The sequence below is a fragment of the Salvelinus fontinalis genome, chromosome 21 (assembly GCF_029448725.1).
Source record: "Salvelinus fontinalis isolate EN_2023a chromosome 21, ASM2944872v1, whole genome shotgun sequence".
Classification (NCBI taxonomy): domain Eukaryota; kingdom Metazoa; phylum Chordata; class Actinopteri; order Salmoniformes; family Salmonidae; genus Salvelinus; species Salvelinus fontinalis.
The window spans coordinates 24,937,909-24,998,856 of record NC_074685.1 but is presented as its reverse complement, the minus strand read 5'-3'; the positions used below and the strand labels follow the sequence as shown (position 1 = coordinate 24,998,856).

Sequence of the window (60,948 nt, the reverse complement as noted above, 5' to 3'; positions counted from 1 at the left end):
ATTTTTTAGTTCCACCTGTGTTTTTTGGGTTATCTGCCCTCTTGAGGCCTGGAGGTCTTTAAAGGAAGAGCTGCCATTGTGCTCATGTTTTGAGTGTTCTGTTTTGACGCAACACCTCCCACTTGACCTCCTGGTTCTTGAACCGAAGGAGGTCACACGAACCTCTGTGTTGGGCATGTTCGATTTCAGCTATCAGGCTCTTCCTTCTTCAACAGGAAGTATAACAATGATGCGTCTGACATCCCTATGAAGAACTGTAGCAGGTATTTTAGTTGAGAGTGTCTTTGACTTCTCTTGAGCAGGCTTCACAGTTGAGACTGGGTAGCTGGGAAAAGTTCTGACATGCACATCTCTGACGATGCCCTTCTTGTCAATGTTGACACTGATGACTCTGGCTAGTTTGTAGTGACCCCTCCAGGCATTTTGGTCAGCCAGCCAGACAACATCTCCAACAGCCACATTCCTATGTGTTGTGTGCCATTTACTCCTCACGAATAGATTGGGCCCAGCTAACTGACTCCACTTCCTCCAGAACCGGTCAACTTCTGTTTGGATCGCTCTCAATCTTTTGTATGGGTAGCTTTCAAAATCAAAGCATCCAAGATCTCCTCTGGGTCCAATCCGTCCAAGCAATAGGGAATTTGGGCTGATGTATTCTATGCAGTCCTCCCGGCTTTGAGTTCTTGCATCTATGGGCCTCTCATTGGCAAGGTTAGCAGCCGTGTAGAGAAATGTTTGAAACTCACTCCATGTGAAGAGTCCTTCTCCTCCCAGGTTGTGCAAAGCCCGCTTCACAGTACGAACAGCTGCTTCTGCAGCTCCATTCCTGTGAGGGGAGTCTGCTGGGTGGATTTTCCAGCTCCATTCTGTCCCATGCTTGGAAGCTTCATTTTCAAGCTCAGATTTACCTAGTTGATCCAAGAAGATGTAGAGTTCTTTGAGGGCAGGTCTGGCACCCACAAAGTTCTTTCCAGGATCTGACCACAATTTCTTTGGGTGCCCTCTCAGTGCCGTGAATCTTTGGTAAGCCAGTAGGAAGCCTTCCGTCGACTGGTCACTGACAACATCTGTGTGTATAGCTCTGGATACCATGCAACAGAAGACAATACCCCACACCTTGAGCTTGGTTTTCTTTTTCACCTCGTCCTTGACTTCATACGGTCCAAATAAGTCCACTGTTGTGTACTCAAATGGTCTGGCTGGTGTTATCCGCTCGGATGGAAGGTCACTCATGATCTGTTGGCACTTTCTGGCCCTGGCCTTTCTGCACACCACACAATTGTCAACTCTCTTTTTAGCCAGCTTCCGGCCTTTTATCACCCAGGCTTTCTTCCTCATCCGGAGGAGTGTGCCTGCTATTTCTTCATGATTTGCACCATGGGCCTCTTGAGCTAGGAGAGTGGATATCCATGCCTCATATGGTAGAATTGGTACGATCTCCTGCCTCCCACTTTGATCTGACCGGACCCAGGACTTGAGGACGAAGCCGCCTGCCTTCAGGATCTCTTCAACACTTTTGGTGTTCTGGTCCAGCTTTTGCAAGTCATTATGGGAAGTCAGGATGTCATCGACATAGGTATCCTCTTCAAGGATCCTACGTTCCTCCTCCAGGTGAGCAAACATGGGCAGTTTGCTTGTCTCTCTCATAGCCAATTGCGCAATGCACCCTGCTGGTCGATCGCCAATATTGACTCTGGTGATCGCATACTCTTCAATCTCTTCCTCCTCAGTGTCTCTCCAGAGAAATCTGTGGAGGTGCATCTCCAGGTCTTCCAACCACACAGAATTGTACATTTTCTTAATGTCGCCGAGGGCAGCATTGACGCCTCTCCTGAACCTGAGTAGTACTGCTCGGATGGGATTGAGGACATCAGGCCCTTTCAGCAGAAGGTCATTCATGCTGACCCCTCTAAACTTCTGGCTGCTGTTCCATACCAGTCTCACAGGTGTTGTGAGAGAGTGCGGGTTTGCTGCCACCAAGTGGCTGACATACCATACTGGCCCCTTCCAGCTGGCAATGAGCTCTTTGGTGAGTTTCTTCGCTGCTCTTCTCTCGACCATTTCATGGACTTGAGCTGTGTATGCTATTCTCCACTCTGGCTCTTTTTTGAGTTGCTTTTCTGTTCTCAAGAAGGTGGCTTCCACCCCACTCCTGTTGTCAGGAAGGGAACTTGGATCTTGAATCCAAGGGTATTTTGTGTCCCAATGGGGTTCATCACTGTGAGCATCTGCTTTGATGTAGGTGAGGCCTTTCCTTATGATCTCCAGCTCTCTTTCCTCACTCAGAGTCATTTCTTTGCCTCCTGGTTGACAGTTGCCGCACCGGCATCCTCCACACTTTGGGTCGCAAGCTGCTCCAATGCTGTCCCACTTCCACCAATCCAAGAACTCTCTGTGAGCAACTGTTCCTTTGGTTTCAGCTGTGAACAGCTTAGCTATCTCTTGATATTTGACAGCAGTTGCTTTCATGGATCGAGCAAAGTGTGTTTCAGACCTGTGTGCGGCTATATCCACTTCTTCAAACAGATCTGGATGTGCTCCACCAACAGTCTTTCCTAGCGGGCCTTCCCACAAGACAAGGTCTCCAATCACCTTCACTCTTTGCGGAGCAAGTCTTCCTTCGCGGTGGCTTATCAGTAGCTCAATACTCTCCGGTCTACTCAGATCTCCTAGATTGACTTCTGGGAAGAACTTCTTGAGTTGCTCAGGTTTGATGACTCTGTGGACCTTGGCAATTTCATTCAAACCATAGCAGATAAGCTCATGAGCTCTTTCCGTGCCTATGGGCGTTTTGACCCTCACTCTGAGGAGATATCTTCTGGTTCTAACCTTCATGGCCATTCCTCCGACTCCATGAACGACTAAAGTGATGTTTTCACTTCGAAGATTTAATCTTCTGGCAGCTCTGTGAGTGATGTAGTTTGTGTCCGATGCCAAGTCGATCAGGGTTCCAATTCTTTGTCCTGCATTGGCAGTTACCTTGAGCAGCATTAGAATAACTGGCAATTCTTCTACTGCACTTGACTCAGTCACTCCCAGCTGATTATTTTCGACACAGTTTGTTTTCGCAGTGGCGTTGGTGAATGCTTTCTTGAATTTCTCTGCCATCTCTGGGGAGAGCTTAGATACCAATTCCTCCTGCTCCTCTGTAAGCGTATACCTTCTCACATTGGATTGTCTTCTGTCTGAGTCACTTCTCTTGAAATCTCCCTTCAGACAAAGAAAGAAATGATGGTCTTTCTTACAGTCTCTTTTCCTGCACAGGTAAGTGTCTTTGCATTCATCATCTTCTCCATGACAGACCAAGCACCTCTTGCAGGCCCCCAGCTTTTCTACAGCATCCAACTTTTCCACCGGCTTCAGTTCTTTGAAACGCTTGCAAAAGAAGATCTTTTCTCTATGCTTTTCATCTCCACAGACAACACAGCCGCCTTTCCTTGTGGAACGTGTGGACGCATTTTTTCTCTCCACACAAGCATATTTCTTCTCTGGCTTTTCACTCACTCCCAGCTGCTCTAATTTTTCAAGAATTTCCTCCTGTGTTTTCAGGAATTTAAGAAGGTTTTCAAAGTGATTGTCCGGCGTGACATTATTCCTCGGGTTAACCATGAAGACAAGCCAATCCCGCTTGATGTTGTCAGGTAACTTGCTTTCTATGGATCTGATCACTAGAGGGTTGTTGATGGCCCCTGTGCCTCCAAGCTCTGTGAGATCATCCAGTGCCTTCTCTATAGTTTGGATCATGTCGATAACTTTCCTTGGCTGATTTGCTCTTAAAGCAGGAACTTTCTCCAGATCCTCAATTATCTCCAAGGCAATTGTAGACTTGTTTCCATACCTGTTCTCAAGCACCCTGAACATGTCCTCAGCAGTATTGTAAGTAGACAAACGGAGGTCTCTGCACATTCTCTCATCTACACTGTCAATGAGTTGGATCTTCTTTACTTCGACTGAGCCTGTTGGTTCCCCCTGCTTCTGTAGACTCTCCCAGTCTCTCCTCCATCGATGGAAATTCCTTTTATACCCACTGAACCTGGGTAAACAGGTTGGTTTTATTCTCAGTGTCGGATGTGGAGCTGGCATGGGCATCTGCAGCACTCTCCCTCTGTCTTTATCCTCATCCGCAATTCTTTGCGCTGTGAGAAATTCTGCCCTCCTTGCTTCAAGGTTGTTTCTGAATGCTTTCAGATCCTTTACTCTGGCTTCCAGCCATTCTTTTTCTGCTACTGGAATCCACATCTCCCACTCTGCTAGGCTTGTGATTGCATCTTGGACTTGTGCCTTCGCACCATCCCACCGTAGCTCGAAGCCATCTCTATTTACAGCCATAACAGGTATTTGAGCAACTCCATCACAGGCGGTCTCAGCTTCTTTGATTGCAGACTTCACCTCGTCCTCCCCGTATCTAGGCCATAGGTTGGACTGGATCATCCCCCTGACCTCATCCAATCGTACTTCGCATTCTTGGAATGTCTTCTCAAGTTCAGTCTGCTGCTGCTTGCTCAGGTCAGCTTCTTCACCCTCATCGGTTTCAGCTTCAATGTCTGCCAGAAGTCCAGCCCTGTATTCATCATTTGTCTCACTGACCTTCCTTGCCTCCGACATGAGCTTCTTGAACTCCTCTCGCAGTTCGCTCTTAGTCATGTGTTTTGCACCTCTGCTAAGGAAGTTTGCTTGCTTGGTAAAAGCACTCTTAGCCAAAGTTCTTTCTTGCTTCAGCTCCTTCACGGTTTTCCCAAGAGTTTCCTCCGCCATTTTGAGATGTAAGCCAATACTCCTCTCTGCGACGACAGCTTTCCTGACTTCAGGCCGTTAATCCTTTTGTCTTCACTGCCACGTTGGTTATCAACTGTCAAGTTGTCTAGGTGTTATAATTATTTTCAGCTCTGCCCAAACTTGAAAACGGCTTGCTCAACCCGTGAAGGATGCAAAGGGACAACTCAATTCCTTTCCAGTGTTTTATTATGGTTTTGATGCCATTTGTTGAATATGTTGAAATAGTTGATTTGTTGAATAGAGTAGTTGAATCACAGAGGAATAGGGAATAGGAATAGCACTAGCAATAGGAATAGCACTAGCACTAGGAATAGCACTAGGAATAGGAATAGCACTAGGAATAGGAATAGCAATAGCAATAGGAATAGCACTTCTAGCAATTACTTCTGCAGTCAGAAAATATCCACAACAAAAGTCAAAATTCCTACCAGAGTTAAACATGTAAATTGCTAAGCACTGGATGCAACATAATAAATAATTCCAAACATTACATACCAGTTGCGTCTTTAGGGTTGAACAATGAGCTGTGTATGTGTTGAGGACCAAACATTTTATACCCATGCTTATCTGACAGGTGCGCATGTAAAAGTAGTCCCTCCAGAAATCCTGGCTCAATTTTTTAGTTCCACCTGTGTTTTTTGGGTTATCTGCCCTCTTGAGGCCTGGAGGTCTTTAAAGGAAGAGCTGCCATTGTGCTCATGTTTTGAGTGTTCTGTTTTGACGCAACATCCAATATCTTGAAAACTTAACAGCTGACATGCAAAACAATTTGGGACTGTATTAATGAAAAAAAATACAAAAATAACGTTCTTAGGTGGATTTTTCCTTTAACGTTACTGCTTCCCAATGATTCAGCACATACTGAGACTCGAACTCAGGTTACTCATGAAATGAGCCTGTTTGGTGGTTCATGCTCATTTGATGAGCCACCTTGCCTGAGACCTAAAGATGTGTTAGTTTGACATGTCTGAGTTTGTGTTAGACGTGTGAGTTTCAAGTCTCTGGCAAGGATAGTCATTACAAGAGTAACATGTGATTTACTGGGTTGACTGTGTTAGCCTGCTGAGCTAAAGCCTAGACATTGGTTCTGTGACTTGGAAGGGTCTCTTCAAGGAGGAGGTCAAAGGGGGGTGAAGTGTAAGACAGGTGGTTCGATGACCACGCTCGCATGATGAGTAACTTGTCTGAGACCTGAAAAGTTGCATTGTCTGGCGCATAGGAGCCCTGGGTTAGAACCCCATCAGTCAAACTAACACGTCTTCAGGTCTCAGGCAAGGTTGCTCATCACATGCATGGATCACCAAACCAACTCTGCTGCACTCTCATTAAATGGGGTGGACAGATCCTTCTGCTTCTGTTTGCCACAGAATGTGTTGTGCAGTAGGCCTGATTTCGAACCCAGTTAGCTATATTGGTGCCGTGATCTCTGAGTATGAGGTCAAAGGGGGGTGAAATGTAACTGAGGTGGTTCGATGAACCACACTCTTTTGATGAGTAACCTTGCTAAACACATTAAGACTTGTGTTAGCTTCCTGAACTCATCCCTTTGAGCTTTAGCTTAGAGTGCTAACACAGTCTTGTGACATGCACGAGAGCTGGTTCTAACCCAGTCAGTCACAAGAACAATAATAAATAGGGAGTGGAAAGGCTATCCTTAGAAGGGCTATGACAGGGCTATTCTACTATATTCTTATGGGGACCAAATAGCATTTTTTTTGTGACACTCCCTTCTAATGTGTCCTGTGCACCTGTGATCATCATAGACGGGAACAGAAGACATGTCCATGTTCCAGAGAGTCTTAGCTTCCTGGAATGAGGTTATAATAGCTTATAGCCAAAACGGCTGAGACAAATTCATAGGAAGAAAATTGTCTTTAGAAACCGCCAGAAGCTTTGGTTTACCACAGAGAGCATCTGTTCTCCTATACCTCTCCTGGCTGGCAAAGTACAAGGATGTTGTCTGTAGTTTTGAATCTACATTTAGAGAACTTAATTTGAAAACTAAATCGGAATTCATCTGAGAAATTGAATATTTGAAACTTTGATGAACTTGAAATGATAGTTTGTAAACTTTATAAACAGACAATAAATGCAATATCTACCATATTGAAACTGAATGAATTGAAAAATTATTTTAAAACTGAATGCAATATTCATTCAATTCAGTTTCAAATCATGAAATACAAGTTCAATTTATGCATGTGTGCATTACAAATTCAAAAATATTAAATTCAAATGTAATATCCTAATACGGATAAAAAATGCTGGAATTCAAATACAATTTCTGTTGACACTGAAATCGCTCAATACCAGAGTCTTAATATTTGTATTATTTGCTTACAGAAGCACACAGTAAAGGGGTAATTTTCTAAGAAAAAGCAAGTCCCCTCCCACATTCTAACCTCGCCTGCCAATGTATTCTGTGAAAACAAAGCCTATTTATCGTCAGCACTTATTTTACCTTAGCATTCAGAACTGTACATAAAAAACAATACCTGGCTCTCCATTCTGTCATCATGACTCTAATAAAGCTAGTTTAATTATTTGTCGAAGTCCCAAAACAAACAGATGATTAAGCACAATACACTCTTCCCTGCAGTCTCGATTAAGGCACTGATCCCCACCCCTTCTTCAGAACAGGACACGTATCAACACTTCCCATCACAGGGAAACCCCCTACCTGATGACAGTATTGCACTGGAACGCCATTTCACTTCCCCTTAGAGCCAGTAGTGGTTGCACATGCAAATCGACCAAAGGAGAAAGCAGTTATTACCTATATTACAGGCTTGGTATTCAGACCGTCTATCTGTCCTATCTTATTAATGAGTTGCAACAAGCAGGTTTAATTATAGATGAGATAAAGAACAAGGAACATAATTGGTTTCTTGTTGGGGATGTAGATAGAATAAGTGAATAACCTATCAATAGGCCAACAAACATGGCAAGTTTGACTGTATATTTGAGTATTCACCGACATCGGCAGACATCTTCACAATCCTTCTTTATTGAAATCACACAGCAGCTCCAGTGCACTTAAGACGGAAAGTCAGTCACCCTTTCTTTCAAATAACTTCATGTTATTCCATTCTCCGGCCCACTTTATATGAGCAGATACAACTCTGTACAAGCTGCTAGAAAATAATTGTATATTGTGGCACCAAGATCCTGTACTTTAATGTACAGTACTGTTCCTATGCTCTACCAAGGCTAGAAACCAGCTGAAGCAGTGCTACAGTTTACATTCACCCGCACTCTCAAACAACCATTCACTCATCCCCCTTCCTTGCAGGTCACATTTCTCCAACAATACTCTTGTAAACGTATTTTTTCCTCATTTCCTAGCTAGTGCAATTATACATCTGGGCTCCTTATAACAGAAACAGCACCACACTAAAGCTTACCCAAAATAACCATTCGACAGGATCATATATATATATTAAACACAACACAATTGGCCCAATCTTGAAAATGGCATATATAGTAAAGCATTGGAAAGAGGAAATGTGATCTTGTTTGTTCTCTCTTGTTTCATTGTTATGTTATCCCAAGCATGCCAGCGTTTTGAAAGTTGGCCCAGTGTAAGCTGAAGTCGAATGACATTGGGGACAAAAATAGATTTGTTTCTGAAACCAGATCAATCTTGTTTTTTAGTAAATATAGATGTTTCCAGAACAATAATATCTAACAAACATGATGTGCTTTCCCATCATGCAATTATAAAACAACAAAAAAAGGCTGTTCATTCAAATTACTGTTTTGGGAGTTGATGAAACCTCATGTTTTTAACCAGGTTTTAGATTAAGTACACATTCATAAACTATAACATATATACAGCGTGGGTGTCTGATAGGCCTATCAATATGTTACCCCAAGCAACCCTTCCATTTAGAATCCCTACTTGTGGCAAAAATGAACAGCTAGAACAGACTAAATATATAAAAATAAAAAGTGCGACAAAACAAGTAAATGCCGCTGTGCAACATTTTGTCTCTCATCTCCCTAACTGTCGTCGTCAGCATGAACGGCCGTCCAAGTCCACTAACCTCAAACCTTCCAAGATAAGGGGGCAAATGTCAGTTACTTCTTTAGAACAGTCATATCTCAGCAGCTCCATAAGTTTACCATCAATCCCTCCCTATAACCTCTTCAAATAAGCCAGCAGAAATGTCTCATATTAGTTTCATTCAATAATTTACAACAACAAAAATTGTCGGAGGATGAAAGGAAGCTGTAGGCTGGGTGCTGTAGTCTTAGTGACAATCCTTTCTTTCCAGCATGTCTCTAGCATGCCTCCACCCCAGGCCAAGGCCAAACCCAGGTTACACTAATCTGAGTCAAACGTAGGCCAAACGCATGACTCCGAAGAGAAACACGTATACTAGTCTCTCCTATTAATGATCTATCTTCAGGCAAATGCTGATTGTTTTCTGTATGCAGATTCATAAATGGCTCTGTTTTTATTGTTGTTGCTGAGTCTCTGTATTCATTTTGCATGCAAGCTTTGTGTTAGTGCATGTTTGTGTCTCTGGCATTGTGATATTGTGTGTTTCTTTGTAAAGGTATGCTAAATGATGCAAACACTGTTAAGCTGGTTGGTCAGTGTCTCAGATGCATCTGTACTGTATCAGATGTTAAAATCACAAGGTGTGTGGGAACAGTGTGTGTATATACGTGAGTTTATCCGCCAAAAGTCACAGGCATTGCATTGACTGGCTAATAGAAGAAATCATCTTGTATAAGGATGATCCATAGACAAAAAAGCCCTTCATATTTCCAGATCACTTGTTCAATCAGTTGGAAAACCACAACCCTTAAGCAACAGGATGAGAGGTTAAAAGTTTCTCTTCTCTGTCACAAAATCACATGCTTGGTTTTTCCCCACATGCAATTGTTCAACTGATTTGTTGCTCTGTATGTTGAGATGAGATGATATGATTTCTTCCAAGAATTTGTGTGGCACTTAAAGAAGGAATATGGTCATTTGTATTAAATACACTGATCCATGTTGTTCCTGTAGAGAACTGTATGTTCAGTCTCTCACACAGCCAGTGTAGTGTCTGCTGCTTCAGCATTACTGAGGTTATTTTCAGAACCCATTCTGCTTTCCTTTGAAAAACGCAATACAGGTTAAATAATAATGTATTAATTATTATTATATCTGTAACCCAAGTATGCCTAGTAGTTTAGGTCTACTGTTTACCCTAGTATTACTATGTTTATGTTTTAACCATTTATTTAAGATAATCACAATGGAGATATGTTTTCAAACTTTTTTGTGTCAAACTTGATGATTTTAAATGCATTATCCACATGTGTGGTTGTATTGTGTTTTAAATGATCAAATACATCTATCTATCTATTCCAAGAAAGAGGGCTATAATTTTACAGTCTTATCTGATCCATTCCATAGATGTACAGTAAACTGTTACGTAGCAAGTTCTACTACTATGCAGGAATGATAACACAACAGCGTTACTTTGTTGAGTTTTCTACAATGGGGTCTTGAAGATGAACCAGAACATAAAAAATAATCTGGAGAAATAGTAAAGTAATGTTTTTCCATGTTTAAATGAGAGATTTCTTATATTCGCTAAGTCATTCTGCTTGTTCCCCAGCAATGCCTGTGTCTGTTCAGCATAAAAAATCTTGTACTTCTTGTACTCCCTGCCCTGCTAAAGAATACACTGCAGTGTGTGTGTGTTTGTTCATTGCACAGTACTGTAAGTTCTGCAAGCGTGGCTTCTCGTGCTGAGAGGTTCCCTTTGGAGAGCGTGGAGGAGGACAAGAGATGGAGGAGAAAAGAAATAGCAAGCGATAGACAAAGTGTGGCGGATCGGAGACAGTAGTCAGGGGATGTTCACTGCCCGTTCACTATCAGGCCCTCTCAAAACTCCTCCCCTTCCTGTCCCGGGGCCATGTCACCCCGCTCTCCGGCCTCACCTCCCGGCATCATCGTTCCCTCCACACCATCCAACCCCATCTCCTCCTCCTCCTCCTGCTGCTCATCCCCCCCTGCCTGGGAACCAACGATCTCCGCGTCCACGTCCTCCCCTATAGCCACCCCCGATCCCGGGCTGCCCATGTCCAACAGGGCGTGAGTCCTGAGCGGGTCCTTGAGTTCCGGGTACAGCCTCTGGTCCAGGGAAAGGCTAGAGGGGGTCAGGGATTTGAAGTCGGTTTCGAAGGGGAGCACCACCCCGGGTCCGGCGGCTCCCAGGGCCAGGCCCAGACCAACGCCAGCGGCCACCCCCACACCGGCCCGGTAGACCTCCATGCCGTCGGGTAGCATGGACTTGATCTTGGGCAGCCAGCGTTTGCGGACGCGCCTGGCATTGGTGCACATATCGGCGGCAATCACGTTCATCTCACTCTCCTTGAAGTTGGGAGCAAAGTTCTGACAGTAGACTAGAGAGAGAGAGATAGACAGAGGGGGGGGGGGGGGGGGGGTTGGAAGACATTCAGGTTTGAAAATCAGTAGCCGTTTTGCCTGTAGCTCAGTCAACAGTACCAGTCAAAAGTTTGTACACACCTACTCATTCAAGGGTTTTTCTTTATTTTTTATTTTTATCTCTTGGCTGGGAGAATGCCAAGAGTGTGCAAAGCTGTCATCAAGGCAACGGGTGGCTACTTTGAAGAATCTAAAATATAGCATATATTTTGATTTGTTTAAAAACGTTTTTGGTTACTACATCATTTCCATATGTGTATTTTCATAGTTTTGATGTCCACTATTATTCTACAATTAGAAAATATATATATTTTTTAAACCTTCAATGAGCAGTTGTGCTGATGAGGACAGAGGGCACTGTTTTCACTTTGGGGGAAAAACGTGCCCAATTTAAACGGCCTCGTACTCAATTCTTGCTCGTACAATATGCATATTATTATTACTATTGGATAGAAAACACTCTCTAGTTTCTAAAGCCGTTTGAATTTTGTCTGTGAGTAAAACAGAACTCATTTGGCAGCACACTTTCTGACCAGGAAGTGGAAAGTCTGAAAATGATGCTCTGTTCAAGGGCCTGCCTATAAATGGGCATGATACGTATGAGTATACATGCACGTCATACACCTTCCCCTAGATTTCAAGAGGAAGTGAGAGAAGAAATGAAGTGTTTATCTTGGTCTGAGGTGGAATTAATCCTCTTGGCACGACGAGTCATCCATTTCCTGTTTTCTGGAAAGCGCGAAGATGGACCGGGAATTGCCTTATGAAAAGCTGTCGTTATAGGCGACTACTATCTCCGGCTTTGATTTTATTTGATACATGTCACAATATCATCGTAAACTATGTTTTTTCAATATAATTTTATTAGATTATTGAAATTTTTTCGGGACGTTAGGCGTGTTGCGTTGTCTGTGTTTGTTGACGATGGAAAGCTTCGCGCCACTTGGCCAGTGTGCTTGCTAATTCAAGAGGGAAAAACGATGTTCTAAATCCAAACAACCACTGTTCTGGACAAAGGACCCCTTGTAGAACATTCTGATGGCAGATCACCAAAAGTAGGACCCATTTTGTGATGCTATTTCATATATCTGTCGAACTGTGTACTAGTAGTTTTGCGCCCAGGTTTTGGCCACTCTCTCGCTATAACATAAGCCTTATGTCGTAATGAAGATATTTTTAGAATTCTAACACTGCGATTGCATTAAGAACTAGTGTATCTATCATTTCCTATACAACATGTATTTTTTTGTAATGTTTATGAATAGCTATTTGGTCAGAATAGGTGAGAGTCTAATAGAAATATCCGCACATTCTGGGAAAAAGAAGCTACGTTAGCATAATGGATAACCACTGATTTCAGCTCTAAATATGCACATTTTCGAACAAAACATAAGTGTATGTATAACCTGATGTTATAGGACTGTCATCTGAGGAAGGTTTATGAAGGTTAGTGAAAATTAATATCTTTTGCTGGTTTATTCGCTAACGCTAACGTGCCTATTGCTATCGCTAACGTGCCTTGATGAATGAATGCGGTTGTGTGGTAGGCTATTGTAGTAAGCTAATATAATGCTATATTGTGTTTTCGCTGTAAAACACTTAAAAAATCTGAAATATTGGCTGGATTCACAAGATGCTTGTCTTTCATTTGCTGTACACGATGCATTTTTCAGAAATGTTTTATGATGAGTATTTAGGTATTCCACGTTGGTCTCTATAATTACTCTGGCTGCTTCGGTGCTATTTTTGACGGTAGCTGTGATGGTCGAATAAATAATAATTCGAATAAAACATAGATTTATTGTATAACATGTTATAAGACTGTCATCTGATTAAGTTGTTTCTTGGTTAGTTTGGTTGGTTCTTGGTTAGTTAGGTTGGCTTTGTGCATGCTACCTGTGCTGTGAAAAATTTCTGTCCTTCTTTGTATTTGGTGGTGAGCTAACATAAATATACGTGCTGTTTTCGCTATAAAACATATAAAAAATCGGACATGGTTTTACAAGATGTGTACCTTTCATTTGCTGTATTGGACTTGTTAATGTGTGAAAGTTAAATATTTCTAAAAAATATATTTTGAATTTCGCGCTCTGCCTTTTCAGTGGAATGTGGGAGGAGTTCCGCTGGCGGAACGCTGGAGCGGTAAAGGTTAAACTTTTGACTGGAACTGTATATGAATATATGCATGTATATGATTGTTGTTTTATTATAATAAAACAAATATTACACTTAAACAAGTGATGTTAAAATGTACTTGAACTTCCATGAATTCACACCTCTTCAGTCATAATCTCATAAACCATCTACAATAGTGTGACTCTTAAACAATAATCATTCAACAGAGGCTGCCACCCCCATGAACCATTATCCTCCATTCTAAACAAACAGATATTTCACAATGTAAGATCAACATTTGACCAGCGCCAGACTCACGTTTGACAGCATTTAGCACACGGCTGTCCAGAGGTTTCCTACTGGGGTCACTGGTAGAGGAACGGATGCCAGTTCCACAGCTGTTAGCCAGGGTGTTCCTGCAGGCACACAGAGCCAACACCAGAGGGTAGCGGTAACACCAAACCCATAGGATTACATGTCTCAACACGACTGACTGTGCTGCACTCCAAACCATAGATTTATGCTGACTTGAGAATATACATTCATACATATATATTACACTTTGAAAGCAAGGAATGTAAATGTAAGTTGGATATGTGGATGGATTTGAGTATGAATATGACCCCACATGAAACAGATCATTATAAATCTGTACTGATAAGGTTAACATCTTCTGAATCTGAGTCACACCTAAAACATGTATATAATGTCATTATTAATCAATACCTTTAGACTAGCTTTGACTTACCTGTCGAAGAAGGTGGCGAGCAGGCGACGCAGTAGGACTTTGTGTTTGATGCCAGCACACAGGTGACAGTTCATCAGCTGGCCCCGTGTCATGAACACAGATGTACCTTGGGTGGTATGATAGAGAGCTCACTACTCCATTACCCTGAGTTTCTATCACTACTCCATCACCCTGTGTTTCTATCACTAATCCATTACCCTGTGTTTCTATCACTACTCCATTACCCTGTGTTTCTATCACTACTCCATTACCCTGTGTTTCTATCACTACTCCATTACCCTGTGTTTCTATCACTACTCCATTACCCTGTGTTTCTATCACTACTCCATTACCCTGTGTTTCTATCACTACTCCATTACCCTGTGTTTCTGTCACTACTCCATTACCCTGTGTTTCTGTCACTACTCCATTACCCTGTGTTTCTATCACTACTCCATTACCCTGTGTTTCTGTCACTACTCCATTACCCTGTGTTTCTATCACTAATCCATTACCCTGTTTCTATCACTACTCCATTACCCTGTTTCTATCACTACTCCATTACCCTGTGTTTCTATCGCTACTTTACAACCCAACTCTGCCAGCCTCTCATTTCTTTCATGAAACATTTATGCTGTAAAAGTACTCTATCACCCTGACAGTGCTATTTCACTCCATCACTTATTTTGTATCCCTTTATTCCCATCACTTATGTGACAACTCTTATTAATACGATTTCCAAAGTATTTATAGCAAATGGAAAATCAACTTGAACTTGAACATTTCATACAGCATTTGATCTAATCTCTACCTGACTAGGTATCCTCCTTTCCATTCCTTTTATCTCAACCCTTTATCCAAAGACCAACAGGGACCTTGCACATTTAACCACTATTCATCAATCTCCCTCTACTCTCCTGCAGCATACCTCCCACCAGCTCCAGTTTCTCCCCCGGGTCTCCTTCAGTGTAGAGCTTGGGGTGGCAGCGGTATCCGATCTGGCTGATGAGGCTGGCGGGCAGGGCCACCAGGTCCCTACGGACCAGCACACAGGAGCGGTTCTCCAGGGACAGGGGCATGGCTGCCATCTCTGGCTTGTCCTGGACTGGAGAGGGACAGGTGAGGAGAGGGTTAAATCTGTAGTGTAGGAATTCATAGGGAAGAGTTATGGATAGAACTATAAACCCTTTCTATAGATAGGGAGGCGTTCACCCTACGTGAAATACAGAGAGACAGAATGACAAAGAGAATGAGAGTCACACACATACACACACTACTATCTAGTCGTGAGGGTGTTTAATAAATTCTAAGTTCCAGATAAGCAATGTGCTGTATCATCATCTTGAGGGACACAGAAGAGAGAGTTACTGGTTTCAAACTTTGGATTCCCTCCCCAAAACTTCCCATTAACCTCAAGATACTGTACATACAAACACTTACACCAGACACGTCCACACACGCCAGATGTGCTCTCTCACACACACACACACGTTTCTTCTTCTATCCTTGTGGGGACCAAACAATTGATTCCAGTTCAAAATCATATTTTCCCCAACCCCTAACCCTAACCTTAACCCCAACCCTAGTTCTAACCCTAACCCTAACCTTAACCCCTAACCCTAACCTTAACCCTAACCTTAACCCCAAACCTAACCCTAACCCCTAACCCTAACCTTAACCCCAACCCTAGTTCTAACCCTAACCTTAACCCCTAACCCTAACCCTAACACTAAACTTAACCTTAACCCCAAACCTAACCCCTAACCCTAACCTTAACCCCAACCCTAATTCTAACCCTAATTGTAACTCGAACCCTAAACCTAAGCCTAAAATAGCAATTTTCCTTATGGGGGCCAGCAAAATGTCCCCACTTGTCTGAGTTGTACTTCTGGTCCCCACAAGGATAGTAAAAACACACACGCTCATGCGCATGCGCACCCGCATGCACACGCACACACACACACACACACACACACCACTCTCAAATATCCCACAATGTCACCCTGGGGTGCTCTGACTGATTGCAGATAGAATGCTGAAACTTTAGACTTTGACAAACCTGTCCAATAGCAATGCCTTGAGCAGCAACAAATATGAAGCACTGTGTGTGTGCATTAGAGTTGTGATAAAGGAGCTGTTGTTGGTCACGATGTACAGTGAAATGTATAACTTCAGACAGTGTTCCCAAATGCCTGTATAAAGTCCCATAAGCAGTGGCAACCTGTCATTCAGTGCCTGTTTTGAGCCCCACATTTTTAGCAACACAATTTTTCCATTAATACGTGTCACATATCAGTTTGCAATCAATGTAAAAAAAAAAAAAAATCTAATACATTTCATTGAGTTAATATACCCTCCATACAAACATGGTCTTTTTTATGCTTTCTTGAGTAAGGCAGCTCCAAAATGCAGGGGTTTCAGCCTAGCTCAGTGCTTTCTGTGGTGTTGAGGCAGCCAGCGGAAAATACGGAGCGTGGGGTTGGTAATGTTCTCTAGTTGCGCCGTGATTGGCTCAGTGTTCTGTCACTCATGATGACACTGCGTCACTGCCAAATCTAAGGGTAGAGCTCGAAAATTCAAGTCCCTTGGGTGCTGCCATAGAGTTACATTAGAAGTGCCCATCCAAGAAGGCTCAAGATCATTGGCCACAGATAAAATCAAGTTATATATACAGTAGCTTTGTTTGGACTGATCATGTCAACATCATACATTCAAATTCTTAGCTAGCAGTCATCATCATGAATCAAGTCAAATCTACTGGCAAATCCTTTTTTATCCTTGTCATATGAAGAGAAATAATGGAAAGAAATTCTAGATAAAACAATGCTCTTCGGCCATTGGACATAAACATTACACAACCAGTTCTAAATCGCAAATTCAACTATGAAAGCAATCACTGGCCTGCAATTCAGTAGGGTGGGTGTATGGTCCCAATTCTGGGTTTAAGGGTCTCTTTTCCAAGCTTAAAATGATAAACATTCAACATTAGCCATACTGTCAATCCAGCATGATTTCTGCCTCTCTCAAAAACAACTGTTTACTCGGAACTGGGAAATCAGACTTAAGTGAGTTCAAACAACTGGGAACTCGGGAAAAAACAAGCTCCAACTGGGAAAATAAGTTTGGAACGGTCATCCAACTCGGAATTGTAAGTCGGGAACTCAGGCCTCTTTCTAGAGCTACGACCTGAAGATCACTGACATCATCATGATTCTACCTTGTACCCCCCCCCCCCCCCAGAGTTCCCAGTTGTCTTGAAAGCACCATAAATCCAGAGAATGCCAGACTTTGATGACAAAGTTTGATGACAAAATTAGTCCGCGAAGGACTGCCGCGCCACCTTCCTGTTCCAAGTGAGCCCATCAAGGTAAGTCCAAAAATGTATTGTATGCTGCTGCATAAATTATGTAATATGCCAGGGAGATATGTATACTGTAGATAAGAAAGTAATACCAAGTGTATGTTGTGTAGTAAGCTGTCAGTAGCCCATGTGCCTCACCCTAATAATTTGGTCTATTTTCCCTTCTTAATTTAGCCTACTGTTCTGACTTGGTGGTGCACATGTAGCCTATAACCTGTTTTAGAGAAATGTAATCATTGAATATTGTAAGAGCTTTCATTGTCTGCTTATATGCCCCCTTTATTTATTCTACGGTTCTGACTTGGTGTAAAGGGAGAACACTGTAAGAACGGCCCATGTTCTGAATTCTGTAGCTGTACATTCAAAAGTGCTGAACAAATAGTTAAATATTGACTACGTTCGTCCTAACTCGCTCATTAATGTCTTAATCGAAATTACAGATTGCCTCTTATCTGCTTGTTGTCCCCTTATGCCATAGTTTGTACATCGCAATTGTCAGTAGAAACCACATTTGTTTAAGTAAGTCAGCTATGTTTTTTTTTAAAGGCAGTAAATGTGGCTGAACTGTTTCGCTGCCAGACAAGGCTCAGCTGATAGCCAGGTGAAACAGTGGTAAGGTGTTGGGACTGCTGTTGGGACTCTGCTGTTGGGACAGCTTTATGTAGGCCCTAGCAGTTTGTGGGCACCGTTTGTCACCGTTATAGTGCAATTAATCTATTGTTTAGTGTTGTGTAGTGGCTTTGCTGGCATGCATCCCCAACATTGTTTTTTGTTTTCCCCACCAAGATTTACATGCTAAAATCACCACTGACTATAAGCATGACATGATGCAATGCTAATGTTAAGCAGGCCTAAATTATGTATATCATTTATGACATGCTATGAGATGCATTATATGAAACCCATTTTATGAAGCCACATGTGACATTATTTATGACACATCCATTCATGATTTTGTAAGAACAATGTATAGGACAGCCTACAAAACTGGCACGCTTGGATATCAAATGTGTTACTTGATACAAGAGTACTAACCTGATCCATTCTCCAGCTCACATGCAACATTTAGTAATACGTTTCTTAAATATTGCCCCCAAAACCATTTTTCTACATGGCTGTTTTTTTCTGTATAATATGCAACATATTCTTTGATTCTTACATTTCAAAATGAAAGGAATATTGCTTCATTTGATTCATGAAGTGAGATATTGCAAGGGAACCTTCGCTTTGACATCAAAGGATATTCTCATGCTAAGAGGTTATCAGAGAATTGGGCAGCACTTTATGTGATGCAGTCCTGGAAAGTATTTTCAAGAAAACCACAATTTTAAACATGTAGTTCTAAGGTAAATACCAGGTAAAAGATATACAGTAACAGACAACTGCATTATCAAGCAACAGTTGATACTTACTTCCATATGGGTTAGCTGAGCGCCCATAGATCTGACTGTAGGCCTCTTCCGTGATCCCGTCGTACGGCTCTTCCTCAAACTCCTCATCCTCGTTCTGGTAGGAGGTGGGGCTGTCTGTGGTGGGCAGGCTGGAGGCCCCAGGACTGGACCTCTCTCCCCCGGCCACTGGGTAGGGCTGCATCCCCGGGAAGATGGTGGTCCCGACCGACCCTGTGTAAAACAATGAGCTCCCCCTGGAGAGCCGCCCCCCTAGCTCAGATGAAGAGGACCCTCTCTTATGATGACTCAGGCTGGGCAACCCCAGTGGGGTCGGATCGCATCCCTCCAGTTTGATCTTCCGTGTGGGCAGCACCAGGGAGGGGGACCAGCCCTGCGGCCCCAGGATGGAGGTCCCTGCCCCAGCCAGGGTGTTGTTGCTGGGACTCTGGGGCTCTGAGCCTGGTTGCTGCTCCTCCATAGCGGCCGTTTGGGAGTCGCAGTGGGGCGAGTTGGCCTTGAACATCAGGTCCATGCCCCGCTCCACAATATGCTGGATCTGAAGATACCCGGCGGTGTACATCACCACCAGCTGCTCGCTGGCTGCCATGGTCAGCTTGCCCGTGTAGCAGAAGGATAATATAAGCTGGAAGCAGGCGGGAGTCACTGATGAGGGCAGCTCGAACTGGCTCTTGGATGAGCCGCTAAACAAGTCTCGGAAGTAGAGGCTGCTGGCGGCTAGTACAGCCCGGTGGGCCTTAAAGGGCTGGCCTTTTACCAGGATGGAGACATCACAATACTGGCCCAGCAGGCGCTGCTCGTTGAGGGAGCCCAGCACGGTGTTGCCGAAGCTGGGGATCTCCACGTGGAGCAGCTGGGACATGGTGGTGGAGGAAGAGGAGGAGGAAGAGAGGCTTTAAAGAGTCACCACAGACAAGATCAGTGAGAGGGACATCTGTAGAAGGAAAGGGATGGATTAGACAAATTGGAAAAGTTGAGAAGAAAGGAGGATACAGTTCAGTGTGTGAGAGACAGACAGCAAAAAGAGAGGTGAGACAGACAAGTGAAAGTGATGTGTGAAAGAGAGGCTAGAGTGGGCTGGGGTGAGAGAAAGAAAGAGTGAAGTGTGAGAGAGATCAGAAAAAGAAAGGTGAGAGAAGAGTGTGTGAACAAAGAGAGAGAGAAAAGAGGGTGGGAAATAGACAGAAAGAGAAAAAGGCAGAGGAAGCTATTTAAACACATGAACATCAATTCATTTGAATGAAGGTATTGTAAAATACCAATTTTAGTTAAGATGGCTTGATTTCACAGAACTATAAAAAGCAGAAATTCTTAAAATAATACCAAAAAAATCACATTTTCTGTAAAGTATGAAATAATTAAATGATGTCATCATTTGGCAGACCTCGCTGAAAACATAGAAACTGCAGAAATATTGTATAAAAAATGAATGAATAAATAATGTTCCGTTAATATGCAAAGTAAGAATTCAAAGTAGTAGAATTCAGTGATAAAAGGAAGTCAATATAACCAGTGTAATGATATAATTGACACATATTATTCAGACTCGTAAGTGTGATCCCTTCACTTTGACTGTATAAACTAAACTGTAGCCAGCAAGGAAACACATGCATAATCCCTGGAAACACATAACTTTGGAGACACAAATAAATATAACTTTGATAGCTTCCTTTACAATAACAACCAGTTACAGGAATACAAGCTCCCCAGATGTATTTGCATATGCTCCTTCATTCCATGAACCTTATCTTTGTGTTTTGCTTCCCCACTCACTCGCCAGTTTCATTATTGAGCAATGCTGCAGAAAGGTTTCCAGGAATACAAACTGAAAAGTGTCATCCCTCTCTCCTGCCTCCGCAGACACATGCACATCCCTCTCTTCTCTTCTCCTCTTTCTCGCACACACATGGATGGACACACACACACACACACACACACACACACACACACACACACACACACACACACACACACACACACACACACACACACACACACACACGCACACACACACACGCACACACACACATCCCATCCATCGCAGACAGCTCTGACCTGTACATCCCAATCCTCAGGAAAGGAGAGCGGACACACCATGAAGCTTTCACGCGCCAGCACCAGAAAAGAAAGCAGGAGGAGAGAGAAAAAAGCACTCTGTTGCTCTCTCTTATTCTCAAAGCCTCACTCTCTGACTTTATCTTGCTCTCTGCCTCACTTAGAGCTCGGAGCTTTTCTCCCTCCCTCGGTTTTCATTCTCTCTCTCAAAGCTTTTCTCCGTCCCTCCGTTTTCTCTCCCTGTCAAAGCTTTTCTCCCTCGCTCTTTTCTTTCTCACTCTCCTTTTACTCTCCCTCGCTCTCACCTTCTCCCTCTCCCAGGGCTGAATTCAACAAGTGCTGCTGCAGCTGGAGAGAGCGCATCAATGATGAAAGGAGTGGGAGGCTCTCTGTGTGCAATCAATGCAGCATCTATACGTATGTCACGGGGAGAGGGAGGGATGGAGCGGAAGAAAAAAACAGGGTAGAGTTACAGACAAACAGAGACGGAGACTGGGTGGAGGGGGGTGGGGGGAGTTGAGACAGAGGGAACGTCGCAAAGAAAGGCAATTGCGTTGTAGCAACTTCAGCTCCTATCTGAACCTAAGCAATTGCCAAAAAATAGAAAACGTCATAAAAATAGCAAGTTAATAAAATGAGAGTTGAATGAGAAAAAAGGAAGGAGAGAAAAGGAGTTAATTATATGTCTGAAATGTGCAGTTGAAAGTAGCCCTGTCATTCACCCTGAAATCTCCAGTTTGATGCAAGAACATATTGAGAATGTGACTCATACTTAAACAGCTCATACCACTACTGATTCTGAATGACGGAAAAGATTAAACTTGCTAGCGTTTGTGCAAGTATCACATTGGGAGTGTCTGTTAAAACTCTGTGACTGTCTCTTGGGGGATTTTAAACATGAGTGAGTGAGTTCTCCAAGTGAGATGTCACTGAGTTCACTATGTTAGCTTGTTCAGGTAGACAGCTCCCTCTGTTGTCTGGTTGCATTTTTGGACAGGCACTGAGCAGGTCTCCCGGACTGCTGTTTGTCGGTGGATTAAAGCGGGAAAAAGGACCCCAGACGTCATTGAGTGTGACAGAGGAAAGCCCAGGGAAACGTTAGACAGCAGCTTACTGTACAGAGAGTGTCTCTGCTAAGGACTGTGAAGGAAGCTGTGAACATAAAACAACCATGACACAGATTGACACACGTAAGAGAGAGAGAGACTGAGAGAGGGAGAGATGAAAGGGAAAACTGAGTGAGAGGGATAGAGAGAGGGAAAGAGGGAGAGTGTAGTGTGTGGGCAACATGAAGTGTGTGTGTGTGTGTGTGTGTGCCAATCCTTTTTTCCCTCTTAACATTTGGCATATTATGAAAACTTGTAGATTCACTGGTAATTTACTCACTGCTTAGCAATGTAAACAACACCAGCTAGTATACACAGTGTAGGCGCAATGATGGCACAAATACATGAAATTACAGATAATCGGAAATTAGATAAAAGTATCTTGTTATTCTTGTCATGTGGTATTTCCTCTCTCTCTCGGCCTCTCTCTCCCCCTCCCTCCCTCTCTCCCTCCCTCTCTCCCTCCCTCTCTCCCTCCCTCCCTCCCTCCCTCCCTCCCTCCCTCCCTCCCTCCCTCCCTCCCTCTCTCCCTCCCTCCCTCCCTCCCTCCCTCCCTCCCTCCCTCCCTCCCTCCCTCCAGCCAGACAACAACCCAGCCTGCCAAAGGTAATGCAAATAGAGATATCCAAACTGGGCAAACTTCTCACTTCACATCCCCACAGGGAAAGACATCACCCCCTTTCTCTTCCCCCCTTCCTCTCTTCATGTCACGGCACTTTCCCTCTGAGCTTCTGTCTTTCTGCCAATTAATGCACACAGGGCTGCAATGCAGTGAGTCCCACGCGCGCCACAGCACAGAGAGAAGTGAAGCATGCTGGGTATAGAGTCTACAGACATGCATGTACGTGCCAGCCTGGGCAGAGAGGGGGAGGGGGATCCAGAAATATGTTGAGTCAGGCAGATGGGAGGACACAGCACTGCGCACAGCACACCAGCTCTGAAACAGCCCACTAAATTTAGACTTTGTACATCTCTGATAACAAATATAAAGAAATGAACTCCGTCAACCGGCTGTCTATGTCTGGCTAATCTTGGTTAAATCAACCGGCTGTCTATGTCTGGCTAATCTTGGTTAAATCAACCGGCTGTCAATTTCTGGCTAATCTTGGTTAAATCAACCGGCTGTCTATGTCTGGCTAATCTTGGTTAAATCAACCGGCTGTCTATTTCTGGCTAATCTTGGTTAAATCAACCGGCTGTCTATGTCTGGCTAATCTTGGTTAAATCAACCGGCTGTCTATGTCTGGCTAATCTTGGTTAAATCAACCGGCTGTCTATTTCTGGCTAATCTTGGTTAAATCAACCGGCTGTCTATGTCTGGCTAATCTTGGTTAAATCAACCGGCTGTCTATTTCTGGCTAATCTTGGTTAAATCAACCGGCTGTCTATGTCTGGCTAATCTTGGTTAAATCAACCGGCTGTCTATGTGTGGATAATCTTGGTTAAATCAACCGGCTGTCTATGTCTGGTTAATCTTGGTTAAATCAACCGGCTGTCTATGTCTGGCTAATCTTGGTTAAATCAACCGGCTGTCTATTTCTGGCTAATCTTGGTTAAATCAACCGGCTGTCTATTTCTGGCTAATCTTGGTTAAATCAACCGGCTGTCTATTTCTGGCTAATCTTGGTTAAATCAACCGTCTGTCTATGTCTGGCTAATCTTGGTTAAATCAACCGGCTGTCTATTTCTGGCTAATCTTGGTTAAATCAACCGGCTGTCTATGTCTGGCTAATCTTGGTTAAATCAACCGGCTGTCTGTCTGGCTAATCTTGGTTAACCCAGAACTAAAATCTCATGTAATTTAGTCAGATTTATGTTTACGTGGTCTGTCCACGAGAGATTATTGTTTGGCTGTCGTGTGCTCTGTGTGTGTCTGTTTGTGTCTGTGAAGTTGTGAGAGGGAGCGGGATAGAGATAAATAAATATATATATATTTGAATATATATATTTGAGAGAGAGAGAGAAACAAATAGAGTACTTGTGTCAGAGAGTGTGTGTGTGTGTGTGTGTGTGTTTGTGGGTGAGCAAGTGTGTGTGTGTCCACGCCTGTGCGCTGCTGTACGTCAAAGCCTCATTGACAGCTCCCTCTCTCTTTTTTTTACTAGGTGTGTTTTTATAATCATGTCTTTATGTGTCGCTGTGAGTTATGAGTGTGTAGGTGTCGTTTATGGAACGGGAGAATTGAATGCTGTTATTGCTCCTACCAACTCTATTGGAATGTGTTAATCAGGGCTGCACTCTGGTTGCTGGTGCTGATTATTTGTAATAGCAGGCTGGAGTATTTTAATATGCAATGCAGGCTTATAGACCAGATGGTATAGGTCAACCCTACTCCCTACACTCCACACAACACTGAAATTAAACAAGTTTAGAGAATATGCACAAAGTGACAATATAACACAAAACATGTTTTAAAGCACAGCAGCACTTTTCAATGTTTGTAATGGGAGCTATTGTTTAAACCTGTGATGATTCTATGTCCCTTTGATGAGTCCATTCAAATTCTATACAATATTAAACTGAGGCAATATATGCTAAAAGCTTTCCAGTGCAAAGTCTATAGCCACTGCTATAACGGTGAGGCTATACAATCTCAATATGAACAATCCATCTCTATAAATATTCAGATACTGCAGTTGTTCTCATGTCTAAAGTGTAACAGACAACAGATTCCATCCACGTTGTTGAGACGGCCGACTCCCTGGCAACAGTTCTACCAATCGGGACGGACTGACAGAGCGTCTGCCACGGCTCTCGTTGATGCATTGAGAGAAGAGAGAGAAGAGAGAGAAGAGAGAAAGAGAGAGCGAGAGAGATGTCTGAGTGCTTATAGCTGCTTATAACGCAACATCAGGCTTTGCTTGACTTCTCCCCTGGGATAAGTTGTCTATACAAAGTCAATGTCAGATCATTTTTGTTTGTCGTTGGAATCGGCTTATGAATCACTGGCTTATGTAATATGGATATAGTGATTTATTTGTTGGCGATATGATATTGTCTAGATTCTTTTTCTAATCTGAAGCAGTGCACTTAGACTAAAACTCTGGATGGAAGGTTTTGTCTAACATTGGATGGAAACAGCCAAGTTCCACGTTTTTTAGCTGTCTCCAAGCTCTCGTTGTAATCACAATGGGAACATATACAGCACAACATACAGTGTAAACGTATAGTGCATAATACATATTTATCATACAATGCATCATCCACATATTTCTTACCCCGTCTGGTGCATATGCTTATTGCAGTAACTAACTACCGTCAATTCCCTCAACCTAAACACTAACATTTTAACCACCCTCCACTTGAGTCCCTCTACACAGGTTTCTGACAGTGTACTCCTGTAGTGGTACCTGTCTCTATCCCTCAGTAGCAGAGATGAGGGGGTAGACTCAGAAGAGGGACTGCCAGTGAGTTCTAGGCAGGCAGACTGGTGTTAGACTAATGGACTCCAAGTGGGCGTAGGAGGTAAACAAACAAACAGTCACAGCAGCTGCGTCAGCCCCACTGACAATGACAGCAGGACATCAGGGCTTTTAGAAATACAGCATGAGAAAGAGGGGGAGAGAGAGAGTGAGAGCGAGAGAGGCACAGTGAGGAATGTGACAGATATTAGATGCAAACTGTAGTAGGCTATATGCATATCGAAATTGGAAAGTGAGCGAGAGAGTGAGAAAAATGTATTATATAATAAACACATACAAATTCTAATTGGCTACACTTAAACTCTTTAACACCATCCTCAGCTCTGGCATCTTCCCCAATATTTGGAGCCAAGAACTGATCACCCCAATCCAGAAAAATGGAGACAAATTTGACCCCAATAACTACTGTGGAATCTGCTTCAACAGCAACCTCAAGTAAATCCTCTGCATTATCATTAACAGCAGACTCCTATATTTCCTCAGTGAAAACAACATCCTGAGCAAATTACAAATTGGCTTTTAACCAAATTACCATATGACAGACCACGTATTCACCCTGTACACAATACCTGACAAACAAATAAACCAAACCCAAAATTATTCTCATGCTTTGTTGATTTCAAAAAAGCTTTTGACTCAATTTGGCATGAGGGTCTGCTATATTAATTGATGGAAAGTGGAGTTGGCGGCAAAACATACGACATTATAAAATCCATGTACACAAACAAGAAGTGTTTCTGTTAAAATTGGTAAAAAATATTTCATTCCCCAGGGGTGAGACAGGGATGCAGCTTGAGCCCCACCCTTTTCAACATATATATCAATACAGCAGCACCTAGCTCGTCTGCACAGATTCTGTTAGACCTGGCCCATGACAGTGAATCTCATTAAGACAAAAAAAAATATGTTCCAAAAAAAGGTCCATTTGCCAGGACCACAAATACAAATTCCATCTAGATACCGTTGCCCTAGAGCACACAAAAAACAATATCTACCTCTGCCTTTCACAAAGCTGTGAACGATCTGAGTGACAAGGTCAGAAGGGCCTTCTACGCCATCAAAAGAAACATACATTTCAACATCTCATTTAGGATCTGGCTAAAAATACTTGAATCAGTTATATAACCCATTGCCCTCTACGGTTCTGAGGTCTGGGGTCCACTCACCAACTAAGAATTCACAAAATGGAACAAACACCAAATTGAGACTCTGCATGCAGAATTCTGCAAAACACCCTCCATGTACAACGTAAAACACAAAATAATGCATGCAGAGCAGAATTAGGACGATACCCACAAATAATCTAAATGCAGAAAAGAGCTGTTACATGCTACAACCTCCTAAAAGGAAGCGATTCCCAAACCTTCAATAAAAAAGCCATCACCTACAGAGAGATTAACCCAGAGAAAAGTCGGCACAGCAATCTGGTCCTGGAGCTCTGTTCACAAACACAAACAGGACAGCAACACAATTAGAACCAACCAAATCATGAGAAAACAGAACAATTATTACTTGACACATAGGAAAGAAATAACAAAAAACAAAGCAAACTGGAATACTATTTGGCCCTTAACAGAGAGTAACCAGTACTTATCTATTTATTTTCCCTTTTGTACTTCAACTATTTGCACATTTTTACAACACTGTACATAGCCAGTAATCTAACATTTGAAATGTCTCTATTCTTTTGAAACTTTACTGTTGTGTATAATGTTTAAAGTTAATTTCTGATTAATACATTTATTTAACTTTTGTTAATTATCTATTCCTCTTGCTTTGGCAATGTAAACATGTTCCAATGCCAATAAATCCCTTTGAAAAAAGCCCTTTTAGTGAGAGAGAGCGAGAAAGAGCGAGAGAGAGAGAGAGAAAAGGCATTAGAGTGTGGGCTATGCCACTGCTTATAACTAGCTATAAGTTAAGTATAACTATAAGAAATCTGAGACATGTCAAATAAATTATATCCAGCAATGCATTTTGTTTGCTTACTTGCTAGCTAAGTGGCTAGATGTCAAAATCAAGCTTCTTGGTTACAGCACAGACATTAAATCCCTTTCCGGTAATACTGTATACCTCGGTATGAAATGGTATGACGGTATGAAAATCTGGATACCTCCCAACCCTAGTGTGTGTGCATGTGTGTGTTGTGTGTGTGTGTGTGTGGAGTCACTGTGATGTAAGTGTGCACTTAATACTTGTGTGTGTATTAGAGAAAGATGCAAGTCAGCATTTCACAATACCGTTTACACCCTGTATTCTGTGCATGTGACCAATAAACTACCATCTAGAAGGCGGAGACAGTAGAGATGCATCAAAGCTGGGACCGAGAGACTGAAAAACAGCTTCTATCTCCAGGCCATCAGACTGTTAAATAATCACCACTAGCCGTCCTCCTGTACCCTGCCCTGAACTTAGTCACTGTTACTAGCTGGCTACCACTGGTACTCTACCCTGCACCTTAGAGACTGCTATGTACATAGTCGTTGGAACATTGGTCACTTTAATAATGTTTACATACTGTTTTATTCACTTTTTATGTATATACTGTATTCTAGTCATGGCTCATCCTATATAACTACTGCTGTACACACCTTTTCTATTCACATACTCTCAGAGAATTGAATGTTAATTTCTCTACCATAAACCGCCTCCAATGTCGTTTTAAAGAATTTGGCAGTACGTTCAACTGGCGTCATAACCGCAGACCACATGTAACCACGCCAGCCCAGGACCGCCACATCCAGCTTCTTCACCTGCGGGATCGTCTGAGACCAGCCACCCGCACAGTTGATGAAACTGTGGGTTTGCACAATTAAATAACTTCTGCACAAACTGTCAGAAACCGTCTCAGGGAAGCTCATCTGTGTGTTTGTTGTCCTCACCAATGTCTTGACCTGACCTCAGTTCGCCGCCGTAACAGACTTCAGTGGGCAAATGCTCACCTTCGATGGCCACTGGCATGCTGGAGAAGTGTGTTCTTCATGGATGAATACCGGTTTCAACTGTACCGGGCAGATGGCAGGCAGCGTGTATGGCGTTGTGTGGGCGAGCGGTTTGCTGATATTAACGTTGTGAACAGAGTGTCCCATGGTGGCGGTGGGGTTATGGTATGAGCAGGCATAAGCTACGGACAACAAATACAATTGCATTTTATCGATGTCAATTTGAATGCACAATGATACCGTGACGAGATCCTGAGGCCCATTGTCATGCCATTCATCCACCGCCATCACCTCATGTTTCAGCATGATAATGCACAGCCCCATTTCGCAAGGCTCTGTACTCAATTCCTGGAAGCTGAAAATGTTCCAGTTTTTCCATGGCCTGCATACTCACCAGACATGTCAATCATTGAGCATGTTTGGGATGCTCTCTATTGACGTGTCCGACAGCATGCTCCAGTTCCCGCCAATATCTAACAACTTCGCACAGCCATTGACGAGGAGTGGGACAACATTCCACAGGTCACAATCAACAGCCTAATCAACTCTATGAGAAGGAGATGTATCACGCTGCATGAGGCAAATGGTGGTCACAACAGATACTGACTGGTTTTCTGATCCAAGGCTCTACCTTTTTTTAAAGTTATCTGTGACCAACATATGCATATTTGTTTTTTCCCAGTCATGGGAAATCCATATATTAGGGCCTAAATTATTGATTTAAATTGACTGATATCCTTTTATTAACTGTAAGTTTCATATTGCGTTTATAGTTTTGTTCACTGTAGTAGTGGGTCAGAGCAATTGCCTCCAGAACAGCCTGAATTGTTGGGGGTATGGCATTCAATCGTTGCTCAATTGGTATCATGGGGCCTAAAATTCCTCACACCAGTACACCCCCGCCACTAGCCTGTACCATTGACACCAGGCAGGATGGGACTCATACTGCTTACGCCAAATCCTGACTCTGCCATCAGCATGACCCAACAGGAACCGGGATTTGCCAGACCAGGCAATGTTTTTCCACTCCTCAAGTGTTGGTGGTCATGCCCACTGGAGCTGCTTCTTCTTGTTTTTAGCTGCTAGGAATGGAACCCGATGTGGTCGTCTGCTGCAATAGCCCATCCGTGACAAGGATCAACGAGTTGTGTGTTCAGAGATGCCATTTTGCACACCAAAGTTGTTTGTGGCCCACCTGTTAGCTTGCACGATTCTTGCCGTTCTCCTTCCACCTCTCTCATCAACAAGCAGTTTTCACCCACAGGACTGCCGCTGAGTGGATGTTTTTTGTTTGTTGCGTCATTTTTGGTAAATCCCAGGAGACCGACCGTTCCTGAGATACTGGAACCGGCGCGCCTAGCAGTGACGATCATACCATGCTCAAAATAGCTTAGCTCACTTGTTTTGCCCATTGTAACGTTCAATCGAACAGTAACTGAATGTCTTGATGCCTGTCTGCCTGATTTACAGTGGGGCAAAAAAGTATTTAGTCAGCCACCAATTGTGCAAGTTCTCCCACTTAAAAAGATGAGAAAGGCCTGTAATTTTCATCATAGGTACACTTCAACTATGACAGACAAAATGAGAAAAGAAAATCCAGAAAATCACATTCTAGGATTTTTTATGAATTTGTTTGCAAATTATGGTGGAAAATAAGTATTTGGTCACCTACAAACAAGCAAGATTTCTGGCTCTCACAGACCTGTAGACAGACTTCTTTAAGAGGCTCCTCTGTCCTCCACTCGTTACCTGTATTAATGGCACCTGTTTGAACTTGTTATCAGTATAAAAGACACCTGTCCACAACCTCAAACAGTCACACTCCAAACTCCACTATGGCCAAGACCAAAGAGCTGTCAAAGGACACCAGAAACAAAATTGTAGACCTGCACCAGGCTGGGAAGACTGAATCTGCAATAGGTAAGCAGCTTGGTTTGAATAAATCAACTGTGGGAGCAATTATTAGGAAATGGAAGACATACAAGACCACTGATAATCTCCCTTGATCTGGGGCTCCATGCAAGATCTCACCCCGTGGGGTCAAAATGATCACAAGAACGGTGAGCAAAAATCCCAGAACCACACGGGGGGACCTAGTGAATGACATGCAGAGAGCTGGGACCAAAGTAACAAAGCCTACCATCAGTAACACACTACGCCGCCAGGGACTCAAATCCTGCAGTGCCAGACGTGTACCCCTGCTTAAGCCAGTACATGTCCAGGCCCGTCTGAAGTTTGCTAGAGAGCATTTGGATGATCCAGAAGAAGATTGGGAGAATGTCATATGGTCAGATGAAACCAAAATAGAACTTTTTGATAAAAACTCAACTCGTCGTGTTTGGAGGACAAAGAATGCTGAGTTGCATCCAAAGAACACCATACCTACTGTGAAGCATGGGGGTGGAAACATCATGCTTTGGGGCTGTTTTTCTGCAAAGGGACCAGGACGACTGATCCGTGTAAAGGAAAGAATGAATGGGGCCATGTATCGTGAGATTTTGAGTGAAAACCTCCTTCCATCAGCAAGGGCATTGAAGATGAAACGTGGCTGGGTCTTTCAGCATGACAATGATCCCAAACACACCGCCCGGGCAACAAAGGAGTGGCTTCGTAAGAAGCATTTCAAGGTCCTGGAGTGGCCTAGCCAGTCTCCAGATCTCAACCCCATAGAAAATCTTTGGAGGGAGTTGAAAGTCCGTGTTGCCCAGCAACAGCCCCAAAACATCACTGCTCTAGAGGAGATCTGCATGGAGAAATGGGCCAAAATACCAGCAACAGTGTGTGAAAACCTTGTGAAGACTTACAGAAAACGTTTGACCTCTGTCATTGCCAACAAAGGGTATATAACAAAGTATTGAGATAAACTTTTGTTATTGACCAAATACTTATTTTCCACCATAATTTGCAAATAAATTCATAATAAATCCTACAATGTGATTTTCAGGAATTTTTTTTCTCATTTTGTCTGTCATAGTTGAAGTGTACCTATGATGAAAATTACAGGTCTGTATCATCTTTTTAAGTGGGAGAACTTGCACAATTGGTGGCTGACTAAATACTTTTTGCCCCACTGTATATAGCAAGCCACGGCCACCTGATTCACTGTCTGTTGTAGTGATCAATTTTCATGAATGGGGTGGTGTACCTAATAAAATGACCACTGAGTGTATATATATTTACATTCTGGACACTGACATTGCTTGTTCTGATATTTCTAAATGTATTCATTTAATTTCTTAATGCGATAACATCAGCAAAATATGTGTAAACGACCAATAAAAATGAATGGAACTAGTCAATCCTAATAACAGCTACAGTAAGATGACAATCACATAGAGTATATGTCATATACCCTGTGAGAATCCGGTGTAACAATCAACACAACAGATATGTACATGATTCTTTGGCCAAATACACAGGGCATTCATTGAGAGACCTTCAAAAGGAAGTATCTGTATTATAAGATCCATATTCATACATCATCAAAGATGGCTAATGTATTCTTAGGGTTCAATTCAATCCGTATCGTGGAATATCCGCGTTCTAGCTTGATTTAAATTGAAAGGCAATGTTCCCGCGTTCGAGGAGACTGCATTCATGGTAAACGCTGCATACAGTATGTCGGCTCAATTGTAAATGACCATTAAAATGTAATGCGGAACTTCTGCGATATGGATTGAAACCAGCTCTTAGTGATCATAAAACTGCAGTAACAATACGATGTAGCAACAGTATCCCCTAATATCAATCTAGCCAGGGACACAAAGTCTGCTGTAAGCATTGGATCAATCACAGCAATCAAAGGAGTAGTGCTGTAACACGGCTCCCTTCACTGCTTGCTCTCCTGGCTCGTCCTCTAGAAATATTCCATGCAAATGTGTCATTGTCATTTACATGCATACTACCAATGGTGTGACCTTGTGATTCAGGACAGTAGGGTCATCAACAGACCCAGGCAGGCAGAATGTCACTGTCTCGTACAGGGATGTAGTTTCCGCTCAGTCTGAGGTAATGGGGGGGGGGGGGGGGGGGTGTATGCATGTGTGTGTGTGTGTGTGTGCGTGAGTGTATGTGTGTGAGAGAGGTGGTGAGAAAGTGTAGCGTGTGCATGAGAGTGAGTGTGTGTGAGTTTGAAAGAGAGGGAGAGAGAGTGTTAGTTTGTGCTTGAGAGTGAGTGTGTGAGTTTGAAAGAGAGAGGGAGAGAGTGTTGGCTTGTGCTTGAGAGTGAGTGTGTGTGAGTTTGAAAGAAAGAGGGAGAGAGAGTGTTGGCTTGTGCTTGAGAATGAGTGTGTGTGCATTTGAAAGAGAGAGAGAGACTGTTGGCTTGTGCTTGAGAGTGAGTGTGTGTGAGCTTGAAAGAGAGAGGGGGAGAGAGAGTGTTGGCTTGTGTGTGTAATATATGACACACAGAAAGCGACAAGTGTAGACGTGTGTGTGTGTGTGTGTGTGTGTGTGTGTGTGTGTGTGTGTGTGTGTGTGTGTGTGTGTGTGTGTGTGTGTGTGTGTGTGTGTGTGTGTGCATGCGTGTGTGCATGCGTGTGTGGAGGACAGAGCTCGGTACACTATCCTCTGCAGTGTTCCTGTGCCATTGAGTCACCTGTTTTTAAGAGCGGACCTCCCTGATTCTATATGAGTCAGAAGAAGAGAGGGGAGAGAGAAAGGGAAAGAGTGAGAAACGAGATTTGAAACACAGAGCTATAGTACATGGTATGTGCAGGGAAAGTGAGAGAGAGAGAGAGAGAGAGAGAGAGAGAGAGAGAGAGAGAGAGAGAGAGGGAGGCACGGTGAGGAATGTGAAAGTCAGAGAAACTGTAGTAGGCTATATGCATATCAAAATTGGAAAATAAAACAGTAAAATAAATACTAGTCAGTGAATTATATCATGTGACGCATGTCTGACATCAGTGGGGCAACATGGCTGCTGAAGCACAGAGTGAAAGGAGGACATATTATTCAGCATCACCGGTCACTGTCAGTGCACTCCCGTCACACCAAAACTTACACAACACCCTCAGTATACTTCTGAACTGGGGCACAGAGAAACGGTTACAGGGAAACGACTATATTGAATTCCACATCCAGCAAGGTCTATCATATAACCTACAGAACTTCCATGATAAGGAGTTGGCACACTTCTGCTGTACTTTGCTGTGGGTCTGTCCATCTAAAAATAGTTTTATTGCTTCCACTTGCTTTCCACGGACACACACATACACACACAAGCACGCCACTATCCACGAGCACATAGATCGATATGTAGGCACTATTGCGTATTTTCCAGAACATGTGTGGCCATTATACATTTCAGAGGGGCCAGCAAGAATATCGCACTCTACATGTGCTCTGGGTCATTAGACACCATTAGACATGCACCTGTCTGGGGAGTGGACATGACTGTTTATTTCTGTACTAGTGCTTTAGCCTAATATTTACTGTTGCTGTGGTTACGCCTATTGGAACTTTTCCAGAACATGTGTGTTCATTTCTGAGGAGTTAGCAGGATGACATTTCTGATTGTTTTTGTACCATTGCTATAGGCTAATGTTTACGGTTGCTATGGTTATGTCTATGACCTACATTCATGCACCTGTCTTAGGAGAGAACATGGATCTAATGTTTCCATGCCCTAATATGAAACCAAACTAAAATTAGTGCAAGGCAAAAAGGATAACGGTGGCCAAATGCCAGCGGGGATGAATCATAAAGAGGAGTTACTATGTGTGTGACATAAGGATATAACCTGTATAAAGAGTGTGTGCCAAGACGGGAAAGGGAGTTGTTTTCATGAAACAGCTCGGCTTTTATTATATTGTAATAAAAGTCTATTTGAACTCACAGGCTCCGGTATTTGAGAAATATTATTGACTGAATATTTCCACGACAGCACACAAGCGCATGCACACACGCACACACGTACACATACACACAGAATTTCACGTCAGCGGACTACCAGACTTGGCTAGGTACTGTAGCAGTTACACCCCTCCATACTCCACATATACGTGTACTCAAATTACATGTCTCCTTAAATAACCTGTATTACTGGACACCCCTGGCCAGTCCAATCATACGAGGTGTCTTTTCCTATAGACTTGGAGAAGGTTGCCTAAACACTATGCAAATAAACAGCATAGACAAACAATGAACTGGACATGTTTTTACATTAGATTTCCTTATATTTACATGGGATCGACCTCGAGTGAGCTTAGTTAAGGTAAGGAGGGAGATTCACGGGTTTTGCGTAATTTGGCCAGATGCTTGATGCTTATGCAGTCTGTCCAAGAGAGCTTAGTCTCCATGTTACACGGTAGGATTCATATAAAGAGAATTGATTGTAGCAGCACTTTTAAATCTCTCAAAAAGTGTAGAATCACTGTTTTAACTCAAATACAATGTAGCAGTAGCATATTGTAGTAATAAATACACTGAACAAAAATATAAAACACAACATGCAACAATTTTGAAGATTGACTTCCTTCAATGAACTCAGTACAGTCAATTGAAATAAATAAATTAGGCCCTAATCTATAGATTTCACATGACTAGGAATACAGATATGCATCTGTTGGTCACAGTTACTTTCAAATAAAAGGTAGGGGCGTGGATCAGAAGACTAGTCAGTGTCTGGTGTGACCATCATTTGTCTCATGCAGCACGACACATCTCCTTCACATAGAGTTGATTAGGCTGTTGATTGTGGCCTGTGGAATGTTGTCCCACTCCTCTTCAATGGCTGTGCGAAGTTGCAGGATATTGGCGGGAACTGGAACATGATGTTGTACACGTTGATCCAAAGTATCCAAAACATGCTCAATGGGTCTGGTGAGTATGCAGGCCATGGAAGAACTGGGACATTTTCAGTTTCCAGGAATTGTGTACAGATCCTTGCGACATGGGGCCGTGCATTATCATGCTGAAATGTGAGGTGATGGCAGCGGATGAATGGCACAACAATAGGCCTCAGGATCTCATCACAGTATCTCTGTGCATTAAAATTGCCATCGATGCAATTGTGTTTGTTGTCTGTAGCTTATGCCTGCCTATACCATAACTCCATCGCCACCATGAGGCATTCCGTTCACAATGTTGACATTAGCAAACCGTTCGCCCACACAATGCAATACATGCTGTCTGCCATCTGCCCGATACAGTTGAAACGGGGATTCATCCGTGAAGAGCACACTTCTCCAGGATGCCAGTGGCCATCGTAGGTGAGCATTTGCCCACTGAAGTCTGTTACGACGCCGAACTGCAGTCAGGTCAAAGGTGAGAACGACAAGCATGCAGGTGAGCTTCCCTGAGATGGTTTCTGACAGTTTGTGCAGAAATTATTCGGTTGCTCAAACCTACAGTTTCATCAGCTGTCTGGGTGGCTGGTCTCAGACGATCCCGCAGGTGAAGAAGCCGGATGTGGAGGTCCTGGGCTGGCTTGGATACACGTGGACTGCGATTGTGAGGCCGGTTGGACGTAATGCCAAATTCTCTAAAATGACTTTGGAGGCGGCTTATGGTAGAGAAATTAACATTCAATTCTCTGGCAACAGCTCAGGTGGACATTCCTGCAGTCAGCATGCCAATTGCGCCCTCTCTCAAAACTTGAGACATCTGTGGCATTGTGTTGTGTGACAATACTACACATTTTAGAGTGGCCTTTTATTGTCTCCAGCACAAGGTGCACCTGTGTAATGATCATGCTGTTTAATCAGCTTTTTGATATGCCATACCTGTCAGGTGGATGGATTATGTAAGCAAAGGACAAACGCTCACTAACAGGGATGTAAACAAAATTGTGCACCAAATTTTAGCTAAACAAGTTTTTTGTGCATCTGGAAAATTATATTTTATTTCAGCTCATGAAACATGGGACCAACACTTTACATGTTCCGTTTATATTTTTGTTCAGTGTATACTACTTCTAAAGTGTTACTGCACATTTCATTTATATTTCTATAACATGTTTCCTATCCTAATGACGCTACACACAAACTGTAAAAAGCCAACCAATTGCTTAATCAGTGTTATTCTGTGAGTTGACCGGACTTATGAATTTGAACTAATGTGTTAAAGTTTGTTAACTCAACAAACTCTGCTCGAAGTGAGCTGAATTTGAACAAGCTTGTTGAGTAAAATTACAAATTCATTCTGAAAACCACTGAAAACCACACCCATCCTTATCATATTTCCCAGCATGCTCTATTACAGGTTGATTTTCAGAAGTGTTTATTTCAATACATGTGTTTTTGCATGTATATTCATTAGTTGATTAATCTTATGCTACACAAAAATAAATAATAATCATTTTTCGAAACTAATCCAGCACAGTTAACAGTCAACACATAATTTTTTTAAATCCAGCAACACAATGACCATGACAGGATCATTTGGAGCATCAGATAATGCTATGCTAATTTGCAGTGGTATAAGGGGGCTGTGTAGCAGAGACTGTGGCCGACTCAGATTCCAGGCTTTTCCACTGCCCTGCACTGGCAGTCCACCAAGCTCTCTGGCACAGATTGAACATACAGAGTACATACAGGGCAGGACTCCAGAGAGAGGGTTACTGGTGCTAACTCCTGCTGAGGTCTGACTTCTCACAGAGGTTTGATTTAGGTTAAGCATTCGCTCTTCAGAGAAATGCGTTTGTTACAATGTCATAATAAAATCATGACTGTGAGGGTCCAACTGCTAAAATAACTTCTACATATAAAGGCTTTATACACTGTATCATACTTGAAGTCTTCATAAGAACGACATAGATGGTTCACAAATCATCTATAAGGTTATATCATACTTTACAAAGGGTGTATGACGGGTGACATAAGAGTGACATAACCCACTAATGTGACATAACCCACTATATCAATTCCTCCCAAAAGCTGTGCTTTAAAATAAATGCTAATTAAGCAGGGCTCAAAACTGCGACCAAAACACTCGCATTTGCGACCGTTGGACTTGGCAGTGCGACACTAATTTGTTAGTGATCGTGAGGGTGCCAGTGAACAAAATGGAGCTGGTCACGTAAATTTTTTTTTTCACAATTACATTTTTTATTATCATGATTTAACAGTAATGTGCAATTGACCAAAAATAAACCATAAGAAAGTATCTGCCTGCCCCTATTTCGCTGTCGGACTACTGTGCACATGGAGAAGAGAAAGATGCATCCTAGTAAGCACAAGTTTATGACTGTTGCTCAAAATGCAATTGCGGGAAAAATACAGTTTTCAAAGCAACTACGGTTGTCCTAGTTACAGAAAGTTACAGCTTTCTGTGAGTATATCATTTATTTTGCACCTGTATTGACAAATAAATATTGAGTTGATGGCATCACTTTACGACCAGAGTAGGCTATGGATATGGTTTTGTTGAACCTGCGGAGCGCGCCAATTGCGGTGAATAGCCCTACATCAAGTAGCCTATATAGGCCTAGGCTTGGAAATGTTTTGTAGGACATTACATTTACTGAAAGATTAATCAATTAGCCTTCATGGCTATCTAGCAACATGATCATATTTAGAGTTAGCAATCTAGTGTTTTGCGTTCCCACTTCCTCAGGTGGTGAATAATATAGCCTAGTGCCCTAGGTCAATATGCAAAGATATAAAGAGAAAGCATGCATGACTCCAATGCATTTACAAACTGCCAGTGAGAAAAAAAGTTACCGTTGAACCCTTTGTAAATCTATCCAAATCAATGTAAGAACAAAAGGGCATGCTATTTTAAAAGATGACTAGTCATTATTTGCCTGGTTCTGTATAGAATGCAGGTACATTATGCGACCCAGGTCAGGTCACTATCGTTGCGCAGTGGCGAATAATTGGTGCGACCAAATCATGTGCTGGGACCATCAACTGAAAAATTTAGTCTAGAGCCCTGTTAAGATGCAATTGCTGATATTACATGTGAGATTAGACATGACATTATGTGCCCTATAAACTTGGTGCTTACCTCGTGCTCTGGCCTGGAGCAGGGCAGGTGTAACAGTCATGTGAGGCCTACAGTGTGCTTTATGCTAAACTAAGGCTATAACAGCTAACAGTAAACTGGCCAAGTAAAATAAAGGCCTAGACCAGGGGTCCCCAATTACATTCAGCCGTGGGCCTATTACTCCTTGAGCGAATGGTCGGGGGCCCGGAACATAATTCTAAATATTTGTACACTAAAAAATGACTGCAAGAATCCACAAACAGATAATAGTTTTTGACAAAAACAGAATAATTTCAAACCTTGATTACATTGGGATACGATCACATATGCCTCTCTATTTATGCGTGGGAATACTTGAGAACAGATTGGGACATCCCTCCCCTAACCCTAACCCTAACCATAACCCTTACTTAACCTTAACCACTTATGCTATTTTTCAAAATTAAATTGTTTTCTTTTTGTATTGTTATGATTGCATGGGGACTACTGGAGTGAATGGGCTGCTTATTCTTCAACATTATTTGATGCTGTGTGTGACTGCTGTCGCCTTTCTGTCAGCCGTGTCTAAGTGTTTGACCAAAACTGGCTCTTCTTCAGCGCCACGGAGTGGACAGGTATTATGATCGTTGTCCTTTCAGCCCCATGAGCCTGACAACTTTGATGTGTCACTTGTTGTCGCTATTCTTAGGCTATCATAGGTTGTTTAAAAAGTGTGGTTTCTGTTTTGCTGGTTGCATTATTTTATGCTGTGTGTCAAATGTTTTGTCGGTGCCAGTTCTGTCTCTGTGTGATTCATTCATAATGTAATCAAAAAGCATTGCTCTTCCTCCATTAGGAATAGAATGGTCCAACTACAGTGGATAAAATGTTGGCCGCATTAACTGATGTTATCTTTTCTGTTCTTTTCTAAATTTCTTTGTTTGACACAACATATTGGAAAATGTCTGGTCCCTCTGAAGGGGGTTCTATAGTCACAGTTCCCCACTGGCGTATACTATATAAAGCATTTATAAGTTGTACTTCGTTTTAAGAGGGACTAAGATACTGTGCGGAGTGAATAACATGATAGCATGCAATTGAGCCATCAGAAAAAGACGAGGTCAATTAAAATGCTGTCAAGACCACACAACCTCAAGACCCATTTGGTGATCGCTGGAGAGATGACTCCCATTGTATTGTGTTCCACCTTAGAACAAATGAATTTACATTTCACCTCAAGGTCTATGGACAGATAGGCTACACAAAAGTAATACCATTGACAGAGTGCTTCTGTATAGCCAAGTCATATAGGTAATGTAGGGAACACTTAATTTCGAAGGTCTGCTATACGTTTTATACATATTACTATAGTTTGTTCAAAACCTATGTAAATTAATTTACTATGACAAGTCCTCATAATAAATGATTAATATGTAGTGTATTGTATGTATTCACAAATTCTAATGATACTGTACATGAACAATGATTTAATGATTCCCCAACTATTCATGGTCTACAAACTATTTACTGATGGTTTTATAAGTGGTTTACAAGTAAACCTTTAGGAAAAGTGCAAATAGATTCTACTGATTTCTTTTCAGCCAAACCAAGACAAATCTACTCTTGAGTTTTAGTATACATTGTAAAGGGAAACTGGACTCGTGACGCTATCAAAATGTCATTCGAATTCCATAATCATCCCACCCCCCAGTACTTCTCTTCATTTGCTATAATGTCTATGTTCTGTCATTCATAGTGAAACACTTGGAACAGTAAAAGGACACATGCTCTCTGCCGCTCTCTCATTCTCCTCCTCTAACACACGCGCACACAGACGCACACACAAACTGGCGTGACATCCATGCCATGTGATCTTGCCAGGCGTTATGCCAAAGGCCAACCATGTCACTTACCAGAAATCTCACACAGAGAGAAAGAGAGAGTAAGAGAGAGAGTGTGTGTAAGAGTGAAAGAGAGAAGGAGAGAGAAAAAGGGAGGGAGGGAGAGAAAATAGCTTTTAGTTTTGCAAGAGCTACTTGTCAAACCTCTCCACATGGAACACTGAAAAAGCATATGAAGCATTATGACATTTCTCTGTTATCGTCAATGTTCTTGAGGCAGTAGGTTCCAAGTAAAAAGGAGCACATTAGTTAGTTCTTATGTTAAATTAATATGGAGAGCATGTTTACTGCCCATTGTCTCAGTTCTTGGAAGACTTCCTCTAAAGCACAGAATGAGCCAAAGCAATCAAATCAGTCACCTTTCAAGAATCTTAATAGCCCTTTCTCTCTCTCTCTCTCACACTTTCAGTGAATGTGTAGGTTAATAGTTTGTCAGTTTGTATGTGTGTGTGAGAGGGTTGTGTGTGTGTGTGTGTGTGTGTGTGTGTGTGTGTGTGTGTGTGTGTGTGTGTGTGTGTGTGTGTGTGTGTGTGTGTGTGTGTGTGTGTGTGTGTGTGTGTGTGTGTGTGTGTGTGTGTGTGTGCATGAGTTTATGTATATTGTACAGTAGGTGAACAGTTAAGAAAACACACTTATCTTCTCTACTTTTCTTTTCAACCTTCCTGGTACAAGGAATTACACTGCTAGGGCTTTCTGAGGAAAACTGAAGAAAAACATATATAAATATTAAGCACACCTTCCTAATATTGAGATGTACACCCTTTTGCCTTCGGAACAGCTTCGATTCGTCGGGGCATGGACTCTACAAGGTGTTGAAAGCATTCCACAGGGATGCTGGCCCGTGTTGACTCCAATACTTCTCACAGTTGTGTCAAGTTGGCTGGATCTCATTCGGGTGGTGGACCATTGATGTTACATACGGGAAATTGTTGAGTGTGAAAAACCTAGCAGTGTGGCAGTTCTTGACACAAATTGGTGCGCCTGGCACCTACTACCATACCCCGTTCAAAGGCACCTAAATCTTTAGTCTTGCCCATTCACCATCTGAATGGCACACAATCCATGTCTCAGTTGTCTCAAGGCTTAAAAATCCTTCTTTAACCTGTCTTCTCCCCTTCATCTACACTGATTGAAGTGGATTTAACATGTGACATCAACAAGGGATCCCTGCTTTCACCTGGATTCACCTGGTTAGTCTATGTCATAGAAAGACAACGTGTTCCTAATGTTTTATACACTCTTCTGTTTACCACCCCTACCTTGTCACAACGCAACTGATTGGCTCATTAAGGAAAGAAATTCCACAAATGTACTTTTTAGAAGTCACACCTGTTAATTCAAATTCATTCCAGGTGACTACCTCGTGAAGCTGGTTGAGAGAATGCTAAGAGTGTGCAAAGCTTATTTTTACTATTTTCTATACTGTAGAATAATAGTGAGGATATCAAAACTATGAAATATGACAGCTTTGCACATTCTTGACATTCTCTCAACCAGCTTCATGAGGTAGTCACCTGGAATGCATTTCAATTAACAGGTGTGCCTTGTTAAAAGTTAATTTGTGGAATTTATTTCCTTCTTAATGTGTTTGAGTCAATCAGTTGCATTGTGACAAGGTAGGGGTGGTAAACAGAAGATAGCCCTATTTGGTAAAAGACCAAGTCCATATTATGGCAAGAACAGCTCATGAAGGTCAGTCAATCTGGAAAGTTTAAACAAGTGCAGTCACAAAAACCATCAAGCTCTATGATGAAACTGGCTCTTATGAGGAACGCCACAGGAAAGAAATACCCAGAGTTACCTCTGCTGCAGTGGATAAGTTAATTAGAGTTAACTGCACCTCAGAAATTGCATCCCAAATGAATGCTTCACAGAGCTCAAGTAACAGACATCTCAACATCAACTGTTCAGAGGAGATTGTGTGAATCAGGCCTTAGTGGTTGAATTACTGCAAAGAAAACACTACTAAAGGACACCAATAAGAAGTAAAGACTTACTTCTTAGGGAAAGAAACACGAGCAATGGATATTAGACCGGTGGAAATCTTTCCTTTGGTCTGATGAGTCCAAATTTTGACCGCCGTGTCTTTGTGAGATCCAGAGTAGGTGAATGGATGATCTCTGCATGTCTGGTTCCCACCGTGAAGCATGGAGGAGGTGTGATGGTGCTTTGCTGGTGACATTATCTGTGATTTATTTAGAATTCAAGGCACACTGAAACAGCATGGCTACCACAGTATTCTGCAGCGATACACCATGGTTTGCGCTTAGTCGGACCATCATTTGTTTTTCAACAAGACAATGGCCCAAAACACACCTCCAGGCTGTGTAAGGGTTATTTGACCAACAAGGAGAGTAATGGAGTGCTGCATCAGATGACCTGGCCTCCACAATCAGCCAACCTCAACCCAATTGAGATGGTTTGGGATGAGTTGGACCGCAGAGTGAAGGAAAAGCAGCCAAGAAGTGCTCAGCATATGTGGGAACTCCTTCAAGACTGTTGTAAAAGCATTCCAGGTGACGCTGGTTGAGAGAATGCCAAGTGTGCCAAGCTGTCATCAAGGCAAAGGGTGGCTACTTTGAAGACTTTTTCAAAACACTTTTGTGGTTACTACATTATTCCATATGTGTTATTTCATAGTTTTGATGTCTTCACTATTATTCTACAATGTAGAAAATAGTCAAAATAAAGAAAAACCATGAACGAGTAGGTGTGTCCAAACCTTTGACTGGTACTGTATATATCTGACAAACAATCCACTGTTGACCAAACAAGAACCAATGCCATGCTACACCATCTACAGTTTAATTTAATCTTCCATCCAATATGCCAACATTAGTTCATATAATGCAACATACAACTTTGCTAGTTAGGCTCTATTGGTAGGACAACCCATACTGTAGCTAAGGCCAGACACAATCTGAGAAGGCAGAATGTCCTTAAGCCCTTTAGAAATTACTTGAAATTAACAATATAATCAACATATCAAATCAAACACTGCTACTCCAAATGTACTGTATTGGTAACAGGATAACTACAAATTAATTGAGTAGATATTCTCAGAATTCTTGAAAGATGGTGAACAACATCTCTACAGATTCTGTCTCACCATACCAGATAAACATCTATCAAACTTTATTTTCAGTCCATTTCACACAATAATCCCAAGACACATATTATACGGGGACAAAGTGGGGAAAATGGAAATAAAAAAAGTTTTGAAAACATACCAATAACTAAACACACACACGTCAAACAGAATCAGGCAGCACAGTATGACAGAACCCACTTCACATCTAAATGACAGGAACTGTGTACTGGACTCAGTTGACCTCATGATGGGATCTGTGACAACACTGCTGGCCCAGAGCAACCGTACATACATACAGTAAAGATGATGAGGAAATAATGTATGTCTGCCCTGTATCACGTACCATGCACACTGCCATCCCATTGCCTCATCATCATCTTTAGATGGCCTCACAGAAAGAAGCCAGATGAACACTGGGAAGGGCCTTTTTACACAGAGCATTTGTAGTGTTGTCACTCCCTCCCTCCCTCTCGTCAAGTGCACTAGTTAAACCAAGGAGCCAAAGAGACAGAAATCAAGGCGTTCTTTTTCAGCTTGCACTGTAAACAAAGAATTAGAATCTCATCTCAAATATTGGTTGTCAAATTAATAACATTTACTCCCACATACTATAAGTGAAATATTTTCTCGCACTCCAAGCACCAAGACATAACTATAAGGTTTAATATTCACAGTACAGTAGCTACAGTAGAACAAAAATATGTACTGGTAGATCAACATAGTGGGTGGGTCCTACAATGCTGGATAATAAACACAGAGGTGGAAGGTGACAGTAAACCTAAACATTTCCTTTACAGTTGATCGCCCCTATGATAAAGAGTCCATACTGTTCAGCCAAGTGTCTGATGAAGGGTAAAGCCAGTTGAGCGAACCCTACAACCTCTCTCTCTTCCTCTTTCTCTACCCTTTCTCCCCATGTACGTGTCTCTAACTGTGTGTCTCTCTCTCGCTCTCTCTCTTCTCACCGCCCCCCTTTGCCCCCTGTGGAATGTTTCGTAGTGTGGAGCCTATGGAGGAAGGGCATCCCAGGACACAGCATACACAAATACAGCTGTTGGGCGCCATCACAGCGTTTGGCAGCCATCCAACTCAAAGATGGGCGACGGTAAAGGCCTCGGGTTGAGAAAAAAAAGAACACTCTTTCCATGTATGTTGTTGTTAAACATTAAAGATAAGAACTTGGCAGTACACCTCGTGGCCCTCACTTCCCAGCAATAAAGCAAAGAACTATGAAAGAGGTGTCATCGTGTGGAGTCTATAGACAGGCAGGCACGTACAGACCTACACACAAACATACACTGAGCCTTTAGGTTTAGATTGAGATCATAAGCAGAGTGTTGGGAGTCTCTCTGTCTGTATATCTTTCTCTTGTTTGGTATGACAGCTGAGATGGATTTCATAGTGTTGAGAGCTGTGTGTGAAAGGCAAACCTGTATGCTTGGAGTGCTGGATGTCAGCCATGTTAGTTAAAGCTACACACACACACACACACAAGAAGCAAATGAGGCCAACCTCTAACCCGACACCGCCCATTCCACCTCATATTGATGAAAACAACTGCCGAGACCCTAACATCTTGGAAAGATAAAATAGAGGGGCCATCTTGCAATGTACTGGTCTAAGGGTTATGATTAATATCTAAACTAGAAACACTAAACAACAGAAAGTGTGTGTGTGTGTGTGTGCCTGCGTGCGTGCGTATGTGTGAGAGAGAGAGAGAGAGACAAAAATAGAGAAAGACAGCAAGAGAGAGAGAGAGAGAGAGAGAGAGAGAGAGAGAGAGAGAGAGAGAGAGAGAGAGAGAGAGAGAAAGCAAGAGAGAGTAAGAGAGCAGGAAATGAAGAAATTGCCACGAGCTACATGCAAGGCCCAAACAATACAGTAGGCATTGTGTGTAGTCACATGTCAGGGGTTTCATGGGATGCAGACAGTAACACAGAAGTCAGACCTCAGGTCATGGAGAAGCACTGATCCAGTATGTTACTGTCAGAGTAAATGGTTGTAAATCAGGGACTCTGTCAAAATTCTGTAATTTTTAGCCAACAAACAGCAAGGATGTAGCCTATTGATTCCATCGAATCAATAATGGACTATATAAACTGTACTATGCATTTATTCACAAACAACATAATTTATAAGTATCCTATGGAGACACAGGCAGGCACATTCAAACGAGTACAGACCCATAATAATGGGTCTAATTCTGTAATACTTAGACAGAATTACAAGAAAACATCTTGGATACATTTATAAGCACTTCTCTAAACTGAAACCTTTATAGTCTACTCCTAATGCTTTGACAGGTCTAGATTGATTTTCTGTACACTATGACTTAACATGTTAAGTTCGCACTGAGGACATAAAAGTACTAATATAGATAAGGTGGTTGAAGTCGTTATTAATAGCACACAATATGCCGGTCTGATTGCAGTGAGTTACTGTAGCCTCTCTCATTTGGATACCATAACTTTAAGATCCACAGCTATGAATAGGCTATGGTTAGGCGGCTACATGGTATGCAACATATATGTGGGTCTATGGTTAGGCGGCTACATGTGTGGTATAATGCCTATAGCCTACAGGGGTGCGTTTTTGGTTGAACTTGATAATGACGCAATGACCGATATCATTTCACTTTCGCCACTCATCCTGTTTGAAACATTGCAGGATATCTGGTTGACTAATAAAAAGTGTTACATTTCATAGTTAATTGGCGAAGTATCATAACATTTCAAAACATCTGCTCAAATTCCTCTAGTCTACTTGAGGGTTATGTTTCTCGGAAATTCAGTTGCATTAAATCAACATCATGGTTCTAACAAAACCTCAAAATCTACGAAATTGTTATTCTACAAAACTATTAAAGTGAAATATCTGTTTAGCCTATGTCAATGTCGCTATGTCATCCGATAATTAATGTAGGATATCATGCGATGGATATGAAAGATGGGTAGGTTAACTCTACATTACGAGGAAATAAAACATGGCAAACACATATGCGTTAAATAAACACTATAGGCGTGTATATCAAACCAAGATGAAGGCGAATGTTTACCCGGTATGTCGGTCCTCCATAAAAGGGTAGTCAGTAGTCGGCACAGCGTTATTTCTTCAGATGTAAAGTTTGCAGGGTCCGTGGCCGTTTGTAGCACAGGCAGGCCCCGAGTTCACCTCGTTTGCTAGCTCCAAGGACTGTATCGCTCGCTCTCCTATCTTGAACGATCGCCCCCCATCTCTCTCTTTCTTTGCGTGCCTCTAGTCCTTGTACATGGTGTGAATTCCGATCACATGGACGCTATATGAATTGTGCGCAGACTGACATCATTATACATGTGATATACTTTCATTAAACAGCCTAGGCGTCTAGAGGCTACTGTATAGTCTTTCAGATGTTACTGTACTTTATTGTAAATACAATAAACAGTTGCCATACTGGGCATGTGGTAGGCTTACTCACCGTTTAGTTGACACCTTTACATGAACTCGATACACTCTGATGAGTCTTAAATGCGTATTTCCAAACCAAATTGTATTCATATGACAGAATTCAGGACAAAGGAAGCAGCTATACTTGACCAAGTGAATTGTTTTACTCTATGAAGGGTGCGCTCTGGAGTGCATTTACATGCACGGTTAACTCACGTGGCCTATGCGACGACTGTTGCATGACGTGCATGTGTGTAGCTCATAACTTTGGGGACCAACTGCGGGCTACATAACATGACCTCAAGTCAACTGTCCCCTAACTACTGTATCCGTTTTACTGTAGTGAATCCATATACCACCCCCTAATGTCTGAAAACAAAATTGATTTACATTCACTGACATGCCTCAGTCTATCCATGACTACAGTATATACTGTATTTCCATAAAATCTGATATATTTAATGTTTGTAAGCCATGCCCTTAAGCCTTAGCTAACTGTGCTTTTCGAAACCAAAAGCAGTTGATCTTAACTATGTCTGATTGATAATTAAAATGAGGCAGTAAATAGTCCCACAAATCATTAAACATATTTGAACGTGTGCATATCAACACTGAGGGTGCAGTGTATACTATGCCCACTGGTTATATACAGTCATTGGTAATGGTTCAAATGTCACTGTCATTATTACTGTATACATTTTAGAATGTATCCTAATGTACAGTATATTCTTATACAAGTCAATATTGTAAAATAACTATTACAACACAATAGGGAAATGTGTCTATACACTACCAGTCAAAGGTTTTAGAGCACCTACTCATTCAAGGGTTTTTCTTAATTTTTACTATTTTCTACATTGTAGAATAATAGTGAGTACATCAATACTATGAAATAACACTTATGGAATCAAAGTGGCCACCCTTTAACAAGAGTATGCAAAGCTGTCATGAACTTATCCTCTGCAGCAAAGGTAACTCTGGGTATTCCTTTCCTGTGGCGTTCCTCATGAGAGCCAGTTTCATCATAGCGCTTGATGGTTTTTGCGACTGCACTTGAAGAAACTTCACAAGTTCTTGAAATTTTCAAGATAGACTGACCTTCATGTCTTAAAGTAATGATGGACTGTCATTTCTCTTTGCTTATTTGAGCTGTTCCTGCCATAAAATGGGCTTGGTCTTTTACCAAATAGGGATATCTTCTGTATACCAACCCTATCTTGTCACAACACAACTGATTGGCTCAAATGCATTATGAAGGAAAGAAATTCCACAAATGAACTTAACAAGGCACACCTGTTAATTGAAATGCATTCCTGGTGACTACCTCATGAAGCTGGTTGAGAAAATGCCAAGAGTGTGCAAAGCTGTCGTCAAGGCAAAGGGTTGCTACTTTTAAGAATCTCAAATATTAAATATATTTAGATTTGTTTTAACACTTTTTTTTTATTCCATGTGTATTTCATAGTTTTGATGTCTTCACTATTATTATACAATGTAGAAAAGAGTAAAAATAAAGAAAAACCCTTGAATGAGTTGGTGTGGAGCTGGGTTCATCCAAAGTGTTGGGCATGTCCCAAATCATTCAAATGGTTTTCTTAACTCATTTCCTTAATATTGAGCGCTGATCTGAAACAGACTGACTAGAGAAAGCAGTACAGTGGAAACTCAGCTCTCTTACCGTTTAAGTACTGAAACAGAAGCTGTGACTATAACTAGTGCTCCGTTTGTAACCAAGTGGGAAGTGGGAATTTACAACATACTACTGGAGAAATATCCACTTGAATGGCCTCTAACTGGTAATTACTAGTGGGAAACTCGTCCATCATCCTGAGCTCACACCTCTGACGTCACTTACCTCGGAAATTACCTGGATAACAGAATATTCTGCAGTTAAATGCAACAAAAACATTGCTTTTTATAAATGATCTGTTAATATGGTTTTGAACACTATAATTTGTTTACAAGCATGATAACTGCACTTTTAGTTTATGGTTTACACAGTTTGTTGGCCATTAGCCAATCAGCGTTTCTGAACAAGTTCAAAGCATGTGAATGCATCCAACTGGTATTTACGACTTCACAACTGGTTGATTCACACCTCCCACTTGGTTACGAATGCAGCATTGGGCCCGGACCTTCTCCTGGACAGGCACTAGGGTTGCAGGAAAGGGAACAAGGAAAAGACAATAATTAAGGAGAAATTAAGCAGGATCTTGGTACTTAAAATGAACAATGAGACACAGTTATGGTCACTGATAGATAAACGTTATGAATAGGTTTTCATTCAATAATTTCAGCCTGTCCTTATCAGATCAGTCCTAGTGTAGGAAAGAAGATGAGGAAAGGAGGCTATATAAGGCCATTGGGACACAGCCATGGCCATTGTTATGGTTGGCAGAGATCGAAGGTGTCTGGCTGTGATTGGCTACTGTGTTCTCAGGGAGGCAGAACAGAGCGCTGTCTCTGTGAGAGGGATTCTGGGACCATGTGAGGAACTATATTTTGATATTATGAGCACTTCACCAAAAGCCACTCACAATAACTAACTTGCATTACAGACTCGATGACACAGCCCCAGCAACATGCCATGTCCATGGCAGATATTATTAGCATCAATAAGACAATGTATGTACACAGACTTATCCATATATTTTACAGCACGATACATTAGCTTTTTTCCCCCTCAACAGAGTATGTATAAAATAATAATGTTAGCTACAAAAATAATGTCTGTCACCTGGGGAGTCAATTTAAACACATATACTGAATATATCCTTTATTTTTAGAATTCAACATTGTCACTTGTTTTCCTCCAGTCATACAAGACAGCATGTTTTTTTCCTTCTAGGGTTTTGAGGGGCATACTATCCCTCATGCGCCAAACTAAAGTAAGGCTTATTATTACAGAAGTCTTAGTGATATGGTATATATGGTATATACGCACCCACATTTTGCAGGCAAATAGCACCAAGGTGTGTCACTCAGGGATTCTTGAAAGTCAGGACAATCCTTGCCGGCAGGGAAACTTTATTTTTCATAGTTTTATAGTTTATAAAGGGGAATTTAAAATAAAATATTTTCAATATTACACATTTCCATATCGGCTCTGTAACTGGAAATTCCCTTGTCCGGAGCAAAGGATCCCAAATTGAAACTCTCCAAAAAAAAAAAAAAGCCAATAATTAATGTTAACTGAAAAATGATCTTATGTAGTTTCTTGCAATAGCCCTTTGAGATTAAAGAGTATTTCTCTCAAAAACTGTAATTCCTAAAAAATGTGTCCGGCGATTTTGTGAACTCCGTCACGTTTAAAATCCTAAATGAATCAGGAATGAGCTCCATCATAAGGACCCTATATTCATGTCCATATTACATGTAGTGCAACAAGACCACTCATGGTCTGTAAAGTTATCTACTTTTGATAGATTTAAACAAACATTGAAATCACCATGGTGACAAGTTCACAACCATAAACTCCATCTGCCTGATAGGATGTTAATTTTGGAACAAATATATATATATTTTTTTATTTACTAGGCAAGTCAGTTAAGAACAAATTCTGCTTTACAATGACAGCCTACACCGGCCAAACTTGGACGACACTAGGCCAATTGTGCGCCGCCCAATACAATCCCAATCACGTCCGATTGTGATACAGCCTGGATACGTTAGATTAAAGTAGATTTTAGAGTCATAAAGCAACTCTGGAAGAACAATTTTGCTACTTTGTATAGCACTTTAATGAAGACGAAAAAATAGTTTTTTGTCAACTCCGTAAAACATCAACTCGGTCAGATTTTTGTCTAACATCAACTCCGTCAGAGTGCTGAAAGATCTGATAGAATGGTTATATTATTATTGGGGGTTTTCAAATAAAACATTTTTGTACATTTTACAAATGTTTGTATTGAAGCAAAAATGTCTGTTTTGAGTATTTGTTGTCAACTCCGTCAGTGGCTTGTCAACTCCGCCAGTGGCTTGTCAACTCCGTCAGTGGCTTGTCAACTCCGTCAATGATGGCCAGTCCTTTTAAAATCGATTTGTGTTAAAAATTCTGAAAAAATATTTTAAACCACTGTTCTGCAACACATGCTTCAACTATTGACACATTTGCTGTGCTAGACCTAAGGGATAATGTTTGCTTTATAAACGTTGTTTTATGTTTTAAATCAGGAAAAACATGCCAAAATGCTAACGAAATTAGCCCTGAAGAATTATATAGCGCTATAAAACAAAACAAAAAGAAGTTTGGAGATTAGATTATTCAAATATGTAATAATACCAGCGTTAGAATGAAACAAGCAAAGCCTTTAAATACTTGTTGGACAATACATGTAAAAATGAAATGCCTTTTATGGTGTCTGACGGAGTTTACATAAATCCAGTTGGTTGCATAAAAAAAATAAAAATACAGAATTAGGTTGTTTCTTTACATGGTTTGATAGCTAATACTAATATACACTACATGACCAAAAGTATGTGGATACCTGCTCAATGAAAATCTAATTCCAAAACCATGGGCATTTTTACGGAGTGGTTTCCCCTTTGCTGCTATAACAGCCTCTACTCTTCTGGGAAGGCTTTCCACTAGATGTTGGAACACTGCTGGGGACTTGCTTTCAGTCAGACACAAGAGCATTATGAGGCCGGGCACTGATGTTGGGTGATTGGGCATGGCTCGCAGTCTGCGTCCCAATTCATCCCAAAGGTGTTTTATAGGGTTGCGGTCAGGGCTCTGTGCAGGCCAGTCAAGTTCTTTCACACCAATCTCGACAAACCTTTTCTGTATGAACCTCGCTTTGTGCATGGAGGCACTGTCATGCTGAAACAGGAAAGGGCCTTCCCCAAACTGTTGCCACAAAGTTGGAAGCACAGAATAGTCTAGAATGTCATTGTATGCTGTAGTGTTAAGAAGTCCCTTCACTAGAACTAACGTGTCTAGCCCAAACCATGAAAAATAGCCCAAGAACATCATTCCTCCTGCAACAAACTTTACAGTTGGCACGATTGGGGCAGGTAGCGTTCTCCTGGCATCCGCCAAACCCAGATTCGTCCGTTGGACTACCAGATGGTGAAGCGGGATTCATCACTCCAGAGAACACATTTCCACTGCTCCAGAGTCCAATGGCGGCGAGCTTTACACCACTCCAGCCGACGCTTGTCATTGCACATGGTGGTCTTAGGCTTGTGTGTGGCTGCTCGGCAATGGAAACCCATTTCATGAAGCTCCCAAACAGTTTTTGTGGTGAAGTTGCTTCCAGAGGCAGTTTGGAACTCGGTAGCGGGTGTTTCAACCGAGTACAGATGATTTTTTACGCGCTTCAGCGATCCCGTTCTGTGAGCTTGTGTAGCCTACCATTTCGTGGCTAAGTCCTAGACGTTTCCACTTCACAATAACAGCACTTAGTTGACCGGGGCAGCTCTAGCACGGCAGAAATTTTACGAATTGACTTGTTGGAAATGTGGCATCCTATGATGGTGCCACGTTGAGCTCTTCAGTAAGGCCATTCTACTGCCAATGTTTGTGTATGGAGATTGCATGGCTGTGTGCTTTGTTTTATACAACTGTCAGCAAAGGGTGATCCTGAAATAGCCAAATCCACTAATTTGAAGGACTGTTCACATACTTTTCTGTGTGTGTGTGTTTGTGAAAAAAAAGTATGATTGTCTGGTCTTTCAAGAATCCCTACACTATATCATCTGTCCACCTTTTATTCCTGGACATCCTTACGCCTTCAGCACAACTGCTGCTGTGTGTAGTGTTTTGGTACAAAATGGCTGCTGTGAGTCACTCAGGTGGATGTCTGACATTGGCATAAAACATTGATCCATGGTCTGTTGTCACCAGACGCTACATGTCAACAAACACCAAGAAGCACCAGCCCAGGCCTCCCACCAGGAACATTGTGACCTGCATACTGTAGATGAACAGGTTGTTGAGCACCCCAAAGTCAAAGCGCCGGTGTCCTAGCAACAGCAGGATCACGGACAGCTTGTACTGCAGCCGCAGGAAAACGCGGGCGCTCACGTACTGCAGGCAGAAGAGAGCAGACAGCGACACCCAGAGGAGGGAGGTCAGAAGGCTGCAGCCGAAGTAGAGCAGGAAGCGCAGGAAGCCGTACATGCAGCGCGAGCGCAGGTACAGGTCAAAGTTGTTGTACTTGCTGCGCACAAGCTGGGTGGTGCGCGCCGGCCCGCAGGCTGAGTGCATGCAGGTGGTGTGGGGGCCATGGAAGCTGCGCACTCGCCGAGGGATAGGGATCACAGGCATGAGTGGGTGAATTGAGGTCTAGGTTTCTGCGGGGAGTCCCAGCAACAGCCCTCTTCCTCTGCTTCAGGGGTGGTGAAGGTTAGCATCATTGGCTGGCTTTTAGCGCTTAGCATGGGACCACAGGCATGGAATGTAGGTCTCTGATTAGGCCTGTTTGGTGTATGTTGCTACATGCATCCAAAAGGCAACAGGGCTCTGTAAAGAGGGAACAACATATTTACAAATATACATGGACAAGGAGCTCTCCATCTCTCTCACACACACACACACACACACACACACACACACACACACACACACACACACACACACACACACACACACACACACACACACACACACACACACACACACACACACACACACACACACACCCCTCTATTATGGATGTAACCTAGACTTGGTCACTAGGCCTAATGTACTCAAATTGTACACACCGTTCGTTGAGAAAATGGACATTGAGTTTTCTTGAAAGATGTCGTGAACACTGAATTCTCAGCAATCGATTCGATGCTGCATGACTTTCTCAAACGTCTTCCTATTCACCACAATGGTAGTGGTGCGCTCTGAAACGACTGATGCAAGTCAACATGTTATAGCTCGTTGCACAAAGATATATACCAAAGTAACAAACTGAGTAGTTGCAGCAATTCCCTCGGATACATCGTTCCATTGATATAAATGGCTATACTTGCTAATGTTACTCAACAGCGGCGGTAGTGTTGCTCTGACAACCGGTGAATACGTCCTGTCGTAAAATATTTGTCATTCTTCTCAAGACAAAATCTGAAATTTAAAGGAGAAGAGCTCTAATTATTTGGGATTTTACTGTAGCCAATAGAGTACCACAGTATGAGTCATAATACCTAGCAGTCAAATAGGAAATGGTTCCAATCGTTTTTCCCGTAGGGAATTTAAGAAACACATAAAATATGCTCTGTGTTTCGTGTACGCTTACCCTGGTGTGACCTTTTGATAACCGTGTAAATCTCTCTAGGACAAGGTGACTTTTATCAATATATTTAACTGCAAAAAATGAAATGTTAATTAGCTACTAATGGGGCTATCATAAAGAACTGCAAATACCATGGTGATCTGGACAAGACTGACAAATCGAGGCAATGGTAAGTATCTCTGGATGAACTATCTAATGCTAGCTACATGTAGTAATGAATAACTTGGGAACATTTATTTAAATTGACAAATTAGTTAGCAACAGCAAGCTAAATTGCCATAAATGTTTAATGCTTTTCGACCTGTCCCCAAATGAATATAGTTGGTTCAGAGTTTGTTTTGATGTTTCAACCTACATGTCCTGATCGCGTCTGGTCTGGGTGAACAAAATCAACATGCGTGTCATGGCACACGCGGTCGGTCGCACGCACGCAAGTCGTCTGGTCAGCATGCAAGCCTACACGAAACACAGCACTTATTTTAAGTGTTTCTAAAATCCGCCATGGGAAAAAACGTATGGCGTAAAAACGGTTGGAACCATTTCTCTGTTTGAGCGCTATGTTTTATGGGTATTATGACACCTCCACTGTGGGTCTCTATTAAAAATGTTCTTGGTTCTCTAACCTGTATTTGCAACGAATTCTACAACACCAAACAACTGTAAATTATGAACAGGGAAAAAAACATTGTGATGAATAAACATGTTATTGTGAGAAATGGGCACGCCAGGCTACCTCCCCAACGTTACATTTGTTTTAAACTTGACAGGCTAATCATTTTCATGAATGTGTGAAAACGAAAGAAATCAAGCCAAACTGTAATATGATTTTGAAATTAGTATTTGAGAGATTGGAGGTAAAATACATGGCCACCTCACGTGATAGCCTCACAGACAAAGATTACCCCCAATCTGTCATTGGAATAGTGGGAGACAGCGAACTGATAGTGTCACTCAAACATAAAAGGCCTAAACTCTAGGTTTGGTCATAGCCAGCCCATTGCAGTCATTCCTAAAACATGTAGGCCTAGAAAGTGTGTTTTGAAACCTTAAAATGTATCAAATTGATACCTAAATATGTTTCATAAATGATAGCCTACTTCAAGGCTGTCAAACACATTCCATGTAGGGCCTAGTGTATGCTGGTTTTTCCTTTTAATTAAGACCTAGACCACCAGGTGAGAAGAGTTTCTTACTAATTAGTGACCTTAATTCATGAATCAAGTAGAATGGAGGAGCTAAAACCTGCAGACACTTGGCCCTCCATGGAATGAATTTGACACATATGGCCTACTTTAAAGTTTATCTAAAAAATAACTTATGGCTTACGATCAGTAACCATAAGTTCTACATAGCCATAAGATCCTCAAAGACAATACAGTATTTCAATGCACTGAGACACATTTAGGAAGCATTGCAGCTTCTGACGTCACTAGGTCCTGGAGGGGGGCACGTGTCACCCCGGTAAACTTGCTCTAACCTCTCTATAACTTTTCCAGCAGATCAAGCAACCTTCATTGGGCAGATTTACGAGGTGGTCGAATGATTACATCCTGGCCATTTGTCAACCAGCCAGACGGCCAGGGGAGAGACAAGGCAGCTGCAGATAAATCATAAACAGAAGCGTTTTTAAAGAGTTTATTACAGTCGTTAATGGTGCGCCGGATCACTTTGTGCAGGATTTAAAGGTATATTATGCAAAATCAGAAACACTAACCTTATAATACTTGATCAAACATGCATAAAGCTGTCGCCAGGGCTGAATAAATTCTCCCAATTAACTTGCTTCCAGATTGTGATTGCTTTTACTAATTAAATCAACAGTGTAATAATTTGAGTGTGGCTGATCTGATGTCTGATTTGGGAAAACAGATATAAGGACTTCTGCTGAGACCTCTAGTGAGGATGATTAAAAACAGGAAGGCATCTATTCCATCCATAACAAAATGCTTTATTTCTCTACATGTCCCATTGTCGCCCAACTGAGCTGCTTTGTAGGGAGGTCTCTACTAATCATATTAGGTTATCACCACATTGTCACGTGGTCACATCACAACGAACCTTCTCACAGCTTATTTGCAACGTTGTGACAATGTCATGCAACCTATTAGTAACAAAACCATGTAAACTTTCTTTTTGTAGGCTAGGCCTAATGGATGGCACTGGCGACTAGAAGGTGTCTGTAGCCCAGCTCAGTTGGTAGAGCATAATGCTTGCAACGTCAATATAGTGTGGGTTCAATTCCTGGGACCACCCATATGTACACACATGACTGTAAGTCACTTTGGATAAAAGCGGCTGCTTTTATATAATATATTTTAATATATTAAATTGGTGGTGGAGTGGAAGGAGGGAGTCGCGGCACCAGGAATCCAAGTTTAGTTAATTTTTTTCTTGTAGGACTCCAAAGAGAAAAAGGCAAAAGTCTTGCTGGAACTTTAGTAAATGAATAAAGTATTTGCACAAAAAGAAAATCTAAGTAAACGGCTGGTTTAAATAATGACAATTATAACCTTGCAGTAGGCCTACAATAAGCCTGCATTCACTTGGACACATTCACATGCTTTGAACTTGTTCAGAAATGCTGATTGGTTAATGGCAAACAAGCTGCATCAGCCATAAACTAAAAGTACAGCTATCATGCTCGCAAACAAATTATAGGTTTCAAAAACCATATTAATAAATAGCTTTTTATAGATACTGTTTTGTTGTTGCATTTAACTGACGAAAATACTGTTATCCTTTAGTAGGTGACGTAAGAGGTCAGCATGTGGAAGAAATCTGAGCTCAGGGATGATAGACAAATTGCCCACTAGTTCGAGGGGCGTTCAAGTGGATTTTTCCCAGCCGTATGTGGTAAATACCACCTTCTCACTTGGTTATGAACACAGGGGAACACTGGCCTGTTGGCTCTGTAGTCAAACTACTTCAACAATAATCAGATTCTGAATCTGTCTTCTTCTATGGTATTATGGCGGTCCGCAAGAAAGCGTTAATAATAATTTCTAACATTTCGATAGTGTTTTTCATAGAATCTCAAAGCGTTTCAAGGGCAAAAAAACTAACAAACAAGCAATATATCATGACAGGTCAACCAATAGATGCCAAATCTTTTAAAGCTGCATCCTCAGAAGATAGAGAGGGTCATTGCTTGAGTTTGTCATCTTCACTAGGAACACTCTGTCTCAGCACTGCTGTATTCCTCTCTCTCCCATTCCTCTCACGCGTCCGGCAACTCCTCAAATTATGTTCTTAGGAGATTAGGAATTGGCAGACAGGTGAAACAAAAAAGCTGGTACTGTGTCCAGATTCATTTTTCAAACAAAAACATTAGCCAGCTAGCTAGCTAGCCAATCCAAAAAGTGTTAACCTGTCTGTCAATCTGTTAGAGGTGCATGCCAACACCTACTGTACGGGGGTAAACTATAGAAAAAAATATCCATTGTAGGAAAAAAGGGGGAAAGACCAACATAATACAAAAGACAAAAATAGACATGTAAAAAAATGAATCCCACTCCTTCAGTCACATTCCAATGTAAGTCACATCCCTACACAGGCTCAGGGGCCTGTGATGCCAGAACATCCTTTGATAGGATTTCTTGCAATGCCTTGGCTGTAAACTCACTGAGTCCCAAAAAGCGTTCTGCTGCACTCACAATAATTAACATTTTCTCAGATTTCTTCTTTGTTTGTGCTGTGCAGTTTATGATCATTGCAATTCATGCTACAAAGTCCATATTTTTCACATATCAGGTTCCCTTGATTGCCGAGCAACATTCCCTGGTGCAGTCTTATTTACCATTGCGTCTTCAACGCCACTCGCTCCTTCCACTCTTCTCACCGCCTCCAGGTAGGAGACACGCTGGACATCCCTTATTTTTGCTACCTCGGCCTTCTTCATCCTAACAGGGCAATCCAGGTGCTCAGGTGCATGTTCGCCACCACAGTTGCAGCATATAACTTCAGCTGGCATACAATATTCTTCCTGTCTGCATACACTTGATACATGCCCAAATCCTTTGCATTTATAACACTGGAGGGGCTTGTGCACAAAAGCTCTTACAGTGTCTCATAAAGCCTAGCTTTAAATGAGAAAGGAGAGACTCGTCAAAAAACAACAATATGGATGAAGTGGATTTCCTTACTCAATCCACCATACAGGTCGGTTGACTTGCACCAATCACTTCACCTACTTCGTCAGGTATATAATCTGCATCCACATCATGCGCAACCCCAGAAATAACCCTCTTGACAGGCACCCTGCTTCGGAAATCCATACACAACATTACATCAAATATTATTGGGCTCCCGAGTGGCGTAGTGGTCTAAGGCACTGCATCTCAGCGCTAGAGGCGTCACTATAGACCCTGGTTTGATTCCAGGCTGTATCACAACTGGCCGTGATTGGGAGTCCCATAGGGCGGCGCACAATTGGCCCAGCGTCGTCCGTGTTAGGGTTTGGCCAGGGTAGGTCGTCATTGTAAATAAGAATTTGTTCTTAACTGACTTGCCTAGTTAAATAAAGGTAAAATTAAATATACATAAAAAAATGCTTCTTCTGTTCCGCAGACACATCAAAAGATCTGAATATGACCAGCTCTTGTGACTCTCACTGACGCCACCTCACTCCTCGTGACTTCAAATGGAACCCACGGGTAACATTGATCCAAAACCCTTACTCCGACTATAATCTAATCTAGGGATTTCTTAGTTTCATCACAACTTTACTTATTTTGTTTCCTTTCTTTTTCATGACTGTAGCTGGCTCATTCTCACTCTCTGTACTCTCATCTTCAACCGACCCACAATCAGTTTCAAACAGAACATCCGTTTTCTGCCATCTTCCCTCTCCACTTCTCGTCTACTTCTGCCACAATGAATCTGTGTCCATGCCAGATAGTTGCTTAAGTATCCCTGCCGATACCTGGAAGTTACCAAAGCAGTGGTGGAAAAAGTACCTAATTGTTATACTTGAATAAAAATAAAGATACCTTAATAGAAAATGACTGAAGTAAAATACTACTTGAGTAAAAGTGTAAAAGTATTTGGTTTCAAATATGCTTAAGTATCAAAAGTAAAAGTATAAATAATTTCACATTTCTTATATTCAATAAATCCGACCAATTTTTTTTACGGATAGCCAAGGGCACACTCCAACACAATAATTTACAAACTAAGCATTTGTGTTTACTGAGTCTGCCAGATCAGAGGCAGTAGGGATAAACAGGGATGTTCTCTTGATAAGTGTGTGAATTGGACCATTTTCCTGTCCTGCTAAATGTAGGGATTATTTGTAAGGAAATGTAATGTAAGGAGTACTTCTGTGTGTCAGCGAAAATGTATGGAGTAAAAAGTACATTATTTTATTTCAGAATGTAGTGGAGTAAAAGTAAAAATTGTCAAAAATATAAATAGTAAACTAAAGTACAGATACCCCAAAAATACCATTCCGTCTCCAAGGACAGAGTAGCAGCTGCGCAGAAGAAATATGCTAAATTAGCTGCGCCCCTACGCCTGAGTACCCCAACAGTTCCCTTTATTCACCAATCACCACTCTGTCCTGGAGAGAAAAACTTAGATGACAAGTTAATGGTAGCCTAATGTTAGAAAAAATAAATGAATGTATTACAAACAGGAATAAATATCAAGAGTTGCTAACTGTTTAATGAACTAAACTTCTACAAATAAGCAAAATAAACAATGCCGCAGGCGCTAACCCGTTGCTACAGCTACCGATAATTTGGACAGCTGTGGGTTTCTCCACAAAGTATGAAAGTAAAGAAGAGAACAACTATTTTTTAGGTCTACATTTCTAGTAGGCTACTTTTATCTGATGCATCAGGGGTGTATTCACTAAGAACCAAACAAACCAAATGGAAGCCAACAGAACGAAACGGGGAGGGATCTACCTGAATTTGTCCAATAAAAACAAATGTTTGCAACTATTTGCTATGGTCTTGATCTAAACGAATACACCCCAGATTTAGGCCTAAGAGAGCGACAAAGGCATGCTGTAAAATCAATGTGACTGCTCTTCTACTGAAACTATATGTAAGCAACATTGGGTCTGGACATTTATAGTCCTAACAGCTAGGCATTGTCTCATCGAAAAGCTATGGCCAACTAGGTTCATACAGATAATTTAGCAAGTGTTGTGGTCACATGTTGGCATGTACACATTCTATGAAGATAATCTTATGTGGAGAGTATAGATAGAGTAATGGAATAGTTCACCCCCATACACCACCTACAAACTTTATAGCCTGAAGGCCTGCTGCATTTGCTTAGTCTGACATTGCCCTGTAGCTGTACCTACAGTATACCAGTTTAGCCTGCCTGAATGCCCTTAACATGTTCATTCTAAGGCCTTGTGTGATACAACTACATCGTGGGTTGTGTATTGTGCAGTATGGGTTGTTGATTTTCTGCTCTTTTCCCCATAGGAGGAGCACACACCTGGAAAAAGAGAAATAACACCCTGTCTGTGTGTACTTTCACCACTAGAGAGAGCTATTTGTCCAGGTTTTCTGTCCACTGATCTTCCATAAACCAGTGTTGGTGATTTGGGTATCCCAAGCTCCTCATACGGAGGTGTTCTGATCCTAGACATTAATTATCGAATTATTAGAGTGTCACATTTTGTTCCCTGTTCTCTGCTGGCTACTGCCTCTTTCCAAAGTTATAGGCCTACACATACTGTATGCGTTTTCTTTGGGATTGAAGTTGTTCACATTCACAACACTCCGATTTCAACCCCGAATCACATACAAATACGTTTATATTTATATTGCTGATATCTTTACCTTTCCTGATGCGAAGTTTGCAGTTGTGTGAAAGGCCTGAGAATATGGCCTTGTACGTTGAGCACTGTTGGCCTAAATCTGCAGCAAAATCCCAGCGGAATTTCCCAATACATCGCTGTCCAGCCCCAGAGTGACCACATGCATAAGATTAAAGGGTTAAGATGTCAGAATCCTCTTAGAAAGCCCAAATACACTTGGGGTAAATCAATTAATTAATTAACTAAGTAGAGGTCA

The 60,948-nt window shown here is 41.9% G+C and overlaps 2 protein-coding genes across 2 annotated transcripts; both read right to left on the bottom strand.

Annotated features, from left to right (window-relative positions):
• Positions 1 to 7,763: 7,763 nt before the first annotated feature.
• LOC129818474 (nucleus accumbens-associated protein 2-like) lies at positions 7,764 to 19,705 on the bottom strand. Its single transcript, XM_055874398.1, has 5 exons — positions 18,843 to 19,705; positions 14,998 to 15,174; positions 14,091 to 14,196; positions 13,661 to 13,758; positions 7,764 to 11,184 (listed from the first exon to the last, which is right to left on the bottom strand). Exons 1-5 carry the CDS (start codon positions 19,699 to 19,701, stop codon positions 10,664 to 10,666), a joined length of 1,761 nt encoding a protein of 586 aa, XP_055730373.1. The 5' UTR covers positions 19,702 to 19,705; the 3' UTR covers positions 7,764 to 10,663.
• Positions 19,706 to 52,527: 32,822 nt separating this feature from the next.
• Positions 52,528 to 53,734, bottom strand: LOC129818475 (transmembrane protein 250-like). The gene is made up of 2 exons (XM_055874399.1): positions 53,397 to 53,734; positions 52,528 to 53,154 (listed from the first exon to the last, which is right to left on the bottom strand). Exon 2 carries the CDS (start codon positions 52,957 to 52,959, stop codon positions 52,540 to 52,542), a length of 420 nt encoding a protein of 139 aa, XP_055730374.1. The 5' UTR covers positions 52,960 to 53,154; positions 53,397 to 53,734; the 3' UTR covers positions 52,528 to 52,539.
• Positions 53,735 to 60,948: the final 7,214 nt, after the last annotated feature.

Coding starts and splice junctions, on each gene's coding strand:
- LOC129818475 (XM_055874399.1), bottom strand. CDS start 52,959: ATGCCTGTGATCCCTATCCCTCGGCGAGTGCGCAGCTTCCATGGCCCC.
- LOC129818474 (XM_055874398.1), bottom strand. CDS start 19,701: ATGTCCCAGCTGCTCCACGTGGAGATCCCCAGCTTCGGCAACACCGTG. Junction 14,197..14,997: donor GAAACTGGAGCTGGTGGGAG/GTATGCTGCAGG, acceptor ATACCACCCAAG/GTACATCTGTGTTCATGACA. Junction 11,185..13,660: donor TGTGCTAAATGCTGTCAAAC/GTGAGTCTGGCG, acceptor CTCTCTCTCTAG/TCTACTGTCAGAACTTTGCT.